Here is a 71,223-nt window from a genome sequence, read left to right on the forward strand (position 1 = left end):
GGGCTAATGTTTCTGTTTTTCCAAAGTTTGGGAAAGATGCCGTGACCGATCTCGGGAATCTGGGTGTCTGAGGTTGGAGGAAAATCTCCCATGATGCTCTGGGAGTCGAACCAGGGGCAGCCTGTGTGTGGGCTGAGGTTCTGAGCAGATTTCAACATTCGATTCCCTTGAAGTGAGAAAGGTTTGGCTGGAAATAGTTGATCCATGGGACATTACTCCCCCTTACGGGCGCACGCAACCCGGAGAGACGCACATTAAATGCCGGCAATCATCAAAGAGGAATTGTTGTCGGGGGATTATTGAAAGAAAACCCTCCCCTCTGTAGAGGAGAACCGCTCTGTGGTGGAACCGTAACTCTGCTGCCAACATACCTCCCCCGACCGCACTGAGACCCCGGAACAATCTGAGACGCTCGACGCCCGATCCCCTTCAGAGGAGAGGAGGACCTCTACAAGCTGACCTGATGGACCCAGACGGCTCAGAATCCTGTACCTGCGCCAGGACCACAAATAGTACAGCCTATCTGTGTACTGTGGTACTCTGCTAGTACCATGTTGGTACTGTATGTCAGTAGTACTGCCTATCTGTGTACTGTGGTACTCTGCTAGTACCATGTTGTTACTGTATTACAGTAGTACTGCCGATCTGTGTACTGTGGTACTCTGCTAGAACTATGTTGGTATTACGCTAGTACTACGTTGGTACTGTATGTCAGTAATCCTGTGGTACTATGCTAGTACTATGTTAGTAATGCCTAACTGTGTACTGTGGTACTACCTAGTACTATTTTGGTACTGTATGTCAGTACCACTGTGGTATTCTGCTAGTACTGTGTTGGTACTGTATGTCAGTGGTACCGTGGTTCTATGCTAGTACTGTGTTGGTACTGTATGTATGGTTAGTACTCACTAGTACCACTAGAACCACTAGTAGCTACGGTCAGTCCTGTGTATGTTTGTGTGGGTTGCTGTCACCAGATCGCTCCATGTGTTTGCAACAGAGTGAGTTGATGAAACTGTGGGACAGACAGAGCGACGAGGTCTGCTGCGGTGGTCCGTCTGTCTCCAGCAGGGAGTAAATAGTGTGGTGAGAGGGTCTGCAGCCCAGTGCAGTGGTGAGGGGGTCTCCAGCCCGCAGATGATGGGCTCCAGTCTCCCAGTCCACCAGCGATTCAAGTTTATTTCCCAGTATGTTGTTTTGTTCCCGAGCAGAAAGCTGCGTCTCCTGGGAACCTCGGAGCAGAGCCTTTATGGGCTGAATCACCATGGGCTCTCTCTACCCCAGAGGAACCCGCTCTCCATTGAAATGTGTTGAGATGAACTGCAGGCACATAGCAGACGGTATAATTCAGGGAATTTCCTACTCTGGGAATCTCTGGTGCAGTTGTAGGTTACATATGGACGGAGTTCATTGGTACAATAGAGGTCACAGGATATTGGTGTAGATATAGTGTTCATGTTTAGATGTTGTAGGCCTGTATGTAGATGCGATATATCATGTGTGTAGATGGAGGGTATATATTTATATAGATGTCATATATTATATCTATAGGTGTGGATATAGGGTATATGTTTAGATGTTGTAGGCCTTCATATAGATATAATACATTATATATTTGTAGATATCAGGTATAGATGAAGTATGACTGCCTATCAGCCTACCTGTGTACTGTGGTACTCTGCTAGAACTATGTTGGTACTATGTTGGTACTATGTGTCAGTAGTACTGTCTATCTGTGCACTGTGTACTGTGGTACTATATATATATTATATATTGTTAGATATCGGGTATAGATAAAGAGATGTAGTAGGCTACATATACAAAATATATACTACATATACTGTATCTATCAGCCATCATCACAGAGTGAGACTGGAGGAGACAGCTGGAGCAACCATTAACAACGCTCACTAATCAAGGTAATTACAAAGTGCTGAGAGAGAGAGAGAGTCAGGAGAAATTTGTTATATAAAATGTTTATTATATTAATATATGAAGTATATCTTTCATGAAGTATATAGTAGTATACCAAGAAGTACACACATATGTTCCTGCACTGTTCAATGTGATGAGTTAGTGTTAGTTGGTTTAGTTTGGAGTGACGTATGAAAGTCAGGCGTGTGAATATACCATGAGAAACCGTCAGAAGCCTTATGAATGGTGTATGTAGTGAGATGGAAGGATCCGTTGATCACATGATCCACCTCCACTCTGCTGGATGGACCGGGTTATCCATCCAGCGTGACAGAATGGCTCCATCTAGTGGAGAGCAGTTTAATATACACATTTATATTTACCCAATTGATTGATTTACAGTTTTACTATTCACATCAATTTTTTTTCTTCGCCAATAAAGCTCATAATGTAATGAGCTTTGTTTGTGTTTCTCATTCCCTATCTCTCTTCGTCTCTCGCTCTATTTCGCTACCTATCTCTCTCTCTCTCTCTCTCTCTCTCTCTCTCTTCTTTCTCCCTCTTCCTGTCTCCCTGTGCCTCTCTCCGTCCCTCTCTTTGTCTGTCTTTGCTTTCTGTCTCCCTCTCTGTCTGTCTGTCTGTCTGTCTGTCTCTCTCTCTCTGTCTGTCTCCCTCTCTGTCTGTCTGTCTCCCTCTCTCGCTCTCTGTCTGTCTGTCTGTCTGTCTCTCTCTGTCTGTCTCCCTCGCTGTCTCTTGTCTGTCTGTCTCTCTCTGTCTGTCTCCCTCTCTGTCTGTCTCCTTCTCTGTCTGTCTGTCTGTCTCCCTCTCTCTGTCTGTCTGTCTCTCTCCCCTCGCCGTCTAAAGGGTGAGGTACTTGACAAGCAGACTGAAGCCCAGGAAGGTGATGATGACGAGGTAGGAGGAGTGAAACGAGAGGAGGAAGTGGAAGTACTCCCGCAGCCCGCCGTCCCGGGGGTGGGGCAGAGGGGCGTGGCCAGGGGACGGGGCTCGGGGCACCTCACAGTGCACCCCCGTCCAGCCTTGGTAGCACTGGCAGGAGAACCTGTGCCTCATGTCCAGGAGGTCCTGCTGGGAGAGGCGGCCTCTGACTCTGTAGTGTGGCCCTGGGGCCCCTTGGCCCTGTGGTGGGGCCCCATGGGGTGGACCCCTGGTGGGACCCTGAGGGCGGCGATGAATGCTGAAAGAGCGGCGGGGGAGGTGCAGCATGGTGCCGGAGCCCAGGCTCTTGCGGACGCAGCGCCCATTCTGCTGGCACAGCGCCCGGCTGCACAGTTTGGCGGCCGATGTCACGTTGACCACGTAGTGACCCAGCGGGCCGTCGATGTACTGCTTCACCGCCAGGCAGTTCCTCTGGAGGGAGGAGGTGTTAGGGCCAGGGGAAGACAGAGGAACATAGAGGTGTTAGAGCCAGGGGAAGACAGAGGAACATGGAGATGTTAGGGCCAGGGGAAGACAGAGGAACATGGAGATGTTAAAGCCAGGGGAAGACAAATAGGAGCATGGAGATGTTAGAGCCAGGAGAAGACAGAGAAACATGGAGGTTGGTCTGTAGGTTGATTTGTAGGGAGGTCTGTAGGTAGGACTCACCTGTGAGCTAGCGTATTCCGAGGACCCCCACAGAACGACCCCTGAAGCGCCCAGGGCAGCGCTCTCTCCGATGGTGGAGACCAGGTCCTTCTGGGATGGGAGGTTATCATCATCAATCATGAACGTCGTGGGTTTTAGCGTCTAGCCTCAATAAGCAGGCTCACACACTAGGCATGATCTCCCTGTTCTGTGTTCACCTCAAGGTTCCTTCCCTCTGGACTGGGGGGATTCTCCTTGTCCTAACTGTGGTTCAGTGCTAGAATAATACCATATTATGGAGGTGACTCTCCTGATGGATGATCTCACCACTAAAAGAGGACCTCACCTCTGAAAGAACCACGAAGGTGTAAGCGTAGAAGGGTCTGGAGTAGACAAACACAGGGAGCGTGTGGTCCGTGCGGGCGATGGACGCGATCCTCATGGCCTCCTTGACGCGGTAGTGGACGAACTTGACGGTGTTGGCGGAGGAACGCAGCTCGTAGTCCAGGTAGACGGAGGGGTAGAGCGCCGTGCTCTCCCGCCACAGCCACATCAGGTGGTCGTTGCGCACATGCTCCGCGTCGGGACACTCCCCGGTGTAGCGCTGGGGGTGGTGCTTGTAGCCGTAGTTGTAGCAGTCGGGGAACAGGTAGAAGCCCCAGAGGCCGGCCGGCCGGCGGCCCTCGGCCAGGGCCAGGGTGGAGTTCATGAAGGCCAGCCCCGACCGCTCAAAGCTCTCTTTGGCTTCCTTCTCCACTTTGCCGTCGGGCCAGGTGGGGTGGAGCGAGCGGACGTGCTCCCTGGACCGGTTGCGGTAGATGTCCTTGGATCCCCAGTTACGGACCCACTGGGGCCTCCAGTTCTCCCAGTCGATGACGCCCAGCCCCCGGAAGTCCTTGTGAGGGATGAGCTTGTCGATATCGTCCCGGGCCTTGTTCAGGTGCTTTGAGAGGCTCTGGTTCTGGGGCAGGCCCCCGTGGACTGCCGCCCCGCTGCTGGAGTAGTAGGGGTAGAGGCCCAGGTGGCTGTGGTAGAAGATGGTGACATTGGGCCCGCTCAGCGTCTCGTTGAGGTTGGCCACGATGTCAAACACGCTCAGGTCCAAGTCCACCTCGAAGCGCAGCCGGCAAGGCTCAGTGGGGGCGTTCCAGACCACCAGGAAGGGCCTGTGGGGGATGAGGGGAGCCTGGGCCGGCTTCATCTGCTCCCCCAGGTCCCCCTGACCCCCAGGACCCCACAAGACCAGGAGGTGGAGGAGGAGGTGGAGCTCTAGCCGGAGCATGGTCCCCAAGTGCTCCTGGACCAGCCACATGCTCGGCTGCTGCAGACATGACAGGAGAGGGCAGGAGGGGGAGAGAGGGGTGAGGAGGAGAGAGGAGGCATGAAGGGAAGAAAGGAAAGGAGAAGAGATGGTTAGATGAGAGGAGAGAGGTAGGAGGAGTAGACAGATGAGGAGGAGAAGAGATGATACATGGAGGAGAGAGGGATGAGGAGAAGAGAGGAAACAGGAAGGAGAGAAGGAGGAGAGTACACATGGTGGAGAGAGGGATGAGGAGAAGGAGAGAGGGATGAGGAGGAGGAGAAGAAGAGAGGAAACAGGAATGAGAGAGGGATGAGGAGGAGAAGGAGGAGAGGACACATGGTCAGAGGGTCGGTGATGCTGAGGGAAACCACACGATGAGCTTCAGTGAGCAGAGACAAACCTCAGCTGGTGAACAAAGAGATGGATAATGAGGTTGCCCGCTCTGCATTCCACCACACAACAAGCCTCTGTCCTCAGAGGCACTCCCATGAGATTACACATTGGACCCGTACACAACATTAAAACAAGTGGTACTGGCACAGCTTTCATCAGAACAGACCTGTGTGCGGTCAAGTGTTATGGATCATAACCGACAGCCGGGCAGCCCGGCAAGAAGCACATAAACGCTGAGATTCATCTATATATTGTCGTTGGAGGATTTCTGCAGGAAAACCCTCCCCTCTGACGGAGAACAACAGTGACGGCAGCCCTGAGGCAGTAGGGAGGTGGAGTTAGAGTCCTGATGGAGTTAGTTCAGCTTCATGGCCACCTACCTTCACGTCCTCCCAGTGCCGTCCTGCACACACAGATCTGCTCAGCTGTTTACTTTAAATAATTTGAATGGTGTTGTTCTCTGAATACATCTTCATCCAGCCGTCAACAGGAACTGGACTGGTGTGGACGGGGCAGGCCTGACTGGGAGCCCCTGGTGTTAGTGAGAGTACTGGTGTTACTGGTCAGAGATGGCTCCTCCTTGCTGGCCTCATTACCCCCTCGACGCTGGTGCTCATGTCCTCACTCCTTCACACAGACCCTAACACTCCAGGTCACACTGTTCCTGAGTGAGGTCATATCAGAATGTCATCCAGAGCAGGTGAGTTGAGGTGCATGTCATCAACGAGCAGGTCGAGGTTTGGACGTCTTGCTGGTAGACTGGGGAAATTGGGGACGCCCCTGACTCACCATTCTGCCTCCTCCACCCTTCATATCCTCCTTCATCCATCACTTTATTTTTTTTATTTTTTTTATTAGGATCCCCCTTAGGAATACAATGGAGTGAGAGGTAGTCTTCCTGGGGTCCGAAACATAAAATATAGACAAAAGACAATCACTTTTTTTTTTTACATTATGTCAAACAAAAATAGACAAATAATAAAAAACAATAATAAACAACAGTATGACAAATAAAACATCAGAATTACAAATATAACAAAAGTAAAAAAGATATGAAAGCTACAAAAAGAAATGAAAACATTAAAAATGTATATACAATACAAATGAACCAGATTTTTTTTTGCAGCCTTTTTGAAGTTGTATTTGCTATGTTCTTTTGTAGTTCATTCCATAATGAAATTGATCTGTAAATGATGGTATTTTTAAGTAGATTGGACCTCGGTCTGGGTAAAGCTAGATGTCTGTTACTTGCTCCTCTAGTGCTATGACCGTGTCTGTCAGACACACTGACTAAAACTTCAGCAAAGAAGGCAGGTCTTTTGCTTTATGACTGACCTTAGGAACAACAAGAGATTAAGAGAGATCTTTTGTATTTGTTGTGAGCCATGACAGGCTAGTATGCATTACTTCAGTGTTAGTGTGAATGGAGCAGCTCAGTGCCAAACGGGCTGCTGTGTTCTGAGCTACCTGAAGTGTATGCAAGTCTTTTTCGGTTGCTGATGACCAGATAATTGTACAATACTCAAGGTTTGACAAGACCAGAGCATGTACAACATTTTTGAGACAATAGTGTCTAGTGAATCAACAATGGTAAGACCCAAGAGTTGTATTGTGTTAACTTGTTGAATTGGTCTACTACCTAAATTTAACTGAGTTTTTTTTGCCAGCATATATCTTGAGCAAAACACAATAGATTTTCAGTGTTGAGAGCCAGTTTTATTCTCATTGAACCAGCTAAATACATCATTTAATGAATCATTTAAGTTAGCTGTTAGCTCATTACACAGAATATCAGCACATTAAACAGTGGTGTCCTCAGCATACATTATAATATTGACATTCTTTGTACATCGAGGCAAATCGTTGGTAAATATGGAGAACAGTAATGGACCAAGGCAACTTTTCCACAGTGTGGTGTAGTTGTGTGGCACACGACAGTGTATGACCTTTGAGTTAGAAAAACTGCCTTTGAAAAAAACCTTTTGTTTTCATCCTGTAAGATAGTCCTCTACTCAGGCTACTGCTGTAGATGTAAAGCCATAGCGCTTAACCTTTCCAATTAGCAGCTCATGATCAATTACTGCTGCACTAAAATCAAGCATAACTGCCCAACCTAATTTGAGACTAAATGTTAGTCATCCAATCATCAGTAATATCTGCAAGTGCAGTGCAAGTGGAATATCCTTCTCTATATGCATGCTATGAGTTAGATGTTAATTTATTACTGGTGATTTAATCCTTTATTTGTTTAAAGACATTTTTTAAAATTAATTTGCTCAATACTGGTAAAATACTTCTAGGTCGACTATTGGGAACATTAAAAGTACAATTCTTATCTTTTATAAGTGGAATGATTATTAGCATCCTTCCAATCAGCTGGATGTACACCTTGGATTAGACAGTTGTTAAATATATGGGCTATAGGAGTCGTTACATGGCTGGCAGCTAATTTCAACAATTTACCATCAAGATTATCAGTGCAAGAGCGGTTATTGTCTGGTAATCAAATTGACAGTTAAAAATGTCATTATGACCTCTTTAATTAATCTATTTGATTTAACCCCATCACTTGATTGCATGTTATTACGGATTTTATCAACCTTACCAATAAAGAAATTATTAAAATGGTTCGCTATATCATAAGGTTTACTTATGAATGCTCCATCAGAATGAATAAACAAAATTGACGTTTTAGATTTTCTTCTCATTATATCATTCATTGTGGTCCACAGTTTTTTCCTGTCATTTTTAACGTTGGTAATCTTTTGTTTCTGATAGTCCTTCTTTCTAATTTGATTTAATTTTGTCACATGATTCCTTAATATACAGTATTCTCGTCAGGCTAACGGGAAACAGTTTATTAGCCATTTTCTTGGCATTGTCTCTTAGGGTCATCAAATCTTTCAGCTCATTGTCAATCCATAAGGCTTTTTTCTTTAGCAGTAAATTTTCTTAAATGAGCACGTCCATTCACAATTTTCATAAAATAATTCATAAACAATGTAAGTGCAGCTGCAGGATCATTCTCATCACAAACACTGGACCATTGTACTTTTTCCTCTTTTGTCCTACAGAAAAATTTCTTTGTTGAAATTCTTGTATGATCTCTTATGCCTCCTCCCACATCCTTCTCCAACTCCTCCCCCCTCCATCAACTCCCTCCTCCCTCCTAATTATCCTCCACCCTCCGTCCTCCTACTCACTCCTCCACCCTCCTCCTCTTCCTCCAACCTCCTCCTCCTCCACCCTCCTCCTCCTCCACCCCCCTCCTCCTCCTCCTCCTCCACCCTCCTCCTTCACCCTCCTCCACCCTCCTCCTCCTCCACCCTCCTCCTTCACCCTCCTCCACCCTCCTCCTTCACCCTCCTCAACCCTCCTCCACCCTCCCCCTCCTCCACCCTCCTCCTCCTCCTCCTCCAACCCCCTCCACCACCCTCCTCCTCCACCCTCCTCCTGCCCCATCTTTGATCTGCCATTGACTGCCAATCAGAGAGGAGACATGGATGAGCAGCCGGAAGAAGGACACGGTCACGTGACCAAGAAGTAGACAATTGGGGCTTCAGACCTGACTGTGTGGCGCCATCTAGTGCTGAGCGTTTCAACATGCCCCTTATTCACTCACGCTTAGTCCTCTAAACTAAAAGGTCCAATTATGTCATTGTGTTCAGAAGGGTCAGAACCCCGTTTGAGGAGCAGTCCGGTGTGTCTGGGAACACAAAGGCTTTCTGCAGGAGATTAGATTACAGCCAAACACTCCGGACCCGATTTTCTGGTTGGACAATTGAGCATAAAGCTCTCACACTCCAGCGGTGATATCCTCAGAGAGCCGTTCAGCCAGAAGTCATTGGCAGCGTAGGACCCACCAAGGCTTAGGTTCAAACTGCGATCAGCACAGTAGAACTCAGAAGGAAGGGAGCGACGTTTCAACAAGTGGTTTGATATGTCGTTGGAGCGGTGAGAGGAGGAGACATAATGGAGTATTGTGTGGACATTACGTAGGGCCGCTGTATGAATGCCCCACAGTCCACTCATCACTCACATGACCACAGAGAGACACACATTTACAGTGCTCCACTGGTCATTTACATTTTCGTTTTCCATGCCAATAAAGCTCATTTAAATTGAACAGATAGAGATAGAGTGATAGATAGGTGTGTGTTTCTTTGTATGAGTGTGTGTGTGTGTGTGTGTGTGTGTGTGTGTGTGTGTGTGTGTGTGTGTTTGTTTGTAACTAAAGTACATGTGACCTGATGGCTAGCTCAGGATTAGCGTCTTGCTAATTCGCTTCAGGGTTTAGCCGGAGGCCCACTCCCATCTGTCCTCCCACCTTCAGGGATAAACACTGTACAGAATACCATATGTCTTCAATAACCGTAATAACATGCCCTCATGTCTTTAATAACTAATATCAATACTCTAATTTCTCCAATAACATGTTGTGTCTTTAATAACAGTAATAACATGCCCCCATGACTGAAATAACAGTAATAACATGCCCTAGTGTCTTAAATAACAGTAATAACAATACTCTACATGTCTTTAAGAACTGTAATAACATGCCCTCATGTCTTTAATAACAGTAATAACATCCTCTATGACTTTAATAATAGTAATAACATGCCCTCATGTCTCCTATACAGCAATAAGAATTCTCATCATGTCTTTAGTAACAGTAATAACATGCCATCATGTCTTTAATAACAGTAATAGCATGCCCTCATGTCACCTATAAGAGTAATAACAATACTCTACATGTCTTTCATAACCGCTATAAGGACTAAAGAAACATAAACTACTAACTAATTCCTCTGGAAAATCATAATCACGTTGCTGAATTAAAACACAAATATCGGCATGGTTAAATTACAGAGAGGTAAGATGTATACAAAATATATAATAAATTATAAGCAGCAGTATATAAAAGGTAAACTGGAATAATGAAATACAAAATAAGATTCCCATGAGAGGCATGGCGCAGTTGTGAGGAACGTGCAGCAATAAAGTAGAACAAGGTTGACGGTATCATTTGCCGGTAGAATCTATTTTAACACGTCAATCACCCCTGGCCCCGCCCACCGTGACGCGGGCTGCTGCATTCCTCCTGCAACGTCTTGGTGCAGAAGGGGTCACATGTTCCCCTACCGGAGGATGTTGAGGTGGTACCCGACCAGAGGATCGGATGCGCTGAGCGGGTTGAGGTGTCTCATCAGCTGACCGAGCGGCGGTCAACGTCCATGCGCGGATAACTACTCTTCAGGACGCGGTCGGATCCCCCTGCGTTTCTCCTGTTTTCGGAGTGGTCTCTCCCGTGTTGCTGCGATGTTGGCTTCAGCCTAGTGCTGTAGCCGCCGGACTTCAGGCAGCAAAGTTTCCCTTCACCTTGTACACAAAGCCCGGGTGGCCCCCGGGACGTCGTCGGAACCGCAGGACCAGTGAAGCTACCGGCCAACGCGAGGCGGAGAGGGGAGAGGGAGAGAGAGAGAGAAGAGGGAGAGAGAGAGAGACAGAGACAGAGACAGAGACATAGACACGCGAATGCGATGATCGCTCTGCAGGCCAACAGAACCTGCGTGTGCATGGGTTTGATCTAAGGTTGCAGATATCCATGCATCATCGGTGTTGATCACCAGCTCAGTGAGATGTCCGTGCAGCAGCAGCAGCCGGGCCGGCGGGCGGCCCACACCGGCTCCATCCTGCTCACGCCGCAGGAGAACGACTGCCTCTTCGGGTACCTGGGCAAGAAGTGCCTGGTAAGTTTCTGCACGCTCAAGTGTTGCAGGCGTTGCGCATCGTAGCACGAGCCAGTGCGTGAGGTTCAGACGGGGTCAGGCAGGGTCGGCTCCGGCTGAACCCCGAGGTGGAGGGTGACTGCAGCCAAGGCCGGGGCTAGACAATTGGGGCCGGGGCTAGAATGGTTCTGTGGAACAGATGATCGGGGTAGATGTACAGGGCAGGTCTCCCTCTCCCAGCGGGGCAGACCTGGGAGGCCGTTGGCCTGGCCTCGTCATTGAGTCAAATGTCAGTTTAGACTATTAACATCACTTTGGTTGTACTGGGCAGCGGCCGGTATACCCAGTAGCAGACTGGATTTGGCCTACCAGGTAATGCAGGGGGTGTATATGTGTGTGTGTGTGTGTGTGTGTGTGTGTGTATAGTGTATATTTTGTGTGTGTGTGTGTGTAATGCATATAATGTTTGTATTTAATTTGTATGGTGTGTGTAATGTATATCATATGTGCATGTATATAATGTGTGTGTGTGTGTGTGTGTGTGTGTAATGTGGTGACCTGGCGTTAATGAGTAAAATATCGGTTTAGACTATTAACCTCACTGGTTGTAATGGGCAGCTGCCGGTATACCCAGTAGCAGACTGTGACCAGGTGTTGTGTGTTGTGTGCCCCAGGCCCTGTGCTCCGCCGTGGTCCAGGTCTACGCCGCCGACCGGAGCTTCTCCTGGGCCAAGCGGTGCTGCGGGGTGGCCTGCCTGGTGAAGGACAACAGCCAGAGGTCCTACTACATCAGGGTGCTGGACATCAAGGTGGGGGGGCCCCCTTCTCATGGTCAACCGGACAGCACCCAAACCCATTTAAAATGTTTTGCCTGTATGATCATCCCTGGAAGGAGGGATCCCCCACTCTGAAGGAGGGATCCCCCACTCTGACGGAGGGATCCCCCACTCTGACGGAGGGATCCCCCACTCTGACGGAGGGATCCCCATTCTGAAGGAGGGATCCCCACTCTGAAGGAGGGATCCTCCACTCTGAAGGTGGGATCCCCACTCTGAAGGAGGGATCTCCCCCTCTAAAGATGGATTCCCAACTCTGAAGGAGGGATCTCCCCCTCTGAAGGAGGGATCCTCCCCTCTGAATGAGGGATCCCCCACTCTGGTCAGAAGCTCTGCTTTAACGCACTGTAGGACTGCTGTAGGACTGCTGGGTGCCAGGTTATGTTAGCCAGCGGTCTGAGTAAGGTTAGCTGACCGTGGTCTGACCCAGGGTGTCTGAGACGCAGTCTGACCCAGGGTGCTGGGTGCTGGGTGCCAGGTTAGCAGGGGTCTGACCCAGAGGTCCTGCTGTAACAGAACCAGTCTGACCCAGGGTGTCGCCCCCTGCAGGACGGGAGCAGCCTGTTTGAACAGGAGCTGTACAGCAGCTTCTCCTTCAGCAGCCCACGGTCCTACTTCCTCAGCTTCCCCGGAGACGTAAGGGCGCGTGTTGGTCTGTTTAATGTGTGTGTTTATATAATGTGTGTGTGTTTGAGTGTATATATAATGTGTATATGGTGTAAGTGTATATAATGTGTGTGTGTGTCTATGTAATGTGTTTGTGTGTGTGTGTGTGTGTGTGTATATATATAATGTGTGTGTGTGTTTGTGTAAAGTATATAATGTGTATGTTTATAATATGTGTGTGTGTGTGTGTAATGTATATAATGTGTCTGTGTGTGATTTTTAATGTGTCTGTTTGTATTTTAAATCTGTGTGTGTGTGTGTTTGTGTAATGTATATAATGTGTGTGCACATAATATGTGTGTGTGTATTTAATGCTTGTGTGTGTGTGTGTGTGTGTGTGTGTGTGTGTGTGTGTGTGTGTGTGTGTGTGTGTGTGTGTGTGTGTGTGTCAGAGCTCCCAGGTGGGGGTGAACTTCGCCAGTGAGGAGGAGGCCCGGCGGTTCCGCTCCGCTCTCAACGACCTCCTCGGCCGGCGGCAGCGCAGGGCAGGTGGGTGACCCCTGACCCCCGTCCCATAATCCCGACCCCTGACTGTGACCCCTGACCCTACCCCTCACCGTGACCCCTGACCCTACCCCTCACCGTGACAGAGCAAGGCACTAACAGGGCCTGGGTTGGGGGTTCTATTCCCGTCGGTAGAGCAAGGCACTAATGGCCTGTGTTGGGGTATTGGGGATTAACAGGATTACACATTAAGTCTCCGCTGTGTTGACGGAGATTAGCCGCTTCTCCAGGACCGCTCATATGGCTGCCCGTGGTTGCCGTTGTCACGGCAACCATGTGTTTGTCGTTGTTACCACGTGGTTGCCGCGGTAACAACAAACTTCCATGATCTGGTGGGGCCGGTCAAGAGTTAACAGGCCTGACGTGGTCTGTGGCTCCTCCCTCAGAGACCTCTGGGGTCTGTCTTCACCCTCAGCGTGGGCTTCTCCACCCTCCTGTCCTCAGGTCCGTCGCTCCCCTTGGCCACGCTGGACATGAAGAACCCAGATATCAACAGCATGCGGTTCCATAACTCTCAGCACCACCAGCACCACCACCACCAGCACCACCACCAGCACCACCAGCAGCAGCAGCACCACCCCGCGCCCCAGCAGCAGCTGTACCAGCTGAACAACAGGCTGGTCCACCGCAAGGACAAGAAGACCAAGAGCAAGAAGAAGAGGCTCACCAAGGCGGACATCGGCACGCCCAGCAACTTCCAGTCAGTGCTGGTGAACCTGTTATAGTGATAGTGATGGTGAACCAGTTATAGTGATAGGTGAACCTGTTATAGTGAACCTGTTATAGTGATAGTGAACCAGTTATAGTGATAGTGAACCTGTTATAGTGAACCAGTTATAGTGATAGTGAACCTGTTATAGTTATAGTGATAGTGAACCAGTTATAGTGATAGTGAACCTGTTATAGTGAACCTGTTATAGTGATAGTGAACCTGTTATAGTGAACCTGTTATAGTGATAGCGGACCTCTTTAGTGAAGTGTAGGGTAGTGAACCAGTTATAGTGATAGTGAACCTGTTATAGTTATAGTGATAGTGAACCAGTTATAGTGATAGTGAACCTGTTATAGTGAACCAGTTATAGTGATAGTGAACCTGTTATAGTGATAGTGAACCTGTTATAGTTAACCTGTTATAGTGGTAGTGAACCTGTTATAGTGATAGTGATAGTGAACCAGTTATAGTGATACTGAACCTGTTATAGTGAACCTGTTATACTGATAGAGGACCTCTGTAGTGAAGTGTAGGGTAGTGAACCAGTTATAGTGATAGTGAACCTCTTATAGTGATATCGAACCTGTTTTAGTCATGGTGAACCTGTTTTAGTGGTAGTGAACCTGTTATAGTGATAGTGAACCTCTGTAGCGTAGTGTAGTGCAGTATAGTGAACCAGTTACAGTGATAGTGAACCAGTTATAGTGATAGTGAACCTGTTATGTGATAGTGATCCTGTTATAGTTATAGTGAATCTATTTAGTGATAGTGATCCTGTTATAGTTATAGTGAACCTGATTTAGTGATAGTGAACTTATGATAGTGACATTCAACGTGTTGTAGTCTAAAGGATGTTTGTGTTTTTTATTTGCAGGCACATCGGCCATGTGGGCTGGGACCCCAACACTGGCTTTGATGTGAGTCTGGATGTGTGCCTCCGTGTGGTGCGATGTGTGAGACTGTGTAATAGTGTGTGCTTCTGTGTAATAGGATGTGTGTGTCTATGTAGTAGTGTGTATGTCTGTGTTATGGGTTGTCTGTAATGGGGCCAGTAAGACTTGTGTCAGTAAAACTCGACACTTTACGACGCTCAAAGCACCGTTGAAGAACATTCAATTTAATAATTAAACATTAATGTTATAGATGAAAGTAGCTTGTATTTGGTCATGGTTGGTAACCCGTAGTCCACCAGGTCCCCAGTGGGTCCGGGGCTCGGTGCCTTGGGGCCGCTGGGTAACTTATGGATTCTCCTGCAGCTCAACAACCTGGACCCAGAGCTCAAAAACCTGTTCGACATGTGCGGCATCTCGGAGGCCCAGCTGAAGGACCGCGAGACGTCCAAGGTCATCTACGAGTTCATCGAAAAGAAGGGCGGCGTGGAGGCCGTGAAGAACGAGCTCAGGAGACAAGGTGAGCTCACCTGTAAGCTGTTAGTCGCTCGCCTGTCAGCCGCTCACCTGTTAGCCGCTCACCTGTACACCTGTTAGCTGTTCACCTTTTAGCCGTTCACCTGTTGGCTGTTCACCTGTTGGCTGTTCACCTGTTAGCCTTTCACTTGTTAGCTGTTCACCTGCTGGCTGTTCACCCGTTGGCTGTTTACCTGTTAGCTCTTCACCTGTTAGCTCTTCACCTATTAGCCTTTCAGTTGTTAGCTGTTCACCTGTAGGCAGTTCACCTGTTAGCTGTTAGCCGTTCACCTGTAGGCTGTTCACCTGTAGGCTGTTCACCTGTTAGCTGTTAGCCGTTCACCTGTAGGCTGTTCACCTGTAGGCTGTTAGCCGTTCACCTGTAGGCTGTTCACCTGTAGGCTGTTCACCTGTAGGCTGTTCACCTGTTGGCTGTTAGCCTTTCACCTGTAGGCTGTTCACCTGTAGGCCGTTCACCTGTAGGCTGTTCACCTGTAGGCCATTCACCTGTAGGCCGTTCACCTGTAGGCCGTTCACCTGTAGGCCGTTCACCTGTAGGCTGTTCACCTGTAGGCTGTTCACCTGTAGGCCGTTCACCTGTAGGCTGTTCACCTGTAGGCTGTTCACCTGTAGGCTGTTCACCTGTTAGCTGTTAGCCGTTCACCTGTTAGCCGTTCACCTGTAGGCTGTTCACCTGTAGGCCGTTCACCTGTAGGCTGTTCACCCTAGGCTGTTCACCTGTTAGCTGTTAGCCGTTCACCTGTAGGCTGTTCACCTGTAGGCTGTTAGCCGTTCACCTGTAGGCTGTTCACCTGTAGGCTGTTCACCTGTTGGCTGTTAGCCTTTCACCTGTAGGCTGTTCACCTGTAGGCCGTTCACCCGTAGGCTGTTCACCTGTAGGCCGTTCACCTGTAGGCTGTTCACCTGTAGGCCATTCACCTGTAGGCCGTTCACCTGTAGACTGTTCACCTGTAGGCTGTTCACCTGTAGGCCGTTCACCTGTAGGCTGTTCACCTGTAGGCTGTTCACCTGTTAGCTGTTAGCCGTTCACCTGTTAGCCGTTCACCTGTAGGCTGTTCACCTGTAGGCCGTTCACCTATAGGCTGTTCACCTGTAGGCCGTTCAACCCTTCTCTCTGTCCTCCAGCCCCCCCCCCCCCACCCACCCGTGGTGGACCCCCCCCTGTCCCACCCCCCCCCCCCCTCCAGAGGAGGCCGGGGAGCCCCTCCTCCGCCCCCACCCTCCAGAGTCCCCTCTTCCGCTCCCCCTCGACCCCCTCCCGCGCGGCCCGGCACCCTGGGGGCCCCTCCCCCCCCCCCCCCGCCCACCAGAGGGGGCCACGCCAATCACAATCACCAAGCTCCTCCTACTCCCCCGGCCCAGTCTCCTCCCCCTCCCACTGCTCCACCCCTCTCGAGCTCCGCCCCCGCCCCTCCCCCTCCCCCTCCCCCACCGGGACCCCCACCCCCCACAGAGCCCGACGGAGGAGGAGGAGGGGGGGGGAAGTCAGCCCTGCTGGAGCAGATCCGTGGGGGGGCCCAGCTGAGGAAGGTGGAGCAGAACCCGACCCAGACCCACGGCCCCGCGCCCCCGGGGGGCCGCGACGCCCTGCTGGACCAGATCAGACAGGGCATCCAGCTGAAGACTGTGAGTCCCCGTGGAACCGCATCACGTAGGACCGCAACACGTAGAACCAACTCATGTAGAACCGCATCACGTAGGACCGCAACACGTAGAACCAACGCATGTAGAACCGCATCACGTAGGACCGCAACACGTAGAACCAACGCATGTAGAACCACCATATGGAGAACCACAACATGTTTAACCACCGCATGTAGAACTACAACAACATGAACCACAACAACATGTAGAACCGCCATACATGGAACCACTACGACACGTAGAACCATAACACACCAAACCACAGCCCTCCCCCACCCCTGACGGAGGTCCTGATTGGCTCTGTGGTGCAGGTGACGGAGCAGCAGGACTCGGGCCCTGCCCCATCGGCTGGCATCGTGGGGGCGCTGATGGAGGTGATGCAGAAGAGGAGCCGAGCCATCCACTCCTCAGGTGACCACAGGACCCCCACAGGATGACATCATAGGGCTGCATGATGACATCATAGGGCTGTTGATGACATCATCATTGGGCTGCATGATGACAGTGCTGAATGATGAAATGATAGGGCTGAATGATGTAATCATAGGGCTCCATGATGACATCATAGGGCTGAATGATGACAGTGCTGAATGATGACAGGGCTGAATGATGTACTCATAGGGCTCCATGATGACATCATAGGACTGAATGATGGCATCATACTGTATGACTGAAGAATGACATCATAGGGCTAAATTATGACCTCATCAATGATCAAATGACCCGGGGCTAAAGGCTGTGGTTTTGTTTCCCAGACGACGACCCCGACGAGGAGGAGGATGAAGACTTCGAGGATGACGATGAGTGGGACGACTAGCCTACGAGACCTTCCTGTATTTATTGTTGCCTTTAAATCCTTTTGTAGCGTTCACTCCTCCTTCGTTTCCTCTGGATACCTTCCCGAGCACCCCCTCCCTCCACTTCCTGTTTCACGATGACAGCATCCTATGGTTGCAGCCCAACTAGCTAATAGCAGCTAAGGAGCTATGCTAGCGGTGCGTCGGGAGGTTTTTTTTATCGTGTTTCAGCGTTCCGAAGGGGAAAGGATCTTCTGTGTTCTCATGACAGATCAGAAGCAGTTTTCCGATCATCATTTCTTTACCATCTCTCTGTGATTTTCTTACTCAGTCTTAGATTAGCATACCTACCTAAACATCTGGACGTACTAAAGTAGGGTTGACTGAAACACTTAAAGGATTAATGTGGCTGTTGACTTTAGTTGTTTTTTGTTGTGTGTGTGCGTGTGGGTGTATGTGTGTGCGTGTGTGTGTGTGTGTGTGTGAATATAAAAGTTAAGGTTTTAATAATAATACCATTTAAATCGCTATTGGGGGAGAAACTGCTGTTTCTAAATGCATTTTGGGAAATGTAGCCAGTCTGTAGTCCTTCTGAGCGTACTTAGCAGCACATTGCTATGTCTCATTACGCTGTTACCACGGTAACCACTAAAACTTTTTTGCTGTAGAACGCTAGTGTTAGCATCTGACTATCTTACAGACACCTAATATCAAAGACTCTAACAAGCTTGTGTGACGCAACATGTCCGTGAATGCCTGAGAAGACATAAAACAAGCCGATAGTTAACCAACGCTTATTTTATTTGAGTGCTTTCAGACATGGCTGCCCATGACTTCCTGTTATAACAGGAAGTGGGCTCTGACACGCAGCTGCACCCCAGAGACTAAACGCTGCATCCACAGATGAGAGTAAAAGATTGAAATAAATGTTGAATTTACAGACCTGGCTCTTGTGTGCTGATGATTGACATGCGACATGTGTGTGTTTCATTTAATCATGCTATATATTGAGCTAATTAGTGCCACTATTTGTCTCTGAATGAGATAACTCTATTAAAGCTGATACGACCACAAGATGACCGTCAGCCAAGAGGAGCATAAAGAGACGCATGAGGTATGTTAAAGCTTCTGGACTTTGACGAGAATGAGGTTATATTAATGATAACCCCAGTTATCTAGTTTAGTTTAGCCAGTAGCATTGTGGTTCCAGTAGGGGGCGATGTGTGTTTAGTTTGCGATCGTTTCCCCTGAAGATCAATTATCATACATGGTTAAAATAAATGATCATACAGTGTATATTTCACCAATACATCATCATACAGTATATATTACACCAATACATCATACAGTATACATTACAACAATACATCATCATGCAGTATGTATTAAACCTTGTCCAGTCTGTTTACTAGAACAAGCACCCTATATCACATACCCATCTCTCTCACACACACACACACACACACACACACACACACACACACACACACACACACACACACCAGTAAAGCTATTCATAGTTGTCAGCTGTTTGGTGTGAGTTTGGTTCTGCAGCCTAACCCCCAGTAACCCCACCCTCCATACAAAACCACACAGTTACCCCACCCTCCATACAGAACCACACAGTTACCCCACCCTCCATACAGAACCACACATTTACCCCATCCTCCATACATGCATCTCTAACCCAACCTAAACGCCCCCATCACTAACCTAGTATCTAAATTTAACAATCTCAAACCTAGTATCTAAACTTAATCTCTAACCTAGTATCTAAATATAACCATCTCTAACCTAGTATCTAAACTTAATCATCTCAAACCTAGTATCTAAACTTAATCTCTAACCTAGTATCTAAATATAACCATCTCTAACCTAGTATCTAAACTTAATCATCTCAAACCTAGTATCTAAACTTAATCTCTAACCTAGTATCTAAACTTAATCATCTCAAACCTAGCATCTAAACTGAATCTCTAATCTAGAATCCCTAAACTTTATCCCTAACCCAGTATCTAAACGTAAGCATTTCTAACCTAGTAAAAACTAAACTGTCTCTGTGGGTCGAGCTCCCGGTACAGCAGGTAGTTGCGCAGTCTTGGAGGGAAAAGGTCAGAGTTCATGACGTCGGGGTTGTTGAGTCTCTTGAGGGTCAGGCAGCGGCGGATCTCCAGACGACAGATGTGTCCGAGAGTCCGAGGAGACCCTGAGGAGACACACCGTCAGTACTAACTAACCCCTACTGTCTCATCTTCTGGCAGTATTTCTAGCAGTATTCCTGATAGTATTTATAGTAGTATAGTAGTAGTAGTATGTACTGAGGATGCTGCAGATGTCAGCCCAGGCCCCCTGCCCCTGCAGCAGGCTCCTCAGCGGGCGGCAGAGGGAGACCTGGCCCACGTAGTCCAGCAGGGTCCTGACCACCAGGCCCGAGAGGTGCACCAGGCAGCACAGACCCATGAACTCACAGAACTGTGGGGAGAACATCAGAAAGTTAGAGGAACCACCAGCTGTTGACCCGGCTGCTGATCCAGGAGCCGAGCTGGGGGCCCTAACAAACATTAGAACCTCCTACCAAAAATTAGAACCTCCTACCAAACATTGGAACCTCCTGACAAACATTAGAACCTCCTTACAAACATTGGAAACCTCCTAACTAACATTAGAACCTCCTTACAAACAGAACCTCCTAACAAAGCCCTCCATACCATCGGTGAGGGACCTGCTGCCGCCGAAGCTCAGGCCTACAGAGGTTTAGAGGTTCAGAGGTTCAGAGACCTTCAGAGGTTCAGAGGCCTCTGAAAGCCTCAACACCCTGATGCTGCCTCAGAGTCCCCTGAAGACTCTCTTGTCATGGCTCAGTACCAGGGCTACAACTCACCGGTATAGCTCTGTCTCTATGGTCCCCGGCGGGCCAGGGGTCCTCGTGGTCCCAGCGGGAGCAGGTCCGGGCGCCGGCGCCGCCATCGTAGGCTCCGTAGCCGCACCTCAATCTCTGGGCGTGGCCGGGGGCGTGGCCTCCCTGGTCGTCGATGTCGCCGTGGTGACAGAGGAAGCAGCTCCGTGCATCGTAGCCGTGGTTGAGCAGCAGGCGCATCATGGCGATGTCCTTGAGGGCGTACTGCAGCGCGGTGGGGAACACTGTGTCGCTCACCGCACGGAAGTAGCAGTTGGCGTCGGCGCGGGCCAGCAGCAGCAGCCGGGCGAGGTCGTGGCGCCCGGACCGCACCGCCACCAGGAGGCACTGCAGGGGGTCCAGGTCCGGCCGCGCCCCCGCCTCCAGCAGCGCACGGGTGCAGCCGGCGTCGCCGTTTGAGACGGCGTAGTAGAGCGCGCTGCGCCGCAGGTCCCGGTGGTTCCCTGAGTGGCGGGCACTCATGCGATAGTTGACGTCTGCGCCGCTGGCGAGGAGCAGCCGCAGGCAGCGGGTGTGGCCGCCGGCCGCCGCCGAGTGCAGCGGGCTCTGACCAGCCGCCTTGATGCTCCGGGGGGAGGTCAGCGGGAGCAGCATCTCCAGCACCCTGAGGGGCCGGGGTTAGGAACGGACTCCCCCACTGGGAGAGGACTCCCCCACTGGGGGAGGACTTACCCACTGGGGGAGGGCTCACCCACTGGGGGTGGACTCACTCACTGGGGGAGGACTCAACCACTGGGGGAGGACTCACCCACTGGGGGAGGACCCACTCACTGATAGTACCTCTACTGTCTAACCTCTACTGTCTAGCCCTACTGTCTAGCCTCTACTGTCTAACCCTACTGTCTAGCCCCTACTGTCTAGCCTCTACTGTCTAGCCCCTACTGTCTAGCCCCTACTCCTCACCGGTAGTGCCCTGCGTAGGCGGCCTTGTGGACGGGCAGGTGTCCGGTGCAGCTGGGAAGGTCGGGGTCGGCTCCGTTGTCCAGGAGCAGCCGGACGAGGGCGGGGTCCCCGGCGCCCGCCGCTGCCATCAGAACGCTCTCGCCACTCAGCGCCTGGGAGTTCACCCTGCTACCTGTCAGGGGTCAGGGGTCAGCCGCCATATAGGAGTCTTAATAATAACGTAATAATGATCACTAGAGGGACGCAACAGTTCGCTGGTCGCTGGTCACTGGTTGCTGGTTACTGGTCGCTGGTTGCTGGTCACTGGTCACTGGTCCCTGGTCACTCGGCATTGGTCACTGTTCATTGGTCGCTGATCGCTTGAGGTGGTGAAGCAGGTTTGAGTAGAGCGGAGTTAAGTGGGGCGGAGTTAAGTGGGGCGGAGTTAAGTGGGGCGGGGTTAAGTGGACCAGGGTCTGGTTCTAGTGGTTCTCGTGGTACTGGGGTATCATCTAGTTCCGCTGGTGTCTCACCACAGTTGAGGAGGATCTCGGTGATGTGGGCGTGGCCGTGCTCGGCGGCCACGGCTAGGGCGGTCCGCCCCCCGGTGGTCGTCAGGGCGACCGGCGCCCCAGACCGCAGCAGCAGCAGCAGCACCTCGGCGCCCCCCTGCCGCGCCGCCTCATGGAGCGCCGTCCAACCCCGGGGGCCCGGCTGCCCCACCCAGGACCCCCTGGAGAGCAGCACCTGGGTCACCTGGTAGGAGCCCTCCCGCACCGCTGCAGGGGATAGACAGTACAGAGACAGGTCCTTAAGGAGCAGGTAGGGGATAGACAGTAGAGAGACAGGTCTAAGGATCAGGTAGGGGTTAGACAGTACAGAGACAGGTCTAAGGATCAGGTAGGGGTTAGACAGTACAGAGACAGGTCTAAGGATCAGGTAGGGGTTAGACAGTACAGAGACAGGTCCTTAAGGAGCAGGTAGGGGATAGACAGTAGAGAGACAGGTCCTTAAGGAGCAGGTAGGGGTTAGACAGTACAGAGACAGGTCTAAGGATCAGGTAGGGGTTAGACAGTACAGAGACAGGTCTAAGGAGCAGGTAGGGGTTAGACAGTACAGAGACAGGTCTAAGGAGCAGGTAGGGGTTAGACTGAGGTACCTAACAGCAGAGGGCTCTCGTTCCTGCTGTTGGTGTTGAGTGGTGAGGCTCCACGGTCCAGCAGAACCCGGACTTTCTCCACCAGGCCGGCCGCCACGGCCTGGGTCAGCGCCGTCTCCAGCCCACCACCAGGGGGGACTAGAGGGTCCACCGTGGAACCACAGTGTAGAACCACGACATAGAACCACAACACACTAGCACCAAAACCCAGAACAACATCACAGCATAGCACCACAACATACACAGCAACACAATCCAACATAGATCAACAACAGAGAACCACAACACAACATATATCCTGATAAAGCATATAAACCACAGCATAGAACAACAACACAACATAGAACCACAAGATAGAACCACAACACAAGATAGATCCACATACAACAACAAAGTCAGTATGTGGACGTTCGCCATGTCACCCCCCAGGTCTCCTTGCCAGGTTGAGGTCCACAACACAACATCACCTGACCCTAGTGTGTGTTTGTGTGTGTGTGTGTGTGTGTGTGTGTGTGAATGTGTGTGCGTGTATGTGTGTGTTTGTGTGTGTGTGTACCTTGCACTCCAGCAGCCTGTAGTGTGAGGTGGGCGTCACCAGTCTGCAGACTGAAGCAGAGCTGTGTCACGTGACCACAGATGACATCACAACCAGAGGAGGGATGACATCACAACCAGAGGAGAGATGACATCACAACCAGAGGAGAGATGACTTCCCAACCAGAGGAGAGATGACTTCCCAACCAGAGGAGAGATGACTTCCCAACCAGAGGAGAGATGACTTCCCAACCAGAGGAGGAGAGGACTCAGACCTGGAGAGGCAGGACTCCTCGATGCTCCTCTGGATGTCCACGTCCGACAGCACCTCCTCGTCTGACTCCTCGTACGTGTTCATCTTGTCTGGAGATCTCCGACCAAACGTCCTGCAGACGTTGAGTGGTTAAGAGTCGAGACATCCAGAACTCTGTATCTACAGCCTCAGGAACATCAACATGTCTTCAGACTAAACTAAATCCGGCACTACGTCCTCCTCGTCCTCCTCCTGCTCCTCCTCCTCATTCTCCTTCTCCTCCCTCTCCTCCTCCTGCTCCTCCTCTCCCTCCTCCTCCCCCTCCTCCTCCTGCTCCTCTTCCCCCTCCTCTTCCTCCCTCTCCTCCTCCTCCTACTGCTCCTCCTGCTTCTCCTCCTTCTCCTCGCTCAGACGGGAGCTCTCACCTCTGAGTAGCGTCAGCTCCTGCTCCTGTGCGTTGCGGTGCTGCAGTCTGCTTTATACCCGGCCCCCGACTGCCTCTGGAATGCCCCCCCCCCCCCCCCCCCCCCCCCGGCTCAGAGGATAAGTTTCTATTGTGTTGGAGTGCGCCCCAACGCTGGACTGCCCACACCTGGCCGGGCCTGAAATACCCGGGCTTACAGGGGCAGTTGTGATCGGTAAGCCAGACACGACCACTCACTGGGTCATGGAGGTCTGAGGAGGATCTGGTGGTCCTGAAGGCAGGAGGTCTGAGGAGGGTCTGGTGGTCCTGGTCCTGGAGGCAGGGGGTCTGAGGAGGGTCTGGAGGTCTGAGGAGGCTCTGGTGGTCCTGAAGGCAGGAGGTCTGAGGAGAATCTGGGGTTCCTGGAGGCGGGAGGTCTGAGGAGGATCTTGGGGTCCTGGGACCAGGTGGTCTGAGGAGGGTCTGGTGGTCCAGGAGGCAGGAGACCTCAGACTGAGTATAGATACAGGTGGTGTTTCAGCGGTCCAGGAGGGTCACCACAGACCGGCCAGCCTCTTCCGTCCCGTGAAGCCCCCCCCGAGCTCTGAGGTCACCTTTAGTCTCTCTCTGAAGACCTGTCTGGCCTCACTCCTGGTGAAAGCCACTCTTCAAACCAAGTGTGGACAGACCAATCAGATCTCAGGGGAGGAGTTCTGGTCCATGGTCCCCATAATTCTGTCTCTGTTTCAGGGTGCTGCGGGGCTCGTGACTGGGCGCTGGTGGTCCCTGTGGGCGACCTGATGATCACCAGCACCCCGTCGGGGTGGAGGAGGGGTCCCCACCATGAGGTCCTTCTCAAACCTCTCCCATGCTGATTCAGGGAGGTTCATCTTGCCCTCTTGGGGGCCAGGGTCCGGGGGTGTCATAAACATATGACCTGTGAGCCTTTGAGACCGGGTCTGAGATCAAAGGATTAGAAACACACTTCACTTGACCAGACCCGCTAGCAACTAATTGCTTTTCAACTTAATTGGAAATCAATTGCTGCCGATCAAATCAATGAGGTGCCCCTCTAGCTCGGTCCCTCTGGAATTATCAGGTCGGACGAAGAGGCTCAACTAGACTCAGAGGGGCTGACAGCTCGCATTCCTGGACCACCAGCTGTGACGGGTGTGGCTCAGTTAAGCCATTTAGGTGGGTAGCTCGGCTAAGAATATATATATATGTGTGTTTATATATATGTAATATATATATACACATATATATGTGTATATATATAATGTATTATATATGTGTGTATATGTATGTATATGCATAAATGTGTGTAAATATACATGCATGCATGAATGTATATATACATAGCAGATAGATCATTTTTCATGTCATAATTGTTTATCACCTTAAATTCACCTCAATAATTATATTAATAATAGTACTAATAATAAATATAACCGTAAGCGGTGATTAACGGGGTCCGAGCAAAATTAAAAGTCAAGAACACACTAATGGAAGATATATAAATATGACATATAATAATGAGGAAAGATGTTCCACTTAATGCAATACTGTGCCTCTGCTTTCAGGTGAGCTGCAGAGCAATCGCCGAATGTCGTGTTCAGCTTGTTCATAATGCTCTATTCGAATTCGAACTCTCAATCTAAGGATCACCTGTACAAGGCATTATCCCATTGAGCCACTGATAAACCTGAAACGCAGCCTCATTCACATGGTCAAAATGTCTATTGATAAGCACACAACATCCAGAAAACTGAAAGCACACATTTCTCAAGTGAATAAAGGGCTTTCTTAAAAGCACATACCTTAGAAATCTTTGAAATTCTGGAGAAATGAAACATTTGTAGTCAACAACACTAACGGAAGAAATATAAATATGACAGAGTTAATTCTGAAGGAAAAATGGTTAACGCAGAGGTTCCCCTTAATGCCATACTGTGTCTTGGCAGTCAGATTCTTGGAAACTAATGAGCCGGAATGTTGATTGCATTATGAATTTTAGGTGCTGTTCAATGTTGTGTTTCTTAAATGAGTGGCAATGACAGAATATCATGTTCAACTTGTTCATAATGCTCTAATCAGGATTCAAACTCTCTAAGGATCACCAGTACAAGGCATTATCCCATTGAGCCACTGACATTCCTGAACTGCATGAAGCCTCATTCACATGGTGAAAATGTCTATTGATAAGCACACAACATCAAGAAAACTCCAAGCACACATTTCACAAGAGAATTAAGGGCTTTCTTAAAAGAGTACAGATCTGAAAATTTGTGAGGCTTGGTCTAAAGATTTTATGTGGCGATTTTTGGTGAGTTTTTGATTATTTTTGTAGCCTGTGAATCTTTTTATCATGTTTGGCTTTAATATGAAATTGTGGGAAAAGTAAACATTTGATGTTTTATAGATTAATCTGATTCTAGAGATTAATATTATGAAAGAATTTTGAGTCCAGGTCAATCTGGTGAGGAGAAATAAGCCTAATTCATGATTTTTTACAATAGCGCCACCTTTGGGTGCATTACCACAAATTTAAAAAGTAGACAAAAATTAGAGGAAAAAAAAAAATCGGACCCGTAATAATCAGCACATTATTATTACGATTATCATTTAATTAGAAAAATATTTGACCAACATGCAGACAGTATCTGGCACCTAAAGCGTTCAATATAATTATGAGAAAGGCAAAACAGAAATGAATTGAACATTTTAAAATAAAAAATAAATTAACTATTCAATCCTCCAACGGAGACACGCCCCTCCCCTGTTGCCACGACAACGCACACGTGTTTTCTGTTGACGGAAACGCGCGACTCTCCACCTGTTCGATAAAGTTCGACCCTTGATTTGATTTGAATGTTGAGCCGTTATCGAACCGGAATCAGAGGGTAGTCATCGCACCATGTCGGAGAAACTGATGGAAAACACCGCGGAAACCAGGGAGGAGTCCCTCCAGGCGGAGGACGCGGAGGACGGGGAGAGACCCGGGGAGGAGGGGGCGAGAGACGGGGATGAGGGGGAGAGAGACGGGGATGAAGGGGAGAGAGACGGGGATATAGATGGGGAGATACCCGGGGAGAGAGACGCGGAGGAGGAGAGAGACTGGGATGAAGGGGAGAGAGACGGGGATATAGAGGGGGAGATACCCGGGGAGAGAGACGCGGAGGAGGAGGAGAGAGACTGGGATGAAGGGGAGAGAGAGAGGGAGAACGGGGAGAGACCCAGGGAGAGAGAGGGGGAGGACTGGGAGAGGGACGGGGTAAGAGAGGGGCAGGAGGGGGAGAAAGACGGGGAGGACGGGAGGAGACCCGGAGAGAGGGACGAGGAGGAGAGACCCGGGGAGGGACCCGGGGAGAGATACGGGGAGAAAGACGTGGAGGACGAGGAGTTGCAGGGGCGCAGAGAGGATGTTGGGAGCCCCACTGCAACAGGTTGGTCACGTTAGAATTGATTACCAGACAATTGTGAAAATTGTTCTCTATAGGCTACATATATCTATATATATGTATATAAATATAATACGTTTTCTGTATCACATATTTGTATATAATTTTGCTTGTATTTTCCTTTTTTTTCTTTTTTTTTGTATTATTAGCCAATTTCAAGACAAGTGCTGTGTTCCAATATCCATACTTCATGAGTACACTTAAACGTAGTACACTATCCGCACTCACTAAGTGCGCTAATTTTCAGATGTCAGTGTTGTTCCAAATCGAACACTCCGTGGTGCACTAACCGGAAATTACGATCACGACACCCGCCACCGAGTGTGTATCTTAATGTTTTTTTTTCTAGCTATTTTATCTGACTATGTATCTATCTTCCCCATCTATCACTCTCCATATCTCTCTCTCTCTGTCTGTCTGTCTCTGTCTCTCCCACTTACCCTCTCTCTCTCTCTCTCTCTCCCTCTCTCTCCCTCTTACCCTCTCTCCCTCTTACCATCTCTCTCTCCCTCTTACCCTCTCTCTCTCTCTCTCTCTCTCTCTCTCTCTCCCTCTCTCTCCCTCTAACCCTCTCTCCCTCTTACCATCTCTCTCTCCCTCTTACCCTCTCTCTCTCTCTCTCTCTCTCTCTCTCTCTCTCTCTCTCTCTCTCTCTCTCTCCATGTCTCCAGTGAAGGTGGTCCTGATGCCAGGGGGCATGGTCGTTACCATGGCGTTCCCCATCTCCCTCACCATCCAGGACCTGAAGGTCCACTTCTCCTCCCGGCTCAGAGTCCCTGCCAGCGTCCTGATGGTCTCTCTGAACGGTATGGTCCAGGGCTGTTTTCATGCTGATGCAGACGGTGTTGTCATGTCGATGCAGCAGGTGTTGTCATGGTGCTGTGTCGGAGGCCATTCCTCAAGCGTTAGGTCATGGTAGAGCCTCTGCTCATCTATATTTATTTCTAGACTTTAAGCTGCATAGCGAGCAGCTTTATAGCACGACTAATGCTCACTAAATATACATTTAACATGCAGGGGGATGGTTAGTCTGCAACATACTACTATTTACTAGAGAAGTCTTTGAGCTTTTGATACAGACAAAGGTCACTAAGGAGCAAGTAGGGGTTAGACAGTACAGACACATGTTGTTAAGGAGCAGGTAGGGGTGAGACAGTACAGAGACAGGTCATTAAGGAGCAGGTAGGGGTTAGACAGTAGAGAGACAGGTCATTAAGGAGCAGGTAGGGATTAGACAGTACAGAGACAGGTCATTAAGGAGCAGGTAGGGGTCAGACAGTATAGAGACAGGTCATTAAGGAGTAGGTAGGGGTTAGACAGTACAGAGAGGTCGTTAAGGAGCAGGTAGGGGTTAGACAGTACAGAGACAGGTCATTAAGGAGCAGGTAGGGGTGAGACAGTATAGAGACAGGTCATTAAGGAGCAGGTAGGGGTGAGACAGTACAGAGACAGGTCATTAAGGAGCAGGTAGGGGTTAGACAGTACAGAGACAGGTCATTAAGGAGCAGGTAGGGGTGAGACAGTAGAGAGACAGGTCATTAAGGAGCAGGTAGGGGTGAGACAGTATAGAGACAGGTCATTAAGGAGCAGGTAGGGGTTAGACGGTACAGAGACAGGTCACTAAGGTGCAGGTAGGGCTTAGAGAGTACCCTGAGGTGTGTTCTCCTCTCAGGGAGTGAGGTGGAGGAGCACCAGCCCCTGGTGGAGTTGGGGGTCCTGCCCCAGGGCACCGCCCAGCTAGAGGTGCGCTCCAGTAACCCACGGCAACACCCCCTGCGCCCGGCCCCTCCCTCTACCCTCTACGGCATGGCTGACCTGCTGACGGTGCGCCTGCACAAAGGTGAGAGCACCTCCCCCCTCAGCACCTCCTCGTTTAGAGCAGCTCCTCCTTAGCACCTCCTCATTTAGAGCACCTCCTCATTAGCCCTTCCTCTTTTAGAGCCTACCCCAATAGCACCTCCTCATTCAGAGATCACAGCACCTCCTCCTTAGTACTTGAAAAAAAGTGTGCTGCTGAAGCGTGGAAATAAACAGAAATAAATAAGTTATCAAATAATGAGGAGATGAGGAACACGCACACAATCTTTATTCCCTTTTTATATCCAAACATTTATTACTCTCTGACATACTGATGCAACCTTTCCTACTTCCTGAATAGATACCTCTCTCTCTCTCTCTCTCTCGCTTTGTTTCTCTCTCCCTCTCCCTCCCTCTCTCGCTCTCTTTCTCTCTCTCTCTTTCTCTCTCTCTCTTCTCTCTCTCTCTCTCTCTCTCTCTCTCTCTCTCTCTCTCTCTCTCTCTCTCTCTCTCTCTCTCTCTCTCTCACAGAGGGGGTTGGGTACCAGGAGGTTGTGGTGGAGGTGGAGCGTGCCCCCCAGGAGAAGGTGTTCCTCGGCGGGTACAGACAGCGTCAGACGGGGGTCCTTTTCCACCACGCCGCTGTCCAGACGCAGCCCCGCCCCCGGCCCCCCCGGCGAGTGGAGGTCCACAGCCGCGACACACAGGTCACTTGGACACACCTACCATCACACTGGGACAGGCCCACCATGATGCGACCTCTCCTTCAGTGGCTTCAGACCTGGGGTCACCCAGGGGTTACAGAGGGGTCACCCAGGGGTAACAATGAGAATTCCGTCTGCATAGAGATGCCTTGCATTAACTCTCTCCCTGTCTGTCTGTCTGTCTGTCTGTCTGTCTGTCTGTCTGTCTGTCTGTCTGTCTCTCTCTCTCTCTCTCTCTCTCTCTCTCTCTCTCTCTCTCTCTGTGTCCTGGTATCTCTCGACCAGACCGTACTGGTTCGGGAACAGTCCCAGCAGTGCTCCATCACCACCTCCACCCAGATGACCTCCGTTGGCTTCTACGTCTCCTGCACAAAGGACAGGCTGGTCGCCCCTGGCAACTACACCCCCGCCCAGGTGTACCACGCACGGAGGCTGGCAGCGGTGCGTGTTCCCATGTGATCACCGTGACAACAGATGAAGGGTTTATCACTGTTCAGACAGCCTAGCGTCACCATGACAACACGTTCTAACCACCGCCAGGCGAGGGCCGGAGCTAAAGCCAGCAACATGCTACTAGCATGCTAACGTTCTGCTAACGTTCTACTAATATTCCACAAACATGCTATTCACATGCTAACATGCTACTAACATACTTACTTGCGAAATACATGCTCACGGGTTCGGGAACAGTCCCAGCATGATAGCATGCTAGTGACATGATAAAATGGTATTACCATGCTAACATGCTTCTTGCATTATAACATGCTACTTGCATGATAACATGCTGCTGACATGATAGCATGCTACTGACATGCTAACATGCTACTGACACGATAGCATGCTACTGGCATGCTAACATGCCACTGACATGATGGCATGCGGCTAACATGCTCAGTTCATTTTAGTTCAGTTTAACTTTATTGTCTCAAAAGTGAAACTTGTATTGCAGTCAGGTACACATAAAAAGAACAAGATAAACAAGGCCACACAAAAAACTTACTTATCTAGTCATCAGATTTAAATACATTTACAGGTATGTGCAAAGAATTGTGCAAATTGAGAAAACGTATTGAGCTAGGAATGAAATAGTTATTTGTCCTATTGGACTTAGTAACTCGCTTCTCATAAATGTTCAGCAAGGGTACTTGTGGAAAGCCAATCAACTTCCCAGCCACCTTCACAATATGGCTGAGGTTGTTTTATTCCCGAAGGCTGATGCCCCAATACCAGGCAATAAAATAATAAGTGAGAACACAGAAAGTGAGATTTGTAAAATAAAGACAACATAACCTTATCAAAATTGAAAGAGTTAAGCTTCCGAAGGAAGTATAATCGTTGTTGGCCCTTCTTGCAAATAGTATCAGTATTAATGTAAAATTTGAGTTTATTGTCTATCATTGTTCCCAGATATTTATACTGGTCAACCATCTCTATGAAGTTTTGATTTATGTAAGTAGGTGGAGGAGAACAAGATTGTTTTTTTTCTTAAATCGATATCTTTAGTCTTTGAGATGTTAAGCTGAAGAAAAGACTTGTCACACCAATTGACAAACTCATCAACAACTGGCCCATGCTGAGATTCATGTTTATGCAGTAAACTAACAATAACTGTATCATCAGCAAATCTCAGGATGTGTCTATTAATATGCAGACTTCTACAGTCATTAGTGTAGAGGATGTACAGTAGAGGGGAAAATGCACAACCCTGGGGAGAGCCAGTGAAAGAGATACTCCTTTCTGAGAGACAACCATTTACCTTTACTCGTTGTGTTCTGTTAGTTAAAAAACCCATATCCAGCTCACAAGATTACTCCAAGATTCAATTCTGATTCTAGTTTACTGACCAAAACATGTGCCTGGATAGTATTAAAAGCAGAAGAATAATCTAAAAACAAGAGCCTGTCGTGTGTGCCAGGACCATCTAGATGACTGTACAGGAGATCTAGTAGTGTAATCTGGGCATCCTCCACCCTCTGTTAGCCCTGTATTGCCCTGGGTCCAGGGCCTCACCCACCCTTAACAACAAAAGACACTTCACAATCTTTTCAAATGACATGACCAGTGACCAGTGACACTGGTCTGAAGACATTTAAAATCTTTGCAGTATTGCCCTTTGCCACTGGAACAATAATGGACTCCTTCCAAGCCTTTGGGACCCTTCTCTGTTCCAAGGACATCTCAAAAATAGGGTTAGCTCTTGAGCAGTTGAGCTGTTCTGAACAGCACTTTAACAATCTCACAGTTATCCCATCTGGTCTTGGACTTTTATTGACCATTATCTCTCTTAAATATTGACTAACATCTTCTTGTGTAATTGAGAATGGTGCAGACTTTACCAGAGCTTGCTCCTCAGTTCATCTCTTATCTTCATCTGAAAGTCATGAATATCAAAACTTTAAAAAAAAAAGTGTGCAATGTTTCAGATAAATCGCTATCACTCTTATACATTGGGATATGGACAGGCTTGTTGTGTGTTTTATTCAAACCTGTCATTCTTTTAAAACCATCCCATGCTGCCTTCAAGTTGTTACTACCCAGTCTCTCCTCTCTCTTATTTTTATATTGTAATTTAGCCCTCTTGATTTCTGCTCTGACCTTCTTTGTTGCCTCTCTATTTTCACCCTCACTCCAATTGGGAAAAACACCATGTTTTTTCATCAGCACTTGTTTCAGGGAACTAGTGACCCATGGCTTATTATTTGCTTACACTTTTACAGGAATTTAGGAATAACATAATCCTTACAAAGAGATATAACAGCATACAGTGTAAGTCAGCTCATCAATATCTGAGGCAGAGTCCTTAAAGACAGTCCAATCTGTGCAATCAAAACAACCTTGTAATTGAGAAACAGACTCATCCTTCCATACCTTAACCTCTCTAGTTTTTACTTCTCCCCTCTTAAGCTGGTTGGATAGCACGGTGATCTGAGGAACCGAGGTGGGGCAGAGGGGAGGCCTTGTAAGCCACCTTAATTGAGCCATAGCACATGCCCAAAGTCTTATTTTTCCTAGTTGGGCATGTGACGTATTGATACAGGTTGAGACATTTACTCAGTTTGCAGTTAAAATCTCCCATAAGGAGACACGGGGGTCCCGGGGAAGGAGATCGAAGTCTTCGAGTTACCTTGTGAAAAGTATCAGCTGCAGTTTGTGTGTTAGCCTTGGGGTGTATGTATACTACAGCCACAAATATCTGGGGGAATTCTCTTGGGAGATAGAACGGAGAATTGCGTTCTATCGTGCTACTTGCATGCTAACATGCTACTTGGTTGATAACGTGCTACTGTCATGCTAACATACTGCTGACATGTGTGTTGCAGGTGCTGATGCTGCAGAGCTACGTGCGGCGGTGGCGGGCGGTCCGTCTGGTGAAGGAGCTCCGAGGGGACAAGGAGCGCAGGCTGGCCTGGCTGGAGGAGGAGCAGAGGAGAAGCAGGGAGGAGAAGGAGGAGCAGAGGAAAGCTGAGCTAAAGCGCCGGAGAAACCCACAGAGAAAAGAGGACTTCAGCCTTCTGTACAGCTACCTGGAGAGTGAGACTGCCTGTCTGTCTGTACGTCGCTCTGTGTCTGTCTGTCTGTCTGTCTGTCTGTCTGTCTGTCTGTCTGTTTTCTCTCTGTCTGGGTAAGGAGATTCAGGTGGAGGTGGAGGAGGTGGAGGAGGTGGAGGAGGTGGAGGTGGAGGAGGTGCAGGTTGAGGGTAGGAGGTGGAGGAGGTGCAGGTTGAGGGTAGGAGGTGGAGGAGGTGGAGGAGGTGGAGGAGGTGCAGGTTAAGGGTAGGAGGTGGAGGAGGGGCAGGTTGAGGGTAGGAGGTGGAGGAGGTGGAGGTGGAGGAGGTGGAGGAGGTGCAGGTTGAGGGTAGGAGGTGGAGGAGGTGGAGGAGGTGCAGGTTGAGGGTAGGAGGTGCAGGTTGAGGGTAGGAGGTGGAGGAGGTGCAGGTTGAGGAGTTGGAGGTGGAGGAGGTGCAGGTTGAGGAGTTGGAGGTTGAGGAGGCGTATTCTGTGTGTTTCAGGGTGGAGGCAGGAGGAGGTGCAACGTATCTCCTCCACCCTAGAAGGAGCAGAGAGGAAGGCTGCGCTGTGCGCCCTGCTGGAGGAGGAGAGCCGCCACATCGCCTCCCTGGGGAGCCACCAGCAGGCCTCCCTGCTGCGCCTCCAGGACACGGCCACCCGAGCCCTGCTCCTCCAGGTCAGAGGTCACCCGGCCCACTGTCTAACCCCTCTGACAGATGGAGTCCTCGTGCACACAACAGCTCATAATCTAAATGTAGCCTATTGTGTATGTGTGTGTGTGTGCCAGTTTGTGTGTGTATGTGTATGTGTGTGTATCTGTGTGTGTGTCTGTGTGTGTGTGTGTGCGTGTGTGTGTGCATGTGTGTGTGTCAGGGCGCGGCCCCCTGCCGCTGGCGGGGGCGTGATGGCATGTTTCTGACGATGGCCACGCCCAGCAGCGTGCGTGCCCGCGAGCTGCAGGAGCTCTACGAGGTCATCGCCGCCCGGGACCTCGCCCCCACGCCAGAGGATAGGCTGGAGGCGCTGATGAAGCTCAGGGACACCGTCACCGTAAGTAACACCATCACAACACATCACAACACCGTCAGGGTGGGAGTGAAGTTCCTCAGAGATTAATCAAATACATCTTCTTCTTCTCCTTCTTCTTCTTCTTCTCCTTCTTCTTCTTCTTCTTCTTCTTCTTCTTCTTCTTCTTCTTCTTCTTCTTCTTCTTCTTCTTCTTCGTCTTCTTCTTCTTCTTCTTCTTCTTCTTCTTCTTCTTCTTCTTCTCCTTCTTCCTCTTCTTCCCCTGATTGGCCAGGGACACAACTGTCAGCTGACGCGGGACCTTGTGGAGTTGATTGACAGGGAGGCGGAGCTAAGGAGGCGCGAGGTGAAGCCGGCCAACCTGGAGGGTCTGAAGAAGAGGATCTCCACCCTCTTCCTCCAGTTCGTCAAGACGCCGACCTTTAACCCTGCCGTGGGCCGGCTGCTCAAGGTCAGAGTCCAAGACGTCCTGCTGACCTCTGGTCTCAGGGGTCAGATCCTTTATGTCAGAGGTCGGAGGTGAAGAGGTCCAGCTGACCTCTGGTCCTAGGGCTCAGCGAGGGTGGAGGAGGTGAAGTTGGAGTTGAAGCTTACAGAACTGTGTTGTCTCCCAGGTTCCCCAGCGGTCAGACCAGGGGTCCCAGACCCACCATGGGGTCCAGCCCCTCCAGGTGTGTCGGGCGTGCGGGGGCTGCCTGGCCCCCAACCAGCTGACGGTGTCGGCCGGCCCGCGCTCCGCCCCCCGCTGCGGGTCCTGCACGGTCCTTGAGAACCAGGGCCGCCTGCGCCGGGACCTCAACCCCTACAGGAACCTCCTGGCCAGGCTACGGGCCGCGGAGGAGAGGCTCCACCCCCAGGACCACATGACCCACCTGCTGGAGGTAGGCCCCCTGAAGACCTTCACTACCTGGTCCTAGTCCAGGTCGTGGTCGTGGTCCAGCCCTAGACCTAGTCCTAGTCCAGGCCTAGATTTAGTCCTAGACCTAGTCCTAGTCCAGTCCTAGTCCAGTCCTAGTCCCACTCCTAGTCCAGTCCTAGACCTAGTCCTAATCCAGTCCTAGACCTAGTCCTAATCCAGTCCTAGTCCAGTCCTAGTCCTAGTCCAGTCCTAGTCCTGGTCTTGGTCCAGTCCTAGTCCTAGACCTAGTCCCAGTCCTAGTCCTAGTCCAGTCCTAGTCCAGTCCTAGTCCAGTCCTAGTCCTAGTCCAGTCCTAGACCTAGTCCTATTCCAGTCCTAGTCCTAGTCCTGGTCCTAATCCAGTTCTAGTCCTAGTCCTGGTCCTAATCCAGTCCTAGTCCTAGTCCAGTCCTAGACCTAGTCCTAGTCCAGTCCTAGACCTAGTCCTAGTCCAGTCCTAGTCCTAGTCCTGGTCCTAATCCAGTCCTAGTCCTAGACCTAGTCCTAGTCCTAGTCCAGTCCTAGTCCTGGTCCTCGTCCAGTCCCAGACCCCTGAGCCCTGTCCCCCAGGAGGAGGACATGCGCTACCTGGTGGAGGTGGTGTGGGGTGGGCGGTCGGCCCTGAGCGGGGCCCCCGGGCCCCAGGGCCTGGTGATGGGCCCCTGGGAGCCACGCCAAGCCTGGAGCCCCTGGAACTGTCTGCTGCTCACCAGGGAGGAGAACCAGGCCCACCTGCTGGTCCCAGACCCACACCAGGTCAGCCTCTCTGTCTGTCAGCCTGTATAGTATGTGCCTGTGTGTCATCAAGTGGGCACAGGGTTGAGAGTCATGTTTAGTGTTTAGATTAGGGTTAGTTTGAGCAAGGGGTCAAAGGTTAGAGTTAGGGTTAGTTTGGTTAAGGGCTTAGGGTATTGTGGAGGTCAGAGGTCGGGCTAACCGTCTCCGTGGTGACGACAGGCGTACGGCGCGGCCTTGGTGCGCTCGGTGAGGCTGAAGCACCTGCTGGCCAGAAACCACTTCACCCAGATCACCTCTACGCTTCCACGACTCCAGTACGCCCTCGGCAAGCAGCTGGTCACCAGGCCCATCCCCATGGAAACCGGCACTGCAGAGCCGTCCTAGTGCGGCGGGATCCTGTCCTAACATACAGACGGGTTAACAAAGATAAAGGATCTTTATGGCTTCTAATAATGGTCCTGACCTTACGCTGACTGGTTATTATTATAATCTTATCTGTCGCTGGTATGTTGGACTGTAAAAGTACAAGATGTTCCCACAATCAAGACCTGGGAAGCATGTTTTGTATTGTAAACCTTATGGATGCACGTGCGCACGGGTGTGTATGCGAGTGTGTGTGTGTGTGTGTGACAGTGTGTGTGTGTGTGTGTGTGTGTGTGTGTGTGTGTTTGTGTGTGTTGGCCTGACTGTCAGTCTGACCACATATCTATCTGTCTGTCGGTGTAGGAGTAGGCATAGTATACAGTGGTAGCCATAAGTTTAGGCACCCATGCTAAAGTTGACTGAAAAGAGGAATAAAAAATCATCTTTTGGAAATTGACCTTGATGCCTTAATTAAACAAATGAGGAAAAAGCAACCTATAAGGACACCAATTTGCTTTGTGAATGAATAATGTATCACAAATGAATATATGTTCTCCATTAAAATACAGGGTGCATAAGTATACTCACCCCTATGTTAAATTTCCATAGATGCAGGCAGATTTGTATCTCCTCATTTGTTTAATTAAGGCATAAAGATCAATTTCCAAAAGATGATTTTTTTTCCCTCTTTTTAGTCAACTTTAACATTGGGGCCTAAACTTATGCCTACAACTGTAAGTGATTTTAAGGAATAGTAGATGTAAGGAGTAAACATACTTAGTGCTAATTGGTCTGTAGTCCTAGTAGATCCTAATCTATGAGTAGGAGTAGTTGGTTGCTACCAGAGTCTATAAATGTTTTAATAATTAATTTGGAGAAAGATATGATAATGTTTTAATACTCGTTATGGAGAATTATATGATGTTGTTCTATAAATTATATGAGAATGAGCCCATGTTTTGATCATTTATATGGAGAATGATTAGATACTGCAACAGGTACGGTAAGAACTGATGTTGGCATAGTGGAGCTAAAGTCCAATTAGTCTCAGGTCAAAGGTCACGATGTTATGAGCGCAGATAAGTTCACAGCCTGGTCAAGGTAAGTGGAAAAACCAAAATACATTCTCCTCATAGATATATATGAATCAGAACCTTCCCCTCAGATACACCCAATCAGAACCTTCCCCTCAGAGATCGCCAATCAGAACCCCTCTCTGAGACAGCCAATCAGAACACCTCTCAGAGACAGCCAATCAGAGCCTGTGTGGCGGTACTTAAGGTCTTCTTGAAGCGTGAACCGGAGACACTGAGTCAGCCTGCGCCTGAGGACCGGAAAGAGGACTATCGGTGAGATGGGTGTGAGATGGGGTCGCGTGCTGTGGAGCCACCGTTCTGTGCTGCTCTTCATCCTGGGCCCTCTGCTGCTGCTACCTCTTCCTCTGCTGCTGCCTACCAAGGTGAGCGTGCACACACCGTCTACTCTGAGGCTCCCATGGCTGCTGTCCCCCCACCGTCCGGTCAGAGTTAGGGTCTCTCCTGTCCCCCGCTGTCTGCTCAGAGTTAGGGTCCTATCAGTCCTCTGAGACCTGGTCTGGGTCAGAGTTAGGGTCTCATAACTAGTTTCCCACCACAGTCTGGTAAGAGTTAGGGTCTCTCTCCTGTCCCACCACTGTCTGGTCAGAGTTAGGGTCTCTCTCCTGTCCCACCACTGTCTGCTCAGAGTTAGGGTCTCTCTTCTGTCCCACCACTGTCTGCTCAGAGTTTGGGTCTCTCTCCTGTCCCACCACTGTCTGCTCAGAGTTAGGGTCTCTCTCCTGTCCCACCACTGTCTGCTCAGAGTTAGTGTCTCTCTCCTGTCCCACCACTGTCTGCTCAGAGTTAGGGTCTCTCTACTGTCCCACCACTGTCTGGTCAGAGTTAGGGTCTCTCTCCTGTCCCACCACTGTCTGCTCAGAGTTGGGGTCTCTCTCCTGTCCCATCACTGTCTAGGTCCGAGTTACGCCTTGTTCACACTACCTCCGTCCGTCGACGGATCTCATTGACTTTGCATGGGGCGCTCGCAAAATGCATTGTGGGTCCGTCCGTCCTGTCGGCTCCGTGGCCTGAGTCAAAAGGTTTAGAAATGTTTTACTTTTCAGGCAGCAACCGATCCGTCGGCCAATCAGACTGCGTTATGCAAATATACGCATTGGACACTGTCCAATGAAATCACCTTTGTAATACAACCCGGAAGAACACGTGGATACGTCAGAAAGACCCCATCAGTCGACGGACGCATGTAGTGTGAACAAGGCGTGAGGGTCCTATCAGTCCTAGACCCGTTTTAGGTCTGAGTAAGGGTCCTCTCAGTCCTAGACCCGGTCTAGGTCTGAGTGAGGGTCCTCTCAGTCCTAGACCCGGTCTAGGTCTGAGTAAGGGTCCTCTCAGTCCTGTGCGGCCCAGTCTAGGGCAGAGGTTCATTATCTTCTCTCTGAAATTTCCCCTCCTGGAAAAGTGAAGCTGCTTATCTAATCTCGACTTTCAGTTAAATCCCTGATATTAGCGGGATATTATATCACTACTGCCCTATGGTCAACAATGCAGACTCACTAATGTTTATCTCAACTTTACTATGTGTGTACAAAGATATGTAGGAGGAATATATGTACACTGTGTGAACTGTTTGTGTACTATGTGTGTACTATGTGGGTACTATGCTACGTATTGAGGTGATGTGTGTGTAGTATGTGTATATGTGTCTACTGGTTGTAATGTGGTTGTCATGTGGTTGTAAAATGGTTGCAATGTGTGTGTACTATGATGTCGTTGTGATGTGGTTGTAATGTGTGTGTATTTTAATGTGGTATAATGTGGTTGTAATGTGGGTGTAATCAGCGGTCGAGTTGTAAAAAAAAACGCAGCTCATCGGACGCATCACACGATTCGAGGCATGCATCACTTTTAAGGATTTTAAAAACTGGTTCTTATTCTTTTTTTCAAAAATGCATTCGGCAGAGAAGGGAGACTAGCGTTGCTCATGGGTTGGAATGAAGGGGAGAAAAGGGGACAGAGTTGTCTGCGGAAGCGATGTCTGAGATGCAGAGACAGCTTCACACTACCAGTGTCTGTCTCATATGGTGTGGAATGAGAGCTCGTGAAGGCACTATTGCGCAAGTACGCAGGCGCACAGCAAGCGTGCCTGCGTGCTTGCGCACTTGCCCGAGAATGTATTGTCACTGTCAAATCTGCCCTGGGAAAAGTAACGTTGCGCCGAATTGAAAAAGGAAACCACTATAATGAAATAGCGGTAATATTTCCACATTAATTGATAAAATAACAGGGGATGGGAAGGGTGGATGGCTGTTTCAGAAGGGGGATGATTTTTATCATTTTAATTCCAAAGTAGGATGCCATCCCCCCTCATCTCGAGTGCTGGGTGTAATGTGGTGTGATGTGGTGTATTGTAATGTGGTTGTAATGTGGGTGTAATGTGCCTCCTGGCCTGCAGGAGGCAGAATGCGCCTTTGTCCTGATCCTCATGGCGTCCTTCTGGGCCCTTGAGCCGCTGCCCCTGGGGATCACCGCCATGCTGCCCGCCATTCTCTTCCCCTTCTTTGGGATCATGTCGTCAGCTGACGTACGAACACAGAACACACAGAACACAGAAAACACTCAGAATAACACAGAACACACTCAGAACACACAGAACACACCGAACACAGAACACACAGAACACAAGACACAGAACACACAGAACAGATAGAACAGAACACACATAGAACACATAGAACACAGAGAACCCAGAACACACAGAACACATTGAACACAGAACACACAGAACACAGAACACAAGACACGGAACACACAGAACACAAGACACAGAACACATAGAACAGAACACACACAGAACACAGAACACATAGGACACAGAGAACACAGAGAACCCAGAACACATAGAACACAGAACACACATAACATAAGACACACAAAACACACAGATCACAGAACACAGAACACACAAAGAACACAGAACAAAGAACACACAGAGAAAACAGAGCACAGAGCCCACTCCCCGGTCTTTTTGATGAAGGTTCTCTGCGTCTCACCCCTGCAGGTGGCTAAGGAGTACTTTAAGGACTTCCACTTCCTGCTGGTGGGGGTCATCTGCCTGGCCACCTCCATAGAGAAGTGGGGGCTCCATCGGAGGATCGCCCTGAAGCTCATCACCCTGGTGGGGGTCAACCCCGCATGGTGAGTCACCCTGGTGGGGGTCACCCTGGTGGGGGTCAACCCCGCATGGTGGGTCACCCTGGTGGGGGTCCCCCTGGTGGGGGTCACCCTGGTGGGGGTCAACCCCGCATGGTGGGTCACCCTGGTGGGGGTCCCCCTGGTGGGGGTCACCCTGGTGGGGGTCACCCTGGTGGGTAGGCAACCCCGCATTGTGGGTCACCCTGGTGGGGGTCAACCCCGCATGGTGGGTCACCCTGGTGGGGGTCCCCCTGGTGGGGGTCACCCTGGTGGGGGTCACCCTGGTGGGTAGTCAACCCCGCATTGTGGGTCACCCTGGTGGGGGTGACTAGAGGACTGATGAGGTCACTCTAATGATGAGGTCACTAATGATGAGGTCACTCTAGTGATGAGGTCACTCTAATGATGAGGTCACTCTAGTGATGAGGTCACTCTAGTGATGAGGTCACTCTAATGATGAGGTCACTCTAGTGATGAGGTCACTCTAATGATGAGGTCACTCTAGTGATGAGGTAACTCTAGTGATCAAGTCACAAGTGATGAGGTCACTAGTGATGAGGTCACTCTGGTGAGAATGTCACTAGTGATGAGGTCACTCTAGTGATGAGGTCACTCTGGTGATGAGGTCACTCAGGTGATGAAATCACTCTAGTGATGAGGTCACTCTGGTGATGAGGTCACTCTAGTGATGAGGTCACTCTGGTGATGAGGTCACCAGTGATGAGGTCACTCTTGTGTTCCAGGCTGATGCTGGGCTTTATGTGCGGCTGTGCATTCCTCTCCATGTGGGTCAACAACACCTCGGCCGTTACCATGGTGATGCCCATCGTGGATGCGGTCATCACTCAGGTGCTGAAGCCTGGGGACAAAGAGGGGGCAGAGCCAACCGGCATTCACAACCCTGCCCTGGAGATGGATGGTAGGTCTGGAACCCCCACCCCCCTCAACCATCTCTGCCTGAACGCCCCTCAGAGGAGGAGCTCATCCCTGTGTTGTCTCCTCAGAGATGGACCAGAAGGAGAAGGAGGAGTACCGGGCTGGAGACCAGAAGGAGCAGGAGGACCGCCGTGCTGGAGGGTGAGAGAGGCCGCAGGATCACGTCTCTGTATCACTGTTATGTTTGAATAACGGAGACTGAAGCCAGAGCTTACTTGGAGCGTGCTCTCCGTTTATTAACCAAAACGCAACTCACTGAAAACAGGTACGGTCACGTGAATCGCACGTTACCGTAAAACACATTGCACTGACGCAGCAGTGCCAGATGTAACAATTCCCCCCCCCTCACAGAACTAGGAGTGATACTCAGTCACAAAGTCACGCAGGTGCTGGGGCCTGCCGCGTGCCCGAGCTGGACGGGGTTCAGGTGCAGCAACAACCACTGGCCCGTCGGGCTGGGCCGGAGGAGCTGGGATTGGTGCAGCCTCTAACCATGCAGCCGGCAGAACTCTAGCAGCGGGCACCACAAGGTCTGGGCTCGGGGGGGCGTGTACCTTGCCCAGGCGGTTAGCATGCCAGCGTGTGCCGTCGGCGAGCCTGAATGTAGCCGGGCCTAGCTGTTGGCTGACCTGGACCGGGTCCGACCAAAACGACTGGAGCTTGTTGTCCCGATGAGGTCGACGAATCCTGACCCAGTCCAAAACAGCGATGGCAGGTGGCTTAGCACGTCGGGCCCTGTCGAAACGGTCCTTCATCCGACGCTGGCGTGTGTCGACGGCGGCTCGAACCGGGTGGGCTGGGGCCCAAACTGCTGTAGGGTGGAGCCTATCCAGAGGCAGCTGGAGCTCCCGCCCCGGCATAAGGGAGGCTGGGGAGACTCCTGTGGTGGCGTGTTGGGTGGCCCGGTAATGCAGCAGCGGTTGGAGGAGGCTGGTGGTGAGTGTGCACCCTTGTGCCAGATGGGCCCTGATGCCATTTTCCAATGACTGGTTCAGCCGTTCCACCCCCCCATTCGCAGCCGGGTTGTAGAATGCTGTGCGAATGTGGCGTATTCCTTTCCCCTCCAGATAAGAGGACAGTTCGTGGGAGACCATCTGGGGACCATTGTCGGTCGTGATCCTCTTGGGCAGGCCCCACCGCGCGAACAGAGAGTCGAGAATGTCAACCAACACCTTGGCTGTGACCGAGCCCACAGGCGCTACCTCTGGCCACTTAGAGTGGAGGTCGTAGACAACGACGAGGAACCTCTGGTGATGCGGTACTCCATGCAGCTTGCTGCAGATGTCAAGTTGTAGGTGCTCCCAGGGTTTGGATGGCCAGTCCAGTGGTTGCATGGGCGGGGGTGGGGCTGGGGCCCTGGTCTTACCACTAAGAAGGCAAGCAGTGCAGTCCTTGACCAGGGTCTCGATTTCCCTATCGATGCCTGGCCACCACACCATGTCGCGACACCGCTGTTTGAGCTTGACTATGCCCAAGTGGCCCTCGTGCACCATAGCAAGGGCACGCGCCCGAAGGGCACTCGGGACCACAGTGCAGAGCCCACGAGCGATGCAAGTGTCGTTCCAACATGACAGTTCGTCCCTGACCCTGGAGTAGGGGAGCAACTCATCTGGTACCCTCACCGGCCAGCCCTGTCTGATGTAGGTTGAGAGTGTAGAGAGGGTGGGGTCGTCAGCTGGGGCGTCCTGGATCTCCCTCAGTGACACTGTCTCCTGGAGGGGTGTGTGGAGGAGCTGGACGAGGTCGTTCTCGGCCTGGTCCTGACCGGGGGCCAAATATGGATCTGGGGGTGAGTTGGGGATTGCACGTGACAGCAGGTCAGCCACCACGTTGTCCCGACCCGGCGTGAAATGCAGGCGGAAGTTGTACTGCTGCAGGCGGTCGGCCCAACGATGGAGACGGAGTGGTTTGTGGCCGGTGCCAGACGTGGCTAGGAGGGTGGTGGGGGCCTGATGGTCCGTCCTCAGTGTGAATGCGTGTCTGTAGAGGTACATGTGCCAGCGCTCACATGCCCAGAGGCACGCTAGGGCTTCCCGCTCCCCTACCGAGTACCTCTGTTCCGTGGGGCTGAGAGCCCGTGAGGCGAAGGTGATCGGCCTCTCCACACCCCCTTGCAGCTGGGACATTACAGCACCGATGGCCATGGCGGAGGCATCACATGTGACGAGGGTGGGGCTGGCTGGGTCAAAGTGCGCCAGGACCGGTGGTGTGGTGAGCTGGGACTTCAGGAGGCGCACAGCGTCCGAGCAGGCAGACGACCAGAACCAGGGCTCACCATGTTTCAGCAGCTGTCGCAGCGGTGTAGTTGTGGCCGAGTACTGTGGCAGGAAACGTAGGTAGAATGCTGTCATACCCAGGAAGGAGGCCAACTGAGTGGCTGAGGTGGGCTCCGGGACACGGTGGATGGCCTCTGTGTTCGAGTGGAGAGGGTATATGCCATCAGCCGAGAGACGGAACCCCACAAACTCAATGGCCGGGACAGCGAAGACACACTTCTCGCCATTGAGTGTGAGGTGGTGCTTGGCCAGTGCACTGAACACTCTGTGGAGGCGCTCGTCGTGGCTCTCGACAGTGGCCCCGTGAACCACGATATCGTCCAGGTAGATGGCCACACCCGGGATCCCAGCGAAGATGGAGGCCATTATCTTTTGGAAGTAGCTGGGGGCAGAGCTTAGACCAAAAGCCATGCGTTTGTAACGGAAGACCCCTTTGTGGGTGATAAACGCGGTGAGGTTGCGGCTCTCAGGGTGTAGTGGCACCTGGAGGTAACCCTGGCGGAGGTCTAATTTGGAGAAAGTGGTGGACCCGTGGAACTGGGCGGTGAGCTTCTCTATCGTTGGCAAAGGGTATTTGTCTGGGATGATGGCCTTGTTTACCGCTCTTAGATCCACGCAGAGTCGCAGCCCCCCAGACTTCTTCTTTGCCACCACAATGTTGGAGATCCAAGGCGATGCATTCACCTGCTCGATGATGTCGCCATCGAGCATGCTCTGTAGCTCAGAGGAGATGTCATCGCGGAGGGCCAGAGGAGAGCGGCGGAGGGGCTGGATGACAGGCGTCACCTGCGGGTCTAACAAGGGCTGGTGGGCGAAAACATCGAAGCAGCCCACACCGCTGAACAGCATGGGCCACTGTTGCTGCCAGGGGATGGTAACAGTGTGAATCTCTGAGCCAGCGGTGTCTAGCAGAGTGAAACCGAGGCTGTTGAAAAGGTCGAGGCCAAGGAGGTTGGTCCTGTGGCGTGCAATATTGAACCTGAAGAGTGGCAGTGTCTTCTCTCCGTATTTCACAGGCAGCTGAAGGGAGCCCACGATGTCAATCTTTGAGTTGGCATAGCCACGCAGGGTGGTGGTGGGCTGCCCCAGTGGCTCGTGGGAGAAAAACTGTGTGTAAGTCGCCAAGTTCAGGAGGGACACCGTGGCTCCAGTGTCTAGGAGGAGCGGTAGAGTAACATCACCAACCATCAACGAGCATGTTTTAAATGGCGCTCGTCCTGAGCTAACATTGTGGATGATTGTGGTAGGTGGCTGGGAGGCTCTAGCTGGGGCAGACCTACAGACTTTGTGAAAGTGGTTGAGTTTCCCGCAGTTGGAGCAGGTTTTACCACGGGCAGAACAGATCTGAGCTCTTGAATTGTGCGCAGAAGAGCCACAATTCCCACATGGCTGGTGTGGGCGGTCACGTGACTGAGAGGCTAGCAATATGTTCTCCTCGCTGCTGTCTACACTCACGTGGAGGAGGGGCACCCGTGACTCGAGTGGGCCCGCTGCCTTGGCCAGTGCTAGAGAGTTGGAAGAGGTGGATAAACTAGCTGCACATTCCAGAGCAGATTCAACCTGAACTGCAAGGTGTACAGCTGCTGCTAATGTTAAATCATCATTTTCCAGTAGGAGTCTTTCCCTTATTTTGTCACAGTTCGTGTGCAGTATCAGGTGGTCCCTTATCATTTCGTCCTGTAAGGCCCCGAACTTGCACAAGCTAGCTAAACCTCGTAAATCCGCCACAAACTGCGTCACTGACTCACCCGACCGTTGGTGCCTCCATCGGAATATGACGCGACGGAGCAGAGCACTTTGTGGGGCTGCGAAATGTGCTTTTAGTAGCTCCACGGCATTTGTGTAAGTTGTTGCGTTGCCGAGAGTTCCAAACACGCGCTGTCCCTCCGCTCCTAGGCAGTGCAGCAAGAGTGCACGTTTCCTTACTGTCGAAACATCTTCTAAGCCGGCAGCTAGAATATATGTTTCGAACGAGGAAATCCAGCGAGGCCACGGCACCGGTGGTGCTCCGGGTAGAGCTAGGAAGGGGGAGGGTGGTGGTAGGGAGCAATCAGCCATCTCTCGTCGCCAATGTTATGTTTGAATAACGGAGACTGAAGCCAGAGCTTACTTGGAGCGTGCTCTCCGTTTATTAACCAAAACGCAACTCACTGAAAACAGGTACGGTCACGTGAATCGCACGTTACCGTAAAACACATTGCACTGATGCAGCAGTGCCAGGTGTAACAATCACACAGTGGACATTCAAAGAATAAAAGTCATTATCAGCCCAGGACCCAGATGTAGTGGTCCCCTGAGTCCACATAGGATCATAACACATGTTCCTCTCGGCCCCTCAGCGAGGATCCAGAAGCACCAGCCTCTCCTGAGCAGCTTTCCATTGACAACCAGGTAGGAAGGACCTTCGTCTACTCATCCATCATCACCCATCACCCATCATTCATCACCCATCATCCATCATCATTTATCCGTCATTCATCCATCCATCATCATCACCCATCATCCATCATCACCCATCATCCATCCATCATCCATCATTATCACCCATCATCCATCCATCATCCATCCATCCAGGTGTGATCCTGGTGTGTTCCAGGTGTGATCCAGGTGTGATACGGATGTGATCCGGGTGTAATCCAGGTGTGATCCGGGTGTGATCCTGGTGTGATCCAGGTGTGATACGGGTGTGATCCAGGTGTGATCCGGGTGTGATCCTGGTGTGATCCAGGTGTGATACGGGTGTGATCTGGGTGTGATCCAGGTGTGATCCAGTGGTTTGTCCTCAGGTGGCTGACCCCTCCAGCCGACGGCAGCTGGACGTGTGCAGGGCACTGTGTCTCGGCATCGCCTACTCCTCCAACATCGGAGGCATCACCACGCTCCCTGGCACCTCCCCCAACCTCATCTTCTCCCAGTATATCAGCCAGTGAGTAACCAGTTAGAGACCAGCTGGTAACCAGTGGGTAACCAGCAGTGGTGGACAGTAACGAAGTACAAGTCATTTGTCACTGTACTTAAGTACATTTTTAGCGTATCTGTACTTTACTTGAGTGTCATTATTTTGTGAGGCTTTATACTTTTACCTAACTAGATTTCGTAGGGGAAAATCTTACTTTTTCCTCCACTACATTCCAAAAACGTGTTGTTCGATTCAACGTTCCTTTCCACGACATGCATGCGTGACCATAGACACAGCTAACCATTGCGGACGTCGCAGAGCCTAAACGTCAATATTTAACCTAGAAACACCATGTCAAGCTTAAACGGTTACGTTATACGTTAAAATTATTAATCAATTGGATATATGATTGTTATATATCGTGCGTTTGTCTGTGGGGACCCCCGTTTATATGGCTAGAGGCTTGGTGCTTTCTACATATCCAGGTGTACTCCCGGTAGAAGCTAAATGATAAAAAACAATGCTTGCCTGTCCAATCGTAATTAGGGGCGAGGGAGGGCCATCAGATCTGTCACTCAAACCTCTGCGCCAGTCGTAAGGAGATTTGATTCATGATGTTTAGTCGAGCTGGTATTGACTGTAAGGTTGATGTTCTTTAAGGTTTTTCATGATTATTTCAAGTTGAAGTTTTACATAAATGTAACATAATTTTATGCATGACTATTCTGTGGGTTGTTTTATTTTAGCTCATGTACCAAACATACATTTTCTGTGGCTGTCCCAGCACACGCACGCACACACACACACACACACACACACACACACACACACACACACACACACACACGCACACGCACACGCACACGCACACACGCACGCACGCAAGCACATCTATGTGGCTTTACTAAAACATATCTTCAACCTCACTTTGCACTACAGCACAGAAATGCATTTTCTAGTCTCAAATGATATCAGTATCAGATATCACAAATAGAAAAAAATGATTGTGTTGTTAGTGGGTTTTTTTTTACCTTAAATGAAGGACATAGCAAGTCATTGGAACTACATTACACCAAATTACTTTAACTTTTGATACTTAAGGACATTTGAAGCCAAGTACTTTCATACTTTTACTCAAGTCGACGTTTAAAGGGAGTGCTTCCACTTTTACTGGAGTAATATTTTACACTAGGTATCTCAACTTTGACTCAAGTACGTGGTCTGAGTACTTTGTCCACCACTGGTAACAGTCAGTAACCAGTTAGAGACAAGCTAGTGACCAGTTAGTAACCAGGGAGATACCAGTTAGAGACCAGTTAGTAACCAGTTGGTGACCAGTTAGTGACCAGGTAGCAACATTTAGTGACATAAACAGCCAGGTAGTAACAAGTTACAAACTAGTTACTAACTAGTTACTAACAGTTAGTGACCGGTTATTAACCAGCTACTAACCAGATCAGCCAGGATGTATTCAATAATTACATAGATCATAATACATCCAATGTTGATAGTCTTCCGGCTCAGTAAAATAACCAACTGAATGTGTTTACGTTAAGGACCTACCCGGAATCCAAAGAGATAAACTTTGGCAACTGGCTGCTCCTCTGTCTGCCGATCAGTGTCATTATGCTGCTGCTGTGCTGGCTGTGGCTGCACTGGCTTTTCATTGGTTCAGAGTGAGTCCTGCATCCTCCAATCACACGTCTTGTTTTCATCTGATTTCAAGCTATGCTAGCTACAAGCTGGGCTATCAGCAAGCTAGACTATTTAAAGTCCATGCTAGTTACGAGCTAGGCTATCTACGAGCTATGCAAGCTAAAAGCTAGACCAGCAATGAACTATGCAAGCTATTAGCTAGACTAGCTACAAGTCAGGCTAGGCTGACTGGCTATGGCTTAGCTGGGAACAACCTAGGGTAGCTATAAGCTAGGCTATCTCAGAGCTATGCTTGCTTCAAGTCAGGCTAGCTACAAATAATGCTACCTCCACCCAGTTTCCGATTCCTGTGGCGATGTGACGGAGAGAAGAAGGAGAGCGACAGGAGGTCAGCCAGAATCATCAGGGAGGAGTACAACGCACTCGGACCCATGAGGTGATCACCAGTCCTTCACTCATCATCCATCACTCATCATCCAGCAGTAATCATCCATCACTCATCATACATCACGCATTCATCCATCACTCATTCATCCAACATTCATCCCTTATCCATCCATAATCCATCCATCTTCTACGTCCATCTTCTTCTAACATCCATTTATCATCCCCTCTGGCCCTCTTCTCCTCCCCCCCCTCCCTGCCCCCTCTCTCCCTCCCTCCTCCAGTCCCCAGGAGGTGGTGACTATGGTTCTGTTTGTGGTCCTCGCTCTGCTGTGGCTCACCAGGGAACCCGGCTTCGTACCGGGCTGGGCCTCGCTTGTCCCCAAGTGAGTCTTGCCTTACCTTATCTTACCTTATCTTACCTTATCTTACCTCATCTAACCTCAGATTATCATACCTCATCTTCCAGTGTGTTCTGAATCCGGTCTATTCCGCTTCCTGTAGGATCTACTCTGGTTACACATCTGATGCGACCGTGGCGATGCTGGTGGGACTCCTCCTCTTCATCATCCCCGCCAACGCCCCCACACAAACATACAGTAAGAACCCTCTCTTTATTATTAACCTGTTACCCACACACACACATACAGTAAGAACCCTCTCTTTATTAATAACCTGTTACCCACACACACACATACAGTTAGAACCCTCTCTTTATTATTAACCTACTACACACACAATCATACAGTAAGAACCCTCTCTTTATTATTAACCTGTTACCCACACACACATACAGTAAGAACCCTCTCTTTATTAATAACCTGTTACCCACACACACACATACAGTTAGAACCCTCTCTTTATTATTCACCTACTACACACACAAACATACAGTAAGAACCCTCTCTTTATTATTAACCTGTTACCCACACACACACACATATAGTAAGAACCCTCTCTTTATTATTAACCTGTTACCCACACACACAAATATAGTAAGAACCCTCTCTTTATTGTTATCCTATAACACACACAAACATACAGTAAGAACCCTCTCTTTATTGTTCTCCTATAACACACACACACATACAGTAAGAACCCTCTCTTTATTGTTATCCTATAACACACACAAACATACAGTAAGAACCCTCTCTTTATTGTTATCCTATAACACACACACACATACAGTAAGAACCCTCTCTTTATTGTTATCCTATAACACACACACACATACAGTAAGAACCCTCTCTTTATTGTTATCCTATAACACACACAAACATACAGTAAGAACCCTCTCTTTATTGTTATCCTATAACACACACAAACATACAGTAAGAACCCTCTCTTTATTGTTATCCTATAACACACACACACATACAGTAAGATCCCTCTCTTTATTATTAACCTACTACACACACGCGCACAAACACACACACGCACGCACGCACACACACGCACACACACACACACACATACACACACACACACACACACACACACACATACAGTATGAACCCTATATTTATTATTAACCTGTTACCCACAAACACACAATACAGTAAGAACCTTCTCTTTATTATTAACCTTTTAACCACACACACACATAGAGCAAGAACCCTCTCTTTGTTATTAACCTGTTACCCACACACACACACAAACAGTATGAACCATCTCTTTATTATTAACCTGTAACCCCACAAACACATTCTGTAAGAACCTTCTTTTTATATTAACCTGTTATCAAACACACACACACACACACACACACACACACACACACACACACACACACACACACACACACAGTGTACTTTATTATTAACCTGTTAACCCACACATATTGAAGTAAGTAACGTGTGTGTGTGTGTGTGTGTGTGCGTGTGAGTTTTTGTGTGTGTGTGTGTACCTGTGTGTGTGTGTGTGTGTGTGTGCGTGTGCCTCTGTGTGTGTGTGTTTCACTTTGTGTGTGTGTGTGTGTGTGTTTGTGTGTGTGCAGAGCCTATGATCTCGTGGGAGGAGTTCCAGCGCTGTATGCCCTGGGAGGTTCTGCTGCTGGTGGGAGGGGGCTTCGCTCTGGCAGAGGGAACGCGGGTACGCACACACAAACACACACACACAGGCACACACACACACACACACACACACACACACACACACACACACACACACACACAAACAACTACACAAAAAGATACACAAGCAGATACACACAGACACACACAAAAACACACACACACACACACACACACACACAAACACACACACACACACACCTGTACTTGCTCATGATGTTAAATGTTAGATGCTTTGTCTCTAGGGATTTAACTTAAGTTGTCATGGTAACCTCTGGTTTATACACTTGCATCTTCTGTAGCTGTTGTTATGGGAACCACAGCATCATGATTGATGACCATAAGACTAACCACCTGTGTATGTGTGTGTGTGCGCGTATGCTTATGTGTGGTATTTGTGGGTGCACGTACGTGTTTGGTATATGTGTGTATGTGTTTGTGTGTGTATGTGTGTGTGTATGAGGTGTGTGTGTCGGTGTGTCTGTGTTTTTTGTGTGTCTGGTACGTGGGTGTCCATGTGTGTGTGTGTGTGTGTGTGTGTGTTGTATGTGTGTATGTGGGTGGTATGTGGGTGCGTGTGGTATGTGTGTGGTATGTGGGTGTGTATTTGCATGTGTGTGTATTTGTGTACGTGCGTGTGTTCGTGTGTGTGTGCACGCATGTGTGTGTGTGTGTGTGTGTGTGTGTGTGTAGGTCGCTGGTCTCTCCACCTGGATGTCCCAGCTCCTCGTCCCTCTTGGAGACCTCCCTGTCCTCGCCACCATCCTCATCGCCTGCATCATCGTTACCACGGTGACAGAGGTGGCCAGCAATGCTGCCACCATCAGCATCTTCCTCCCCATCCTCTCTTCTCTGGTGAGTCTGGAGGAGAGAGAGAGAGAGAGAACTTACAACCTCATATTAATGCAAAGAATAATTTGATTGTGTGTCTGTGTGTCTCTGTTTGCATGTGTGTTTGTGTCTCTGTGTGCGTGCGTCAGGCTGAGGCTCTCCGCCTCAACCCTCTCTACATGCTGATTCCGGCCACTCTCTGTACCTCCTTCTCCTTCCTCCTCCCCGTCTCCAACCCCGCCAACGCCGTGGTCTTCGCCTACGGCCACCTGAAGACCTCGGACATGGTGCGCACACATACAAATACACACAATATACAGACACACACACTTTACACACTATACACACATAGTATGGTTTAGTAGGATGCAGGATGTTTACCCATTGTCATGGCGACACTTCCAGGTGAAGGCGGGGCTTGGTCTGAATGTCATCGGCCTCCTGGCCGTGCTATTGGCTGTCACCACGTGGGCGGTTCCCCTGTTCGACCTCCACACCTTCCCCAGCTGGGTCCCCCTCCCACCGGTGACCAACGCCACCAGCCCCTGAGGAGACCCAGGAGACCCAGGAGGAGCAGGAGACGGATGATTTATTTTTGCATTTTATTAAAGAGTGAGATAGAGAGGAGTGTATGGGAGAACATACAGCAAAGGTCCACGGGCAGGATTCGAACCCGGGTCGCTGCGATCAGGACTGAGCCTATATTGTACGCACTCTACCAGGTGAACCACCAGGGCGCCCCCAGGACGTTGACATTGACTGCTGAGCTGCTCCCTGAGTTGACTCGTTCTGGACTTTCTGAAATCAAGCAGATAGTTTGTTTACTGTGTAAAAGCCAGAGTAATGTGTTCGATTTCGATTTTCGATTTTTTCTATACATTTTTCTATACGTTTGTTGCCATTTATCTTGAAAAATAAATGTCAAATTCTGTTTGTTAACCTTACTCAGAAGTTTCTCCTCTGTAGTTAAAAGTCCAGACATACGGTAAAGCAATATTACTAACGGGTTTTGTCATGCTATTGCGATAACTTCAGTGACGGGACAATCCAGAACGTGATCTAAATGAGAGTGGGATGTGATTGTGCTGTCCTGACGGCAGGGAGAGCTGTTTCCACTCGTTCTACCAGTAACCTCCCGAGTGAATTGGTTCTGTTCTCATCCCAACGGCTCGTGTTTGATGGGAACCTGGTTTACTCCCAGGTTTGAGCGGGATTAGCCGTCACTAGCGGCTCCAAAACCTGTCCTCCCTGTGATGTGGTGAGGTCGCCTGGTGGGTGAGTCCACCAGTATGATAGCTGTAGGCCTACTGGGAAGGCCCTTTAAAGCGTTATTCAGCACACACACAAACTAGGGTTCGAATCTCACTGGGGCAGTTCGGGAATATTAATAATTACAAAAATAAAAAATGACATACAGTGGGGCAAAAAAGTATTTAGTCAGCCACCAATTGTGCAAGTTCTCCCACTTAAAAAGATGAGATGAAAAAATATGAAAAAAAAAATCAAGAAAATCACATTGTCTGATTTTTAAAGAATTTATTTGCAAATTATGGTGGAAAATAAGTATTTGGTCAATAACAAAAGGTCATCTCAATACTTTGTTACATGCCCTTTGTTGGCAATGACAGAGGTCAAACGTTTTCTGTAAATCTTTACAAGGTTTTCACACAGTGCTGCTGGTATTTTGGCCCATTCCTCCATGCAGATCTCCTCTAGAGCAGTGTTGTTTTTGGGCCTTCGCTGGGCAACACGGACTTTCAACTCCCTCCAAAGATTTTCTATGGGGTTGAGATCTGGAGACTGGCTAGGCCACTCCAGGACCTTGAAATGCTTCTTACGAAGCCACTCCGTCGTTGCCCGGGCGGTGTGTTTGGGGTCATTGTCATGCTGAAAGACCCAGCCACGTTTCATCTTCAGTGCCCTTGCTGATGGAAGGAGGTTTTCACTCAAAATCTCACGATACATGGCCCCATTCATTCTTTCCGTCACACGGATCAGACGTCCTGGTCCCTTGGCAGAAAAACAGCCCCAAAGCATGATGTTTCCACCCCCATGCTTCACTGTAGGTATGGTGTTCTTTGGATGCAACTCAGCATTCTTTCTCCTCCAAACACGACGAGTTGAGTTTTTACCAAAAAGTTCTATTTTGGTTTCATCTGACCATATGACATTCTCCCAATCCTGTTCTGGATCATCCAAATGCTCTCTAGCAAACTTCAAACGGGCCCGGACATGCACTGGCTTTAGCAGGGGGACACGTCTGGCACTGCAGGATTTGAGTCCCTGGCGGCGTAGTGTGTTAGTGATGGTAGCCTTTGTTACTTTGGTCCCAGCTCTCTGGAGGTCATTCACTAGGTCCCCCCGTGTGGTTCTGTGATTTTTGTTCACCGTTCTTGTGATCATTTTGACCCCACAGGGTGAGATCTTGCGTGGAGCCCCAGATCGAGGGAGATTATCAGTGGTCTTGTATGTATTCCATTTCCTAATAATTGCTCCCACAGTTGATTTCTTCACACCAAGCTGCTTACCTATTGCAGATTCAGACTTCCCAGCCTGGTGCAGGTCTACAATTGTGTTTCTGGTGTCCTTTGACAGCTCTTTGGTCTTGGCCATAGTGGAGTTTGGAGTGTGACTGTTTGAGGTTGTGGACAGGTGTCTTTTATACTGATAAGGAGTTCAAACAGGTGCCATTAATACAGGTAAACAGCCTCTTAAAGAAGAAGAAGTTACAGGTCTGTGATAGCCAGAAATCTTGCTGGTTTGTAGGTGACCAAATACTTATTTTCCACCATAATTTGCAAATAAATTCTTAAAAAATCAGACAATGTGATTTTCTGGATTTTTTTTTCATTTTGTCTCTCATAGCTGAGGTTTACCTATGATGAAAATTACAGGCCTCTCTCGTCTTTTTAAGTGGGAGAACTTGCACAATTGGTGGCTGACTAAATACTTTTTTGCCCCACTGTATCTGTGACAAAATAATACTAATATGAAAAATAACTAATAAATCAATTAATCAATATCACTGTAGACATATTGAACATAATGATTCATATTATTCCATATTAATCCCCGCACTAGACTCAAGACCTTTGGGGATAGGGCAGGGGCGAGGCTAGCCCATTTTTAGGGGTGCTGAAGCACCCCTAAAACTTGGGAGTAAGAAATGTTATTCTAAAAATTATATTTGTTCGTCTTTGAAATTGTTAAATAATGTCCAAAACATAAAATCTTTTGAGTTAGTTGAACCAATGTTAAAATTATGAAGTTATTTTTCAATAGAAATATTTTTTGTTTTTGTGTGAAAAAAGGGTGGGTGGTGTGGCAGTGGGGCTCATTGAGTGCTCAGCACCTCTAAAGCTCTGACCCTAGAATCGCCCCTGGGATAGGGCCTTTTGCGTGTCCGCCCGCACTCTGTGGAATCATCCCCCCCCACACACACATCTGCTGTGCCCCTTCCGTGGAGACTTTCAAAAAGTACACGAAAGCAAACCTTTTCTCTGAGGTCTATGGCCTCTAACTCAACGCCTTGCTCATTTGCACTCTCACTCACTCGCCTACACACACACCCTCACCTCCCACTCTTGTGAAGCGACCTAGAGTATCCTGAAAGGTGCTATATAAAATCAATTTATTATATTATAATTATTATTAATAACAAAAAGTATAAGTTAATATTAAAATATGAATAATAATAATAAATAAATATCACTAAATAATGCCTAAATAAACATCACTGTAGCCACTATAAAGAATTACTAGTAGCAAAGATAATATCAATAATAATAATTATAATGATGATAAAAACGTGGCATATATTTGAAATATATATATTGTGTCTCTTATTCTCTCTCGCGCGCGCTCTCTCTCTCTCTCTCTCTCTCTCTCTCTCTCTCTCCCTCTCTCCCTCTTTAAAAACAACAAGAGTATGAGAATCAACAACAACAACAACAATAACTAATGAAAAACATTTCATTTTATTTGTATCACATTTATAACCAGCGACACCAAAATACACGTTAAAGTCTGCGCCTCTCTCAGGGCACCGCCCCCTGTCGCCTCCCTTTCCGGTACAGGTGGCTCACCTGTCCCGGAGCCCCGAGCGTGCACTCAGGAAACCACCGCCCACCGAGCGCTCGCGACACCATTCCGATACACTCCGGTGTGTCACGCGACGCACTCACACTTACACACACGCACTTACACTCGCGCTCACGCACACGCAAACACACACACACACACACACACACACACACACACACACACACACACACACACACACACACACACACACACAGCCTAACAGGCAGTAAAGGCTCCGCCGCGTCGTCACCGTTCCGCTCGAGGACCCCGCGAGACGCGACCACCACCACGTCGCTTCATTTCCCCGCGTAGCGGCTCGGAGTTTAAGCTACGCTCGCGAGTCTCGAGTCATGTTGGACCCGTCCTCGAGCGAGGACACCGGAGGGGAGTCGGACCGCGAAGTTGTGGAGTACCCGCCGAAGACCTCCTCCACCACCTCCTCCTCCTCGTCCACCTCCACCTCCGCCGCTCCTCCACCACCTGCTGCTCCGCCCGGGCGGCGCGACGAGGAGAAGAAGGAGAAGGAGAGGCGCGCGCTGGAGGAGGAGGAGGAGCAGAGGAGGGAGCAGGAGGAGGAGAGGAGGACTCGGCTCCAGATCTACGTTTTCGTCCTCCGCTGCATCGCCTACCCGTTCAACGCCAAGCAGCCGACAGACATGACACGCCGGCAGCAGAAGGTAGGAGACCCCCCCTGATCCCTTCACGGGACCCTTACCCGGGACCCTCACGCCCTCACCCGGGAGTCTGCTGTGTCCTGCAGTATCTAAATAGAATATTATTAATAAAGTTCATGCATGTATCTTATTTATTTACATATCTAATTTATTTATACATTAAACAGATACTCTTTACATATTATTTATTTATACATTTATACATATGATTATATATACATACTCTGTACCCCATATATGTTATTTATTGATATATTATACACATGTATGTAATTCTTTCACTTCTAGTTGTTAGACTGCATCCTGTTGTAACAGTTCAACAATAACGTTAAATCCTATCTACAGCTCTATAGAACTAGAACTGTAGAACCAAATCTATAGAAGTAGACCAGTATAACCAGCTCTACAAAGAACGAAAGCAGTAGGAACCAACTCTATGTAGAACTTGAGCAGTAGGAACCAGCTCTACATAGAACTAGAGCAGTAGAAACCAGCTCTATATAGAACTTGACCAGTAGGATCAGCTCTTCATAGAACTAGAGCAGTAGGAACCAGCTCTACATATAACTAGAGCAGTAGGAACCAGCTCTATATAGAACTAGACCGATACGAACCAGCTCTACATAGAACTAGCTCTATACAGAACTAGGCCGATAGAAACCCGCTCTATATAGAACTAGACCCATAGGAACCAGCTCTATATAGAACTAGATGAACAGCTGGGTGGTAAAGTTCACCGTTGACCCATACACTCTAATTTCTGCTCTATATCTGCTCTCTATGACTTTAACTTTATTAATTTAATAAAAGAAAGCAAGAAGAGATTAAATCCAAGTACCTGCTTGGTGTGTGTGTGTGTGTGTGTGTGTGTGTGTGTGTGTGTGTGTGTGTGTGTGTGTGTGTATGTGTGTGTGTGTGTGTGAGGAAACCAGCTCTGCCACATCGAGAGCAACCCGGCTAGTTTACATAGCTGAACGCAGCCGAGCATACGTCAGTCTTCTAGAACTGGCTATAATCTAGGTCTGTCTCTGGCTTTACTCGTAGGCCTGGTTATAATCTGGCTCTGGCTCTTGCTCTACTCGTAGGCCTGGTTATCTAGCTCTGTCTCTGCTCGTAGGCCTTGTTATAATCTAGTTCTGGCTCTGCTCGTAGGCCTTGTTTGTCTCGTAGGATGACTGTTGGCTCGAAGGAACTCTTCTTGTGTGCATAAGAATTCTAAACATACAGCTGTCTTCCAGGCTAAACCAACATGACACACACACACACACACACACACACACACACACACACACACACACACACACACACACACACACACACACACACACACACACACACACACACACACAGTTACCCACACACACAGATCTGTTATCACCTATTTCAGCCTAGTATTGATCTGTTATCACCTAGTTCAGTCTAGAGTGGATCTGTTATCACCTAGTTCAGTCTAGAGTTGATCTGTTATCACCTTTAAATAAGAACAACTTTCCATTTGTTCACTTGCTTTAATGAACGACAGCAGTGAAATGACAATAACCAAACATGTCACGAGCAGCTGAAAGTGCCGGTAGGTTTACATCTAAACAGAGTCATTAACTTCCTGTTCCGCTATGTGCAACAACATAGAGGTCCGTAGTGCAACAACATAGAGGACCGTAGTGAAATATTCCCTATCTCCCCCTGAGCCTTTAACACTCCAACACAAAGGCTGATAAAAATAAAAGAAAAACAGCATCGAACGAACGCACGAACGAACGCGTCGTATGCACTTTGTGCCATAAAAACGAGCGGAAAGTCCAACATGAACACAACGCCCACAGAACCCATTAAAGACTACCCCACAGCAAAGTCCTTATGCCAGGCAGGCACACTGGTCTTCCTGGTGGACCGGCGCAGGCCTGCCGCCGGCGACACGTCGGGTGGCGGTGGGAGAGGGGTCACAGGGGCCACAGAGGCCGGCGGCGGCGTACGAAGCACGCCCTGGGCCGGCACCACCTGCACGATAGAGGAGGGCTGCGTCCCACGCCGGGGAGAGCCTGCAGGTGGCAGCGCCGGTGGCGGAGTGGGCCCTGACTCCGTCATGGGCCTTACTTGGCCGCTCGCAAGACCAGGCAGCTGCGGCATTGCACAGCGACACGAGACGCCAGATCATCAAAGATCGAATGAGGCGGGGGCCGGTCGCTGTGGACTGGGCAGAACTTGCGCAGGAATCTTCGGTTCCAAGCTGAGACCCTGCCCGACTCGTCAATCTTGACCACGTACTGATCGTGCTGGCGCACCTCAACGACACTGCCCGTCCTGTCCCACTTGTGAGGGTGAGGCCCCGTCTGGTTCTGTACGCGGACAAAGTCCCCCACCTCGAGAGGTGGGAGGCGTTTGGTGTGCTCCGCCCAAGTGCCAGCTGTGCGGAAGTGGCGTTTGCGGAGGGCCTCCTCCCTCGCCGTCAGCGTCTCACGCCACATTACGTGCGGCCTGTACCTCTCGGGGGGAATCGGGATGAAGTCGCGGATGGGCCGGCCGAAGACACACATCGCCGGGGAAAGCTTCGTGTCAGGGTCCGGCGTATTACGGTATTGGAGTATCGCCCTCTGCACAGCGTCGGTGTCGAGTTCGCCCTTCGGGCCTGTATTGTCATTGATGAGCCGCTTCATCGTCTTCACTCCGATCTCTGCGCGGCAGTTGCTGTGGGGGAAGGCCACCGATGAGAGGCGGTGGTGCACGCCCCATCTGCGAAGGAAAGACCTGGTGACCTCGTCCGATGCAAGCTCTTCCGGAGTCCCGTACGTGGCAAAGGCACGGCGTAGTTGGCATATGAGGTCCACGGCGCCACCCGTCGACCTCGAGATGATCGGCCAATTCGAGTAGCGGTCAACTATCACAAGATAGTGTAGACCCCTGTGCATGAAAAAGTCCGAACACACAGTCTGGAAGGGGTAAATGGCCATGACAGGCGGGGTCGGCGGCGGCGCGGGCTGAGAGGGCGCCATCCGGTGGCAGTGTTCACAGCCATTCCGAGTGGCGCAGATGTCAGCCGACATGCCTGGCCAGAACACGGACGATTCCGCGCGGGCGGTCATCTTGAAGACGCCTTGGTGGGCAGCGTGCAGGGCGCTCAGCACTTCGCCACGGAGTGAGGGTGGTATGACTACCCTATCCTTGTACAGGACCACCCCGTCAGCTGATGTGATGTCCTCGCGGTACTGATGGAAGCCACGAATCGCCACCGGCATCCCAGCCCTTGACTCGGGGAAGCCGTCTGCTGCCATCTCCTCCAACGCGCGCATATCGTCGCTGCTGCTCATGGCCTCCCTGACGCGGTCCCATGTCACGGACTGCAGCGATTCAGGCCCCGCAGCGCACCAGGCCAGGTCACCTTCTTCAACATCATCGGCCCTCGGCCCTGCCCACCGTATCAGAGACAGCACATCAGTGTGTGCGCTGGGTGAGAGGTGGGCCACCATGTCGGCATTGTCGTCCGGAAGTTCCATGGGCGACGGGCACGGTGTGCCGACCGGCCTGCGCGACATGGCATCTGCAGCCCTGTTCTTCATTCCAGGGACATGCATGATGCGGAAACGATAGCGCAGGGTCTTCTCCTTGAGGTTCCTGAGACGGGGGTTGGGCACGTCGTCGAGTGCCCTGTCGCCAAGGAGTTTGAGCAGCGGCTTATGGTCGACCGCAACAATCAGGTCCCTGCAGCCCAACACGAAGTAGCGCGCTTTGTCCAAGGCAACAGCGACTGCGAGCGCCTCGCCCTCTACAGGCGCGTATCTGGACTCGGCCGCGTGTGTGAATCTGCTGCCAACCAGGGTCATCTTCCATCCATCAGCGCAGTAAAAGGGCCTGACCGGCGCGCACTGACAGTGCTTCTGGAACAGCCAGAAGCCAACGCCCTCTTTTGACCAGTCCGTGGCAAGGCATGTCGGCTTGGACTTGTCAAAGATGCGGACGCCGCGCTCGATCTCCTGGACGATCTCCTCCTTCGATTCGCGGAAAACGTTCTCCAATTCCGGAGACCACTCGAAGCGTACCCCATGCAGTAGGAGTTTCCGGAACGGTTGCATGCGCTCGGCCATACTGAAGGCGTAGGCCACTTGATTGACCAGTCCGAACCAGGACCTGACGTCAGTGACATTGCGGGGTCGTGGGAGTCTCGAATAGCCTCTAGGTAACGGCTGCATGGCCGTACGTCGGACATGGTGATTGTGAAGCCCGCAAAGTCCACAGAGGGTGCGGCGAAGACAAATCTATCCGGGTTGAGGATGATGCCGTTCCTGCCACAAACGTCCAGCCATTGTGCCGCCTGGAAGTAGCTCTCTTCAACTGTATCAGCCCACAGGAGCGTGTCATCCACACACTTGGTCTTGTTGCCGATGTCCGCAACCACCTCATCATAGCGCCGTGAGTAACCGTCACCTGACGCCACATACCCTTGTGGTGCTGAAAGGTACCGGTAGCGCCCCCATGGTGTGATGAACGTCGTCTTGTGGCGGTCATCTTCATGCAGCGGGACGCTGTGGTAGCCATTCCAGGCGTCGAATACAGTCTTGCGTTTCCCACTGGGCACCTGTCTCGCTTGGTGGAAGGGAGATTGCGAGTGGTGGGTCTCACGGAGCGCATGCTTGTTTAGTGCTTGGAAATCGACCGTGCGTCGTGGCTTGCCGTTCTTCTTCGCGCAGATCACCATGCGGTGACACCACGTCACTGGCGTGCCAATGGGCACTTCTTCCAGCACTCCGAGACGAACGTCCTGGTCAAGGCCCGCTTTCACCTCACCTTGCCAGTGTATGGCGACTGGGATGGGGGTGTGGCAGGCGATGGGGGTGTTGAATGTGCTCTGAGCGTATAGTCCAAGTAAGTGTCTCCGTAGAGCTTCCCTGTTAGCCTCCGTGGCCGGCATGGGGAGCGTGGTTGGCCTGGTTGGAGGTTCCGCACGCCGCGGGCAGTCACATGGGTCTGAGGTCGCGAGGTTGACCTCCCCGAGTGTTGGGAACCTGTCTGAGATCATGCCCAGGTCCACACAGGCTGCACGAGACAGGAATATACGGTCTGAGGTGTCAGTCACGTACGCGATCTGGCGTGTCTCCATTCTTCGGGCGTCGCTGCTGTTACCAGCGAACCTGACAACAGCGGCCCCGAGAATCCGTATGCCCTCATTATTCGCTGCCTTCATGGTCATGGATACGGGAATGAGGTCATCTGTGCTCAGGCCCATCTGTTGGGCGACCTTGACGCCGATCAGGCAGCTCTGGCACCCCGTGTCAGCCATAGCAGGCAGAGTCACAGTGCGGGTGCGCTTCCGGAGGTCGAGGCCCAGTGCTTTGTAATCCTCGTTTTCAATCGTGAGTGTGAGGTGGATGTATGGCTGTGAGTTGGACGGGCGCTTCATCCATTTGTCACACATATCATCATACGGGTGGTGAGCGAGGGGGAGTGTGCGTACCATGTCGGCGGTGCTGGTGAATGTGCATAGTTTGCCGAAGGCGGTCGTCTGCTGTTCGTCGCCAGTGTTGGGCAAGTTACTTTAAATTAGTAACTTAGTTACAGTTACTAGTTACTTCTTTCAAAAGTAACTCAGTTACTTTAAGTTACTCGTTACTTTCAAGGTAACTAGTTACTAGGGAAAGTAACTTTTTTTTTTTCGAAATTATCTTATTGTGTTAATGTGGCAAAGGACCTCCCTAACTGGATAGCTAGGGAGGCTGCCAGTCCTCTGGCTTGCTTACACGTAAGTCCTATCCTACCACAAGCGCAATACGCCACCTAGTGACCTGAACGTGCCATAGCAGTGTAGTAGTGTGAGTGCAAATAAATGAAATATTTCCATTGTTTCCAACTGTTTCCAAACCTCTACAAGTGCACACACATTATTTTGGGGTTGATGTGGCATAGTGTTCGACAAAACAACTGTAAAATTTGATCATTATACCCAGTATCACTGCGATGAAGCAGTGGATCAACAAAACACAACATACAGTATGTTTTGAAACTTTGGATCGTAGCCATTGAAACAGGTACAAAGTATAGTTTTGGCAGTGCAAAAATTAAACTGTGCCTCAAAAAAAAAAAATCTAAAATCAATAGTGCAAAACTGATACAATAGATGTTTTCAATGTAAACACAGTGAGGTTTATCCGTTCTTTGTATGTTAACCTTAACTCAAAACAGCTGAACTCCACCAACTGGAGACCTCATCATCAATAATGATGGGCAAACTTAAAAGTATTTTCAGCCTCACAAAGAGAAGCTAAATAAATAAAAAGTACTTTCAGCCTCACAAACATAGTTAATGTTTTAAAAAAATAATATTTCCTCCACTCTGGCCGTTTAGATAAATAAAACAACTGATGAAATCAATAATGGTGGATAAAGTGCTTTAGTAGTCTATGTTAGTATGTCTATGTCTATATCAGTCTTTGTCCATACATCTCCATCATTTGTTTAGCTGTGTCTGGGTTATAGACTGTGCAACAGGCTTTGTAAAATCAAGCTTTTGTTGTTTGGCTGGAGTGGCTTCTCCTTCAGTGTCGGCGGAGCTGACGTTAGCAGCAGCATCACCTGTGTTACCTTCAGGGTCTTTTTCAACTAGCTTGGTAGATGCCTGTTGTTTCTGAAGATGTTTCATCAGATTAGAATTGCTAGTTTTTGATGTGGCTAGAGTTTTCGAACCTCCACAAAGATGACAGGTCACCAAAATATTCCTTTTGTCTTTTACTGTCAGAACGGAAAAATAATGTGCATATTTCCATGAGAGAAATACAACGCCTGGACCGTCGTCGACTGCTGCCATTGTTTTAATTAATTCACTTGCGCGTCGCTGCGTCACGTGACTCACGTCCGCTTCACGTCCACCACGGAAACTGTAGTCCTGGGTTATGCACGTGAAGTAACGAGTAACGAGCCTGTTTAAATCGCAGTAACGATAACGCGTTACTGATTTTGACAAAGTAATTAGTTACAGTGCTCGTTACCGCAAAAGTAACGTAGTTACTGTAACGCGTTACTTAATAACGCGTTAGTCCCGACACTGTTCGTCGCACACCCAATCAGCCTCCTCCGGTGTGGGCCTAGATGATCGGCCACCCAGGCAGACCTTGTCGAGGTGTTTCTGACGGTTGCATTTCCGGCACGTCTTGCCGTACGCGGGGCACTCGGCGCGCCTGGCGCGCCACTGAGGTGTTTTGCCGTGGCCTGCCTCGCCGCAGTAGATGCACGTCCCCTCGGCCTTGACCTTGGGTGTCTCCGCTCTGGCGCCGGCCCTGGCGCGGACGTCCTGCTGCTTCCCCCGTCGATAAGAGCTGCTGATAGTGTCCGTGCTCTGAGACTCTCAACATTCAATGGTGGCTGTGCATTGGTTTCTATGCAGAGTCGAGGTGAACTCTGAACAGGTGAGTTTTGAGTCTTTTGCGGAAGCTGGTGAGCGACTCTGCGATCCTGACATCGGTAGGGAGCTCGTTCCACCACTGAGGTCCCAAAACAGAGAAAAGTTGTGACTTCGCTGATCGACCTTTGCTTGCTCTTAGCGATGGCGGTACCAGACGTCCAGCTGAGGTAGTTGAGCGGAGGGATCGAGCTGGGGTGTGTGGCTTTAATAATGCTAGAGTTGATCTGTTATCACCTTGTTCAGTCTATTGTTGATCAGTTCTCACCTAGTTCAGTGTAGATTCAATCTGTTATCACCTAGTTCAGTCTAGTGTTGATCTTTTACCACCTAATTCTGCCTAGTGTTGATCGCTTATCACCTAGTTCAGTCTAGTGTTGTTTTGTTATCAACTAGTTCAGTCTAGTCTTGATCTGTTATCACCTAGTTCAGTCTAGTGTTGATCTGTTATCACCTAGTTCAGCCTACTGTTGATCTGTTATCACCCAGTTCTGTATAGAGCTGTTCTGTTGTCACCTAGTTCAGTCTAGTGTTGATCAGTTATCACCTAGTTTAGTCTAGATTAAATCAGTTATCACCTAGGGCATCTACGAATTCTCTTTTTTGCATTGGAAATTTATTTTCCTATGGAGATGACCCGGAAGTACTTGGAGGAAAGGTGGTTCAAATTCTAAAAATGCTTAGTAAAGGAGCCTCGATGCATCCTTTAACCCTCCTTTAGCATAGGTTACTCCTGAGCAACCTTTATGAAAGGAAAGTAGATAGTGGTATCCCATAATCCTTTACGGCAGCGATATTGAAGGCAACATGCCGTCAACGAAGTTTACCGACTCTATGCGAAGACGCATGGGAGACGCGGTAAAGCAGAAGAAGAGAAGAGAAGAAAATACAATTGATAATAATGGATACCAATTCCAGAAACATATTATTTGAATCAAAATGAATTCATATATTGCTGGTTATTAAGCACACAATATACACCGTAAGAAAATAAAATGCAGACTTCGCATTTAAGAAAGACTACTGGGGGCAGTTAATTTCAACATCGACATAACTTTTTTTTCACATGTGAATTGGGATTCAAGTGGCCTAAAATATTCCCATTGGCCAAGTCCGACCTAAGTGATTCTCACTGTTGGCGACAACCTGATTGAAATCAATACGACAAGAGTGCATGGATTGAAAGAGCGTTTGTTGTAGTCCAAATCGGAAAATTGTAGTTCCAAGCTAGAGACGCTAGAGGTCAGCAATACTCGCCGTCGCGCAATGACGTCGCTTAGGAAAAGTGGTGTCTTTTCCTATGTTTGAAAGGAAGCACATTTTCATCTCTCCTTGACCCGATGACGTTTTCCACAAAGGTTAAGGAAAGAAGGCATAAAGGTTAGGAGATTTGACTATTCGCAGAGGCCCCTAGTTCAGTCTAGTGTTGATCTGTTATCACCTAGTTCAGCCTAGTGTTGATCGGTTATAACCTAGTTCAGTCTGGTGTTGATCGCTTATCACCTAGTTCAGCCTAGTGTTGATCGGTTATAACCTAGTTCAGCCTGGTGTTGATCGCTTATCACCTACTTCAGTCTAGTGTTGATCTGTTATCACCTAGTTCAGCCTAGAGTTGATCTGTTATCACCTAGTTCAGTCTAGTGTTGATCAGTTATCACCTAGTTCAGTCTAGATTCAATCTGTTAACACCTAGTTCAGTCTAGTGTTGATTTTTTATTACCTAGTTCTGCCTAGAGTTGATCGCTTATCATCTAGGTCAGTCTAGTGTTGATCTTTTATCAACTAGTTCAGTCTAGTGTTGATCTGTCATCACCTAGTTCAGTCTAGTGTAGCCTAGAGTTTATCTGTTATCACCTAGTTAGGCCTAGTGTTGATCTGTTATCACCTAGTTCAGTCTGGAGTTGATCTGGTCAGAGAACAGACCAGCTCAGAGTTCAGTTTAGCTGCTGCTGTTCCCAGCTCCAGCTGACTGACAGCTGGGCAGGGGGTCTGATGAATTAAACACAGCTTTCTAACAGAGATGAGCGTTCTCTTCAATGAACCACTCTGTTCCTCCCTCTGAAGGATGAAGAGGAGGAGGGCAGACTTTTGTGGCCTGATGATTAATATATAATAATTAAGCATTGAATTATTAGCGTGGAGTTCACCATGAAGAGCCTGTGGGGTTAAAGATGTATTCCTTACCTCTATTACGGTGTCAAAAATGCACGTCTAATACAGGAAATAATCCACCTCTATTTAAAAGATATAATATATAATGTTTATACAACACACTACGTGCTATACAGTGCCTTGCAAAAGTATTCACCCCCCTTGGCATTTTTCGTGTTTTGTTGCCTCACAACCTGGAATTAACATGGATTGTTTGAGGATTTGCATAATTTAATTTACAGAACATGCCTACAACTTTGAAGATGTTTTTGTTTTTTTATTGTGAAGCAAACAACAAATAGGACAAAATGACAGAAAAAGTCAATGTGCATAACTATTCACCCCCCTAAAGTCAATACTTTGTAGAGCCACCTTTTTCCGGCGATCACAGCTCCAAGTCGCTTTGGATAAGTCTCTATGAGCTTGCCACATCTTACCACTGGGATTTTTGCCCATTCCTCCTTGCAAAACTGCTCCAGCTCCTTCAAGTTGGATGGTTTGCGCTTGTGAACAGCAATCTTTAAGTCTGACCACAGATTTTCTATTGGATTGAGGTCTGGCCTTTGACTAGGCCATTCCAACACATTTACATGTTTCCTCTTAAACCACTCAAGTGTTGCTTTTGCAGTGTGTTTGGGGTCATTGTCCTGCTGGAAGGTGAACCTCCGTCCTAGCCTCAAATCACACACAGAGTGGTACAGGTTTTGCTCAAGAACATCCCTGTATTTAGCACCATTAATCTTTCCCTCAACTCTGACCAGTTTCCCAGTCCCGGCTGCTGAAAAACATCCCCACAGCATGATGCTGCCACCACCATGTTTCACTGTGGGGATGGTGTTCTTTGGGTGATGCGATGTGTTGGGTTTGCGCCAGACATAGCGTTTTCTTTGATGGCCAAAAAGTTCAATTTTAGTCTCATCAGACCAGAGCACCTTCCTCCATACATTTTGGGAGTCTCCCACATGCCTTTTCGCAAACTCAAAACGTGCCATTTTGTTTTTTGCTGAAAGTAATGGCTTTCTTCTAGCCACTCTGCCATAAAGCCCAACTCTATGGAGCGTACGGCTTATTGTCGTCCTATGTACAGATACTCCAGTCTCTGCTGTGGAACTCTGCAGCTCCTCCAGGGTTACCTTAGGTCTCTGTGCTGCCTCTCTTATTAATGACCTCCTTGCCCTGTCTGTGAGTTTTGGTGTGCGGCCGTCTCTTGGCAGGTTTGCTGTTGTGCCATGTTCTTTCCATTTGGTTATGATAGATTTGATGGTGCTCCTGGGGATCATCAAAGATTTGGATATTTTTTTATAACCTAACCCTGACTTGTACTTCTCAACAACATTGTCCCTGACTTGTTTGGAGAGTTCCTTGGTCTTCATGGCAGTGTTTGGTTAGTGGTGCCTCTTGTTTAGGTGTTGCAGCCTCTGGGGCCTTTCAAAAAATGTGTGTATATGTACTGACAGATCATGTGACACTTAGATTGCACACAGGTAGACATCATTTTACTAATTATGTGACTTCTGAAGGTAATTGGTTGCACCAGAGCTTTTTATGGGCGTCATAACAAAGGGGGTGAATACATATGCACATGTCAAATTTCAGTTTTTTATTTCTAAAAAATAGTTTTTTGTATATATTTTTCTCATTCCACTTCACCAACTTAGAATATTGTCTTCTGATCCATCACATAAAATTCAGATTAAAAAAATATTGAACTAAAAGCTGTCATGTAACAAAATAGGTAAAAAGCCAAGGGGGGTGAATACTTTTGCAAGGCGCTGTATGTGTTTATTCCAAAGCCTTTGTCCGTTGCATTCAAAGGCTTCACTTTCTTACAGAAATCAATTATCCTTTCAGTGACTGACTTAAGGTGCTGTGTGTGTGTGTGTGTGTGTGTGTGTGTGTGTGTGTGTGTGTGTGTGTGTGTGTGTGTGTGTGTGTGTGTGTGTGTGTGTGTGTGTAATTTCTACCTCTGTTTTGGTGAAATATTAACTTTTAATTGCGTTAGAGCGACTCTGTGACCACTGAAGTGTTCAGTGTGTTTCCTGCTCTCACTTTGCTGTCCAACAGAAAGGCAAAGTTCATGATATAAACTGAGTTTAAAGATAGTAAATGTCACCGAAACTGATGTTGAACTTGAAGTATGTTCATTTTAAATCTAGTTAAAATATATGATAATGCATCATTTTATATAATGGTCAATTGTATCATATAATGTAATATATAATGTATCATTTTATTGTTTTTACTCCATTCATTTTATTATTTATCAGCATTATTACATATCTTTTTACAGTGTTTCTTATTTAAGAGAGTGGGACAGAAACAATGTCCTTTGAGGATTAATAAAACGATTATTTGTTGTGAAACTAAAGTATCGGGAAAAACAGTAAGATATTCAATAAAGCTAATTAATCCCAGCTTTATTGACCTCCCAGTGTGGGACATTGTGTTGTGCACTGCAAACAAAATGTAACGGAGCAAATTATGCAGGTCCGTCTGCGTTATTAATGTTCTCAATAATTACATCTGTACAACGATGCTGTATTCATGATCGTGTTCAACACCCAGCCCTCTGATTCTGAATAACTTGAAATGTGTCAGAAACAGCAGATGTGCACATAGCATCACCGAGGTGAGCATGATAGAACCAGGAGATGGTGGAATCTATTAAATGATGTATCATTATGTATAAGTAATAATGATATATCATTCAATATTAATTAAATGAGGTATGATGTATACGTTATAATGATATATCATTCTATATTAATTAAACAATATGTAAGATCTATCTGTTGGGATATTTCTGGTTTCCCAGCTTGAATTGGATTCAGGAAATGAAAACACTCTCTATCGGAAATGTGTTATTATTCCTCTGGGGTCAGGGGTCAACCCAGGCTGCTCGCTGGCTGCGAGGTTAACTTAGCTTAGCCCATTTGCTCCCGCAAAGACAAAGACAGGAAGCGCCTGGAAAAACAAATGTGTCCTGTGTGACTCGGTCTCAGTGTATGTGACTCTGTATGTGTGTGTGTGTGTGTGTGTGTGTGTGTGTGTGTGTGTGTGTGTGTGCGCGCTGTGTCTCAGGAATGTACTGAGCAGCAGGACTTTACTAGACCAGGAGGAGGAAGAGCAGGAGGACAAGACAGTGATGAGGAGGGGGAGGAGGAGGAGGAGGAGGAGGAGAAGAAAGTGATTAAGGGGAGGAGGAGAATGGACATGGAGGGGGATGAAGATGTGATAGTGACGAGGAGAAGGAGGAGGAGAATGGACAGGGAGGAGGAGGAGACAGTGACGAGGAGGAGACTGCTAGGAGACTAGCACGTTGAATGAATGTAGTGAGTGACTGGATGAATGTAGAGTGACTGGATGAATGTAGTGAGTGACTGGATGAATGTAGAGAGTGACTGGATGAATGTAGAGAGTGACTGGATGAATGTAGTGAGTGACTGGATGAATTTAGAGAGTGACTGGATGAATGTAGAGTGTGACTGGATGAATGTAGTGAGTGACTGGATGAATGTAGAGAGTGACTGGATGAATTTAGAGAGTGACTGGATGAATGTAGAGAGTGACTGGATGAATGTAGAGAGTGACTGGATGAATGTAGAGAGTGACTGGATGAATGTAATGAGTGACTGGATGAATGTAGTGAGTGACTGGATGAAGGGTGAATGCTGAGAGTGTACATAACCTAACCTAACCTTACGTAATGTGATATAACGTGCTGCGTCTCCCAGATGAACAAGCAGCAGCTCCAGATGGTGCGCGAGGCCTTCAGCTCCTTCCTCAGCGGAGACACGCAGATCCTCGCCGACGAGGCCTTCTGCAACGCTGTGCGCAGCTACTACGAGGTGAGCCCTCTCTCTCTCTCTCTCACTCTTTCTCATTCATATATATATTAAAATGTTCGGGGAGGCAGGCACCTTTGACCTTTGAGCTTTCTTCATCAATAGAAAGATCTGCGCTGGTGAAATAAGGCTTGCATATTCACACAGCTTCCTGGGACTCTCTCGTGGCAGGAAGTCCAGGTTGCTGTGGCAACGCAGAATGAATCAGGAAGTTCTGTCTAATTAACAAACAGATTCATCCCAACATGAGGTGGTCGCCACAGATTGGCTTTACTACACAACTGTGTGTGTTTGTGTGTGACGCCCGGCCCCCCTTGGCCGGGCGTCACCTGTCGCTGCTGACGACGGGTTGCCTAGCAACACATGCAGCTTGTTATCATTTCCGTGGCGATAATTTCACCACTGGCTCACGGAGCAACGATGAGGAGGAAGATGATGAAGACTCCTCTTACTCAACCACTCACAAGAAGCACTCTGGGTGGATAGTGTGGAGAATGTTAACACAAACCACCAACAGGGGTGATGAGTCTGAGGCACTACTCACCCCAACACTACTCACCCCCACACTACTAACCCAACACTACTCACACCCCAACACTACTCACCCCAACACTACTAACCCCCACACTACTAACCCGTACACTATTCACCCCAACACTACTAACCCCCACACTACTAACCCGTACACTATTCACCCCAGCACTACTAACCCCCACACTACTAACCCCAACACTACTCAACCCAGCACTAGTCATCACTCACCCACTAAGCTGCTCTCCTCATCAGTGTTTCTCTGCAGACGGTTTCTGAAACTCATTATTTCTTGTTTTGAAGTCTGTGGGTCTTTATCTCCACAGGCTAACTGATTAGCCAACCCCCTCTGAGAATGTTAGCTCTGATGCTGTTAGCTCTGATGCTCTTAGCTCTAATGCCGTCAGCCCTGATGCTGATAGCTCTGATGCAGTTAGCTGTGATGTTGTTAGCTCTGATGCTGTTAGCTCTAAAGCTGTTAGGCCCATGGTGTTTAGCTCTCTCCAATTAAACAGCTTGGTTTTTCTTTTGGATACATCTTCGTGGTCAATTGGAATTGGTTTACATAATTATATTGAAATACCATAGTAGATGGCTAGGTGTGATGATGGCTTGGTGTGATGATAGCTAGGTGTGATGATAGCTAGGTGTGATGATGGCTAGGTGTGTTGATGGCTAGGTGTGTTGGTGGCTAGGTGTGTTGGTGGCTAGGTGTGGTGATGGCTAGATGTGATGATAGCTAGGTGTGGTGATAGCTAGGTGTGGTGATGGCTAGGTGTGGTGACGGCTAGGTGTGGTGATGGCTAGGTGTCAGGGCTAGGTGTGGTGACGGCTAGGTGTGGTGATGGCTAGGTGTCAGGGCTAGGTGTGGTGATGGCTAGGTGTGGTGATGGCTAGGTGTCAGGGCTAGGTGTGTTGATGGCTAGGTGTGGTGATGGCTAGGTGTGTTGATGGCTAGATGTCAGGGCTAGGTGTGGTGATGGCTAGGTGTGGTGATGGGTAGGTGTGGTGATGGCTAGGTGTCAGGGCTAGGTGTGGTGACGGCTAGGTGTGGTGATGGCTAGGTGTGGTGATGGCTAGGTGTCAGGGCTAGGTGTGGTGACGGCTAGGTGTGGT

General features: G+C 49.1%; 6 protein-coding genes across 6 annotated transcripts in view; 4 read left to right on the top strand and 2 right to left on the bottom strand.

Moving 5' to 3' along the window:
- LOC307080174 (uncharacterized protein) overlaps positions 1–4,813 on the bottom strand; it is a gene marked incomplete at its 5' end in the record, with an annotated part of 14,504 nt that extends 9,691 nt beyond the window's left edge. Inside the window, 3 exons of the mRNA XM_079742806.1 lie at positions 2,789–3,285; positions 3,523–3,612; positions 3,848–4,813. Coding sequence (XP_079598932.1) covers positions 2,789–3,285; positions 3,523–3,612; positions 3,848–4,813 — 1,553 coding nt within the window. The remainder of the gene's footprint in view (positions 1–2,788; positions 3,286–3,522; positions 3,613–3,847) is intronic.
- Positions 4,814–10,795: 5,982 nt separating this feature from the next.
- wasla (WASP like actin nucleation promoting factor a) lies at positions 10,796–17,532 on the top strand (the record flags this gene model as incomplete). The annotated part of the gene is given in 11 exon segments (XM_079742807.1): positions 10,796–10,947; positions 11,601–11,735; positions 12,312–12,398; positions 12,821–12,917; positions 13,377–13,632; positions 14,519–14,561; positions 14,901–15,054; positions 16,197–16,239; positions 16,241–16,697; positions 17,027–17,126; positions 17,471–17,532. Coding segments are annotated over 11 exon segments (1,545 nt in total). The 5' UTR covers positions 10,796–10,836.
- A 2,016-nt stretch (positions 17,533–19,548) lies between these two features.
- Positions 19,549–23,362, bottom strand: LOC307080176 (dynein axonemal heavy chain 12-like; the record flags this gene model as incomplete). Its single annotated transcript, XM_079742808.1, has 8 exons — positions 19,549–19,718; positions 19,831–19,984; positions 20,394–21,033; positions 21,333–21,504; positions 21,845–22,090; positions 22,471–22,608; positions 23,027–23,087; positions 23,258–23,362. The coding sequence occupies 8 exons, from the start codon at positions 23,360–23,362 to the stop codon at positions 19,549–19,551; spliced, it is 1,686 nt and encodes a 561-aa protein (XP_079598934.1).
- Positions 23,363–27,830: 4,468 nt separating this feature from the next.
- On the top strand, positions 27,831–36,177 carry iqub (IQ motif and ubiquitin domain containing; the record flags this gene model as incomplete). Its single annotated transcript, XM_079742809.1, has 11 exons — positions 27,831–27,927; positions 28,794–28,961; positions 29,450–29,625; positions 29,929–30,063; positions 32,943–33,153; positions 33,632–33,807; positions 34,005–34,181; positions 34,432–34,608; positions 34,772–35,038; positions 35,626–35,811; positions 36,013–36,177. 11 exons carry the CDS (start codon positions 27,831–27,833, stop codon positions 36,175–36,177), a joined length of 1,935 nt encoding a protein of 644 aa, XP_079598935.1.
- A 1,333-nt stretch (positions 36,178–37,510) lies between these two features.
- Positions 37,511–51,988, top strand: slc13a1 (solute carrier family 13 member 1; the record flags this gene model as incomplete). Its single annotated transcript, XM_079742685.1, has 15 exons — positions 37,511–37,615; positions 39,646–39,774; positions 40,252–40,388; positions 41,129–41,304; positions 41,390–41,462; positions 45,937–45,988; positions 46,384–46,523; positions 48,053–48,172; positions 48,490–48,588; positions 48,821–48,922; positions 49,041–49,135; positions 50,533–50,627; positions 51,302–51,463; positions 51,589–51,726; positions 51,845–51,988. The coding sequence occupies 15 exons, from the start codon at positions 37,511–37,513 to the stop codon at positions 51,986–51,988; spliced, it is 1,767 nt and encodes a 588-aa protein (XP_079598811.1).
- Positions 51,989–55,568: 3,580 nt separating this feature from the next.
- Positions 55,569–71,223, top strand: part of cadps2 (Ca++-dependent secretion activator 2) — a 64,076-nt gene continuing 48,421 nt past the window's right edge. Inside the window, exons 1-2 of the mRNA XM_079743888.1 lie at positions 55,569–56,199; positions 69,466–69,579. Of these exons, the coding sequence (XP_079600014.1) occupies positions 55,873–56,199; positions 69,466–69,579 (441 nt within the window). The 5' untranslated portion in view covers positions 55,569–55,872. The remainder of the gene's footprint in view (positions 56,200–69,465; positions 69,580–71,223) is intronic.

The sequence above is a fragment of the Pollachius pollachius genome, assembly GCF_949987615.1.
Source record: "Pollachius pollachius genome assembly, chromosome: 9".
Lineage (NCBI taxonomy): Eukaryota > Metazoa > Chordata > Actinopteri > Gadiformes > Gadidae > Pollachius > Pollachius pollachius.